General features: G+C 47.8%; 3 protein-coding genes across 4 annotated transcripts; all 3 read left to right on the top strand.

The window, feature by feature from the left end:
* Window positions 1-2,497: 2,497 nt before the first annotated feature.
* On the top strand, window positions 2,498-10,674 carry fdx2 (ferredoxin 2). The gene is made up of 5 exons (XM_087983167.1): window positions 2,498-2,518; window positions 2,617-2,693; window positions 2,951-3,057; window positions 4,185-4,272; window positions 9,336-10,674. Exons 1-5 carry the CDS (start codon window positions 2,498-2,500, stop codon window positions 9,490-9,492), a joined length of 450 nt encoding a protein of 149 aa, XP_087839293.1. The 3' UTR covers window positions 9,493-10,674.
* A 10,479-nt stretch (window positions 10,675-21,153) lies between these two features.
* Window positions 21,154-27,710, top strand: fbxl12 (F-box and leucine rich repeat protein 12). Its single transcript, XM_087983211.1, has 3 exons — window positions 21,154-21,317; window positions 25,908-25,980; window positions 26,410-27,710. The coding sequence occupies exons 1-3, from the start codon at window positions 21,211-21,213 to the stop codon at window positions 27,220-27,222; spliced, it is 993 nt and encodes a 330-aa protein (XP_087839337.1). The 5' UTR covers window positions 21,154-21,210; the 3' UTR covers window positions 27,223-27,710.
* Window positions 27,711-36,108: 8,398 nt separating this feature from the next.
* atg4da (autophagy related 4D, cysteine peptidase a) lies at window positions 36,109-63,732 on the top strand. 2 transcript variants are annotated; one of them, XM_043695029.2, is made up of 11 exons: window positions 36,109-36,262; window positions 42,720-43,017; window positions 43,655-43,738; window positions 43,838-44,074; window positions 45,232-45,598; window positions 46,870-46,940; window positions 49,521-49,666; window positions 49,959-50,037; window positions 52,478-52,554; window positions 54,357-54,476; window positions 57,777-63,732. In XM_043695029.2, the coding sequence occupies exons 2-11, from the start codon at window positions 42,810-42,812 to the stop codon at window positions 57,957-57,959; spliced, it is 1,572 nt and encodes a 523-aa protein (XP_043550964.1). In that variant the 5' UTR covers window positions 36,109-36,262; window positions 42,720-42,809; the 3' UTR covers window positions 57,960-63,732. The 2 variants fall into 2 exon arrangements, with proteins under 2 accessions (XP_043550964.1, XP_043550963.1); XM_043695028.2 differs by having other exon boundaries at window positions 43,835-44,074.
* Window positions 63,733-70,205: the final 6,473 nt, after the last annotated feature.

The following is a 70,205-nucleotide window of genomic DNA, read 5'->3' as shown; positions in this document are numbered from 1 at the left end:
GGAGAGGGGGGAGGGAGGGAGTGAGGGGGAGAGGGGGAGGGGAGGAGTGGGGGGGGAGGAGTGGGGGGGGGAGAAGGGGAGGGAGGAGTGGGGGGGGCTGGGCGGGAGAGGGGGGAGTGGGGGGGGGAGGGAGGAGTGGGGGGAGGCGGGGGGAGGGAGGAGTGGGGTGAGTGGGGGGGAGGGAGGAGTGGGGGGGGAGAGTGGGAGGGAGGAGAGGGGGGAGAGGGGGAGGGAGAAGAGGGGTGAGTGGGGGGGGGAGGGGGGAGAGGGGGAGGGAGGAGAGGGGGAAGTGGGGGGGAGGGAGGAGAGGGGGAAGTGGGGGGGAGGGAGGAGAGGGGGGAGTGGGGGGAGGGAGGAGAGGGGGGAGTGGGGGGGAGGAGGAGAGGGGGGGAGGGGGGAGGGGGAGAGGGGGGAGTGGGGGGGGAGGGAGGAGAGGGGGGAGTGGGGGGGGGAGGGGGGAGAGAGGGGGAGTGGGGGGGGAGGGAGGAGAGGGGGGAGTGGGGGGGGAGGGAGGAGAGGGGGGAGTGGGGGGGGAGGGAGGAGAGGGGGGAGTGGGGGGGGAGGGAGGAGAGGGGGGAGTGGGGGGGGAGGGAGGAGAGGGGGGAGTGGGGGGGAGGGAGGAGAGGGGGGAGTGGGGGGGGGAGGGAGGAGAGGGGGGAGTGGGGGGGGGAGGGAGGAGAGGGGGGAGTGGGGGGGGGAGGGAGGAGAGGGGGGAGTGGGGGGGGGAGGGAGGAGAGGGGGGAGTGGGGGGGGGGAGGGAGGAGGGGGGAGTGGGGGGGGGGAGGGAGGAGAGGGGGGAGTGGGGGGGGGGAGAGGGGGGAGTGGGGGGGGGAGAGGGGGGAGTGGGGGGGGGAGAGGGGGGAGTGGGGGGGGGAGGAGGGGGAGGGGGGGGGAGGGGGGAGGAGGGAGGAGTGGGGGAGTGGGGGGGGAGGGAGGAGAGGGGGGAGTGGGGGGGGAGGGAGGAGAGGGGGGAGTGGGGGGGAGGGAGGAGAGGGGGGAGTGGGGGGGGGAGGGAGGAGAGGGGGGAGTGGGGGGGGAGGGAGGAGAGGGGGGAGTGGGGGGGGGAGGGAGGAGAGGGGGGAGTGGGGGGGGGGAGGAGGGGGGAGTGGGGGGGGAGGGAGGAGAGGGGGGAGTGGGGGGGGAGGGAGGGAGGAGGGGGGAGTGGGGGGGGAGGGAGGAGAGGGGGGAGTGGGGGGGGAGGGAGGAGAGGGGGGAGTGGGGGGGGAGGGAGGAGAGGGGGGAGTGGGGGGGGAGGGAGGAGGGAGGGGGAGTGGGGGGGGGGGGAGGAGGGGGGGAGTGGGGGGGGGAGGGAGAGGGGGGAGTGGGAGGGGGGGGAGGGAGGAGAGGGGGAGTGGGGGGGGGGAGGAGGAGAGGGGGGAGTGGGGGGGGGGGAGGGAGGAGAGGGGGGAGTGGGGGGGGGGAGGGAGGAGAGGGGGGAGTGGGGGGGGGGGGAGGGAGGAGAGGGGGGAGTGGGGGGGGGAGGGAGGAGAGGGGCGAGTGGGGGGGGGGGAGGAGAGGGGCGAGTGGGGGGGGGGGGAGGGAGGAGGAGGGGCGAGTGGGGGGGGAGGGAGGAGAGGGGGGAGTGGGGGGGGAGGGGGGAGAGGGGGGAGAGGGGGGGGGAGGGAGGAGAGGGGGGAGAGGGGGGAGGGGGGGGAGAGGGAGGGGAGGGGGAGGGAGGAGAGGGGGGAGTGGGGTGGGGGAGGGAGGAGAGGGGGGAGTGGGGGGGGAGGGAGGAGAGGGGCGAGTGGGGGGGGCGGGAGGAGAGGGGCGAGTGGGGGGGGGAGGGAGGAGAGGGGCGAGTGGGGAGGGAGGAGAGGGTGGAGTGGGGGGGGAGAGGGGGGAGTGGGGGGGGGAGGGAGGAGAGGGGGGAGTGGGGTGGGGAGGGGGGAGTGGGGGGAAAGGAGGGGAGGGAGGAGGGAGTGGGAGGAAAGGGGGGGAGGGAGGGGGGAGTGGGGGGGGGAGGGAGGAGAGGGGGGAGTGGGGTGGGGAGGGGGGAGTGGGGGGAAAGGAGGGGAGGGAGGAGGGAGTGGGAGGAAAGGGGGGGAGGGAGGAGGGAGTGGGAGGAAAGGGGGGGAGGGAAGAGGGAGTGGGGGGAAAGGGGGGGAGGGAGGAGAGGAGGGGGTAGAGGGGAGAGGGGGGAAGTGAGGAGGGGGAGAGGTGGGGGAGGGTGGAGGGGAGGTAAGGGAGGGCGAGGAGGGAAGGGGAGGCAGGGGGGATGGGAGAGGAGGGAAGAGGAGGAGGGTGGTGGGGAGAAGAAGGTGTGTTGAGAGGGGAGGGTCAGTGGGGAGGGAGGGGAGAGGAGAAGAAGGAAGAGGGGAGGGGAAGGGGAGGAGAGGGTGGAGGGGGAGGAGTAGAGGGAGAGAGACAGAGGTGGGGTTGGGGATGGAGGGAGGGGATAGAGGGCGAGAGATGGGGGTGGAGAGAGGGATTAGAGAGGGGGGATGGGATGGACGGAGAGTGTGGAGACGTTGGGGGAAATGGGGAGGATGGTAAGGCGATGAGGGAAGGAGAGAATGGGGTGAGGGAAGGAATAGTGAGGAGAGGTTGGGGGAGTGTAGGGAGGGGGGGAGCAAGAGCAGAGTTGGAATAGGGAGGGAGGTGATGGGGGATAAATAGCTGACTGGTGGTTTTTGTCTCTCTTCAGCTGTCTATCAATCTGATGACACCAGCTGGAAAGCTGAGAATTCGGATGTGTAAGTATGGAACACTCAGTTTGGAGTCTTGTAAAGTATCAGAAGTGAATTCAAGTCACAACATGCAGTTTTCAATCAGGGTTACTGTATGGATGGTAGGCACGAGAGAGAGAGAGCAGACCATTTTTCACTGAGAAAATCTGAACCTTTAGGAGGAAAACTGACAACTGGATGGTAGAGTTTTGCAGGCAACTTTGAATAAATGCATAAAAATCCTTTTCTTTATACAAATGTGACAATCATTTTACTTGTTTCAGTGTAAACATAACCTTCATTGATCGGTCGGGAAACCGGATTCCTGTGAAGGGGAAGGTGGGTGATAATGTCCTGTACTTGGCTCATGAGAACGGTATCGATCTGGAGGGTGAGTACTCATTGAGTGAAATCTTTAAATTCTTCACCTTGTCAGCAAAAGAGGTTGAGAGAAATTGGTCGAGAGAAAAATATTTGACCGGCCCAGTGCTGTTCTGTGAAAGGTACTTTCACGTTTTGCCTGATAAGGTCTTAATGTAACACTTCATCTGAATTATAGTATTTAGTAAATGATATTCCAAAATGCTATGCAAACACATTAGATTAGATTACATTACAGTGTGGAAACAGGCCCTTCGGCCCAACAAGTCCACACCGGCCCGCCGAAGCGCAACCCACCCATACCCCTACATTTACCCCTTACCTAACACTACGGGCAATTTAGCATGGCCAATTCACCTGACCCTGCACATTTTTGGACTGTGGGAGGAAACCGGAGCACCCGGAGGAAACCCACGCAGACACGGGGAGAATGTGCAAACTCCACACAGTCAGTCGCCTGAGGCGGGAATTGAACCCGGGTCTCTGGCGCTGTGAGGCATGAACACGAACCAGCCAAATAGTGTAGGTGCTGGAAATCTGAAAGACAGACAAAAAATGCTGGAGAATGACAGCAGGTCTGGCAGCATCTGTGAGGAGAGACATTAATGTTTTGGGTCCAATATGACAATTTCTTCAGAGCTAGAGAATGAGCCAGTCAGCTGCTTGCTGCTGATTTGTGGTTTGTCAGGGGATGTGGATAAGGCTTTGAAAGGGCTGTCTATATTTTGGTATCTTGTGCCATATATTTCCTGCCTGGTGCGACCTGAACAGCATCTACCACACGGAGACTCCAGATCTAATCCGAATCTTCATTCTGTTCACCAACCTCCCCCAACAAAGGACAACGTTCCTGCTTCTAATCACTTTCCTCACCCCTGCTGCAATGTCTGTGGGGGGCAAGTCCTGTGCTCCTCTGTACATGTGTACTGTGTGTGTGTGCATCTGTGTGTACAGGGTGTGTTCTATGCGTGTGTCTGCATGCATGCGGTATGTTTTTGTCATGTCAGTTCCAGTTGAATGGTTGATTTTGACGACTCTGGGATGGCATGTGAAGCAAGTTTGAAGTGCGTGGAGAGAAAATGAGAAAGCGTTTGTGGCTGGTGGTATTGAAATAACTAACTGTTTTTTTCTGTGTAGGTGCATGTGAAGCTTCCTTGGCTTGTTCCACCTGCCATGTGTATGTGAATGAAGAGCATTTCGATAAACTGCCTGAAGCAGTTGAAAGGTATAAATAATGTTGTCCAGCACAGGGATTCATACTGACCTGCTGACCAGCATTCAGTATTTGCAGTGTAAAACTTGTGGAGAATGAGAGAAATTAGCCCAAAAGCCAGTCAGGGCAGGCAGGGACAAGGTAGGACTAATAAATTAAACTGCATTTATTTCAATGCAAGGGGCCTAACAGGGAAGGCAGATGAATTCAGGGCATGGTTAGGAACATGGGACTGGGATATCATAGCAATTACAGAAACATGACTCAGGGATGGGTAGGACTGGCAGCTTAATGTTCCAGGATACAAATGCTACAGGAAGGATAGAAAGGGAGGCAAGAGAGGAGGGGGAGTGGCATTTTTGATAAGGGAGAGCATTACAGCTGTGCTGAGGGAGGATATTCCCAGAAATACATCCAGGGAAGTTATTTGGGTGGAACCGAGAAATAAGAAAGGGATGATCACCTTATTGGGATTGTATTATAGACCCCCCCAATAGTCAGAGGGAAATTGAGAAACAAACTTATAAGGAGATCTCAGCTATCTGTAGAATAATAGGGTAGTTATGGTAGGGGATTTTAACTTTCCAAACATCGACTCGGACTGCCATAGTGTTAAAGGTTTAGATGGAGAGGAATTTCTTCAGTGTGTACAAGACAATTTTCTGATTCAGTATGTGGATGTACCTACTAGAGAAGGTGCAAAACTTGACCTACTGTTGGGAAATAAGGCAGGGCAGGTGACTGAGGTGTCAGTGGGGGAGCACTTTGGGGCCAGCGACCATAATTCTATTCATTTTAAAATAGTGATGGAAAAGGATAGACCAGATCTAAAAGTTGAAGTTCTAAATTGGAGAAAGGCCAATTTTGACGGTATTAGGCAAGAACTTTCGAAAGCTGATTGGAGGCAGATGTTCGCAGGTAAAGGGACGGCTGGAAAATGGGAAGCCTTCAGAAATGAGATAACAAGAATCCGTAGAAAGTATATTCCTGTCAGGGTGAAAGGGAAGGCTGGTAGGTATAGGGAATGCTGAATGACTAAAGAAATTGAGGGTTTTGTTAAGAAAAAGAAGGAAGCATATGTCAGGTATAGACAGGATAGAGCGAGTGAATCCTTAGAAGAGTATAAAGGAAGTAGGAGTATACTTAAGAGGGAAATCAGGAGGGCAAAAAGGGGACATGAGATAGCTTTGGCAAATAGAATTAAGGAGAATCCAAAGGGTTTTTACAAATATATTAAGGACAAAGGGTAACTAGGGAGAGAATAGGGCCCCTCAAAGATCAACAAGGCAGCCCTTGTGTGGAGCCACAGAAAATGGGGGAGATACTAAATGAACATTTTGTATCAGTATTTACTGTGGAAAAGGATATGGAAGATATAGACTGTAGGGAAATAGATGGTGACACCTTGCAAAATGTCCAGATTACAGAGGAGGAAGTGCTGGATGCCTTGAAACGGTTAAAGGTGGATAAATCCCCAGGACCTGATCAGGTGTACCCGAGAACTCTGTGGGAAGCTAGAGAAGTGATTACTAGTCACAGGTGAGGTGCCGGAAGACTGGAGGTTGGCTAAAGTGGTGCCCCTGTTTAAGAAGGGCAGTAAGGACAAGCCAGGGAACTATAGACCAGTGAGCCTGACTTCGGTGGTGGGTAAGTGTTGGAGGGAATCCTGAGGGACAGGATGTACATGTATTTGGAAAGGCAAGGACTGATTAGGGATAGTCAACATGGCTTTGTGCGTGGGAAATCATGTCTCACAAACTTGATTGAGTTTTTTGAAGAAGTAACAAAGAGGATTGATGAGGGCAGAGCAGTAGATGTGATCTATATGGACTTCAGTAATGAGTTTGACAAGGTTCCCCATGGGAGACTGATTAGCAAGGTTAGATCTCACGGAAAAAGTGAAGACTGCAGATGCTGGAGATCAGAGCTGAAAATGTGTTGCTGGAAAAGCGCAGCAGGTCAGGCAGCATCCAAGGAGCAGGAGAATCGACGTTTCGGGCATGAGCCCTTCTTCAGGTTCCTGAAGGAGGGCTCATGCCTGAAACGTCGATTCTCCTGTTCCTTGGATGCTGCCTGACCTGCTGCGCTTTTCCAGCAACACATTTTTAGATCTCATGGAATACAGGGAGAACTAGCCATTTGGATACAGAACTGGCTCAAAGATAGAAGACAGAGGGTGGTGGTGGAGGGTTGTTTTTCAGACTGGAGGCCTGTGACCAGTGGAGTGCCACAAGGATCGGTGCTGGGCCCTCTACTTTTTGTCATTTACATAAATGATTTGGATGTGAGCGTAAGATGTACAGTTAGTAAGTTTACAGATGACACCAAAATTGGAGATGTAGTGGACAGCGAAGATGGTTACCTCAGATTACAACAGGATCTGGACCAGATGGGCCAATGGGCTGAGAAGTGGCAGATGGAGTTTAATTCAGATAAATGTGAGGTGCTGCATTTTGGGAAAGCAAATCTTAGCAGGACTTATACACTTAATGGTAAGGTCTTAGGGAGTGTTGCTGAACAAAGAGACCTTGGAGTGCAGGTTCATAGCTCCTTGAAAGTGGAGTCGCAGATAGATAGGATAGTGAAGAAGGCGTTTGGTATGCTTTCCTTTATTGGTCAGGGTATTGAGTACAGGAATTGGGAGGTCATGTTGCGGCTGTACAGGACATTGGTTAGGCCATTGTTGGAATATTGCGTGCAAATCTGGTCTCCTTCCGATCGGAAAGATGTTGTGAAACTTGAAAGGGTTCAGAAAAGATTTACAAGGATGTTGCCAGGGCTGGAGGGTTTGAGCTATAGGGAGAGGCTGAACAGGCTGGGGCTGAGGGGTGACCTTATAGATGTGTACAAAATTATGAGGGGGGATGGATAGGATAAATAGACAGTCTTTTCCCTGGGTTGGGCAATTGCAGCATTTAAGAGGCATTTGGATGGGTATATGAATAGGAAGGGTTGGAGGGATATGGGCCGGGTGCTGGCAGGTGGGACTAGATTGGGTTGGGATATCTGGTCGGCATGGACGGGTTGGACCGAAGAGTCTGTTTCCATGCTGTACATCTCTATGACTCTATGACACTGGGTTTAACAGGACAAGTTAGAAAGTATCCAATTATATAATCGTAATGTTTTTCAGAAATGAAATATCACAATCTATCATGATAGATTTCAGGTTATACTTGGAATCAGAGTTTCTTACAAAAATTCAATCTGCACAGAAGATAGTTACAGGTAACTGGGAACAGAAGCTTAGAACCAAACCTTAAAACGGAGATGGAAATCAAAAGTGGCAAAACCATTGAAATAACTCTCATGTGAGACACCCAGAATTCCTGTGATGTTCTCTATTATGGAACATCACAGTTTGAACCGAGTGCTGCAGGCTGGTGTACATCCACATTTCCCTATGAAAAACAACACGTTATTGTTGTAAATAGACCCCAGGAATAGCACCTCCATCAATCGGGACCAAAGTCATGGTCAGACCTGAGTGCGGTCAGATTGGAGAGTTTGGACACACGTACGTTATTCAGTCCCTGCTTTAAAGTCATATTGACTTCACCTGGTGGAGGAGCTGGTGATTTCAAATAAACTTGTTGGACAAGGACCTTCTGACTTCAATGTCATGTGTTCAGTCTTTCTTTAAATATTGACATTAAATGTTAAAATTTGAAGTAAACCAGGAAGCAAAGGGAGATTTGTTGGACCAGGCAGGTTTCTCCATACTACAACTTCAGGAAGGTGTTTGATAAGGTGCCCCATGGTAGGCTATTGCACAAAATACGGAGGCATGGCATTGAGGGTGATTTAGGGGCATGGATGAGAACTTGGTGAGGTGAAAGAAGACAGAGGGTGGTGGTTGATGGGAAATGATCATCCCGGAGCTCAGTTTACTCGTGGTGTACCACAAGGATCTGTTTTGGGGCCCTACTGTTTTGCCATTTTTATAAATGACCTGGACGAGGGCATAGAAGGATGGGTTCGTAAATTTGCAGATGACACTAAGATTCATGGAGTTGTAGATAGTGTGGAAGGATGTTGCAGGTTACAGAGGGACATAGATAAGCTGCAGAGACGGGCTGAGAGGTAGTAAATGGAGTTTAATGTGGAAAAGTGTGAGGTGATTCACTTTGGAAGGAGCAACTGGAATAATGGTGAGCAAAGGATTCTCGGTGTCCATGTGCATAGATCTCTGAAAGTTGCTGCCCAAGTTGATAGGGTTGTTAAGAAGGCATACAATGTGTTAGCTTTTATTGGTAAAGGGATTGAGTTTTGGAGCCATGAGGTCATGCTGCAGCTGTACAAAACCCTGGTGCAGTCGCACTTGGAGTATTGTGTACAGTTCTGGTCACTATTATAGGAAGGATGTGGAAGCTTTGGAAAGGGTGCAGAGGAGATTTATTAGGATGTTGCCTGATACGGAAGGAAGGTCTTACAAGGAAAGGCTGAGGGACTTGAGGCTGCTTTCATTAGAGAGAAGAAAGTTGAGAGGTGACTTAATTGAGACATGAGAGATAATCCGAGGGTTAGATCGGATGGACAGTGAGAGCCTTTTTCCTTGGATGGTGATGGCTAGCACGAGGGGACATAGCTTTAAACTGAGGGGTGATAGATATAGGACAGATGTCAGAGTTTCTTTACTGAGAGTGTAGTAGGGGGCATAGAACACACTGTCTGCAACAGGAGTAGACTTGTCAACTTTAAAGGCATTTAAATGGTGATTGGATAAATATATGGATGAAATTGGAATAGTGTAGGATCAATAGGCTCCAGATTGGTTCCACAGGTCAAAGGGCCTGTACTGCGCTGGAGTGTTCTATGACTTGGAAGAGAAAGTTGCGATACTGAGATGCCGCCACTGGTGGAAGGCTGTAATTACAGTGTGACCTGTTTACATGAGTCCTTTTCAGCATAACTGGAAACATAGGAGTTCATATTGAAGAGCAAAAGCATGGCAACTGGTTTGGTGAAAGAGAGGTTTTGCGTGTCATACTTCAAAGAGATATGCCTCTGTTCGAGATTTGAAGATGAGAGCAAACTGCAAATGAAGATTGAGCACAGATTTCTTGTTTGTCCAGGGAGGAAGATATGTTGGACATGGCTCCTGTTCTACAGCTGAACTCCCGCCTTGGATGCCAGATCATCCTCACCAAAGAATTAGAGGGGATGGAGCTAACCCTGCCTAAAATCACAAGGAACTTCTATGTGGATGGACATGTGCCAAAACCCCATTGATGGGCATTTATTGGGACTTGTGGCATATCGAGAGACTCACGACATTCCAGTCATACTTCAGAGACGCAGATGGCTCAGCAAAGGAACAGCACCCCGAGGGTCCCATCTCAAAACCCTACCCCTACCCCTACCCCTACCCTCACAGGAGTGAAGAGGAACAGCTCGAGCAGTTTGCAGCAACAAATGTTTCACAGTAAAGCTCTTCCTGAACTCCTTCCTTAATCCCCTGCTTTCCCAGTGAACCTCCGATCAGTCTCTCAAATACCTGCTAATTAATTGAGAGGAAGTGATGGCTGTGTTCCAAGGATAGTCTGCTCCTGCATGTTCAGACTATCTCCATTAACACCATGGACGTGCTGCCCATTAGATGGGATTAAGCAGTCATCATTTTGCTGTGTTGTTATTCGTATTTCTATCTTTGTTTGCTGAGCTTTGTGAAACAGCAGCCTGGCGTGACTGGAATTGGTGACTGTGTGTTTGCTTTTTCATAACAAAGGGGCCAATAGTTTCTGGGCATTGAATATTGAAGTAGGAGGCTGAGGAGTTCCCTGAGAGGAGAGGTTACTGCATTGGGGCAGCGATTGGAAAGCTGACTCACCAAATGAGTTTCAATGTCAACTGTTTCAGCAGAATGAAGATTACGTTCTTCTGTCAAAGAGGGCAGATTTCTGGAAGGTGTTCAGGAAATGATGAGTACTAATGAAGTACCTGTGAGGGTTATGGTGCACAGAACAGACGACAGAGTTCTCTAGACTTTCAGCCCCAGACAATCTGAACCTCAGGCTCCAAACCATTGTTAAAGCTGCAGAGTGACCTCCCTCCTCCCAGATACCGATATGCACAAAAGTGGGTATTAGCTCAGCTTGTGTGAGAGCTGCTATGTCACCCATGCAAGGTAGCCTGTGGAAAAGTGACCAGTCACCCAACAGCAATGTCCTGACAACACACAGTTCACAAACTCCTCAAAACACCAGTAGATCTCAATAGATGTTACAATATCTCACAGCAAAGCTGCGGTTCCTTTTCTGTTCATTCAGGAGAACCAGGAAAGATTGTGTGTGTTTCTTTATGTTACGGTTAGTAAATGTGGCTGGATTCTAAATATTTGGAAAGTAGTTCAGCTCTGTTACATTAAAACATTGATGCAAATATTGACAATAAAATCAGAGACCTATTTTGTCACGATTGCTTGTCGTGTCTGTGTTTGAGCAGTGGGGCTGTTGACTGAACATTCTCTCCGGTGTTGCATTTTGGTGAATTTCCCAAGTCCCCTGTTCCTGTGGTGGCTCAGGGCAACTCGATCACCAGCTGAGTTCACATGTTTGTGGTGTGTGAGAAACAAAGCTCACTGTTCAATAAATTTCAGTCCGAGTCAAATTCTGAAGCAGCAAAGTTTATTGAAACGTTCTTGCAAGACGGGTGTCAAACAGGTAGGCACCCCGATCAGAAGGTTTCATTACAATTTATACAGTTCAGTTGAGTCTCTCGGTACTCCCCTTAAAGCTGAGTAGTTCCCTCCCTTTTCCGTCACGTACTCAATCTCGGTACATAATTTCAGCTCCCCCAAATATCTGGACCGATCTGTTCCTCGCCTGTTTACACACAATGTATGATTTCCGACCACGGCAGAAAACGTGGCGGGGGCGTCTTTAAACCTTCCTTCTTTAGAGGAGGGAACATTAATAGAAGGGGCATACAATCTTTATTACTGTCTCATCCTGATCAGTCTCATCCTGATCCAGGGCTATCATGCATGTCATGCTCCCTCCTGTTTCGCTGCCACCCGAGCGGAAAGGGGACTCCTTGGGCCATTGGTCTCCCAGAGGCACATGCAGAACAACTGCTTTTATTCAGACATTTCACAGTGTACTTTACCCATTCAACCCAGGCATTTGAATCCCCTTATCCTGTTTCTATTTCAATGGTCTGCTTGAAGTCTTTTACCTCTACAATTTTTATCACCTTAGGGTCAGAGTAAGGGACTTTACTATTCCTTTCTCCTACTCGGGTTCTGTCTTTCACCTGTACTTTAAAACAACATCCCAGGAAATTCTTCCCATCTGCTTTCATCTCTATTCCAAATATTTGGTCTAATTGGACCTGATCGGTTTCTCCCCCTAAAATCACTTCATACCATGAGGTTTTCTTTACTGTTAAAATATATTGGGTTACACTTTTTTATCAGGACAATCAAGAGCTGGCCGGAAGGGGCCTTGGTGTACGGTAATGAGTGGATTAATCAAGAGATCACCTCTGAGGTCTTCCTGCCTCTGACATCCTTTACATGCTTTATTCAAAGATATTCCTTACATTTCTCTCTCCAGGACACTTTCTTCCCGTCAGTCCTACCCCATGCCCCCCTTTCGGGACCTTTTTCATAGAACCTAAGATGTATCTCTGAGTTACTGTATTGCCTTTGATCTCTTACATTTCCACAATCCACCAGGCTGCAGGCATCTGTTTCTATGAATTGTGGATTTGTACTTTCTGGAACCGTTATCACGAAGTAAGATGACCACACCAGGGCCTGACAGAATCCTCGGACTAGAAGAGCTAATATACTGTACCTAAACATTATTCCCATTCTCCAGTGGTACTGAAGCACCGAGAGACTTAACATACGATACTACAGAAAATATCCCACATTCATGCTGCCACTGTATAATCAGTTATTTAAAGTCTTTTCAGCTTAAGTTGAAGAGGTTATTTTGTCGATTCAGTTGTCCAGACTCCTGTCTCAACTGGAGATTCCACAGGCCCTTTGATCCGAGTGTAGTGAGCCCAGCCTTTCTCTGCTGTTCTTATCGCTGTTTCAGTGGTTAGGAGAGCTTGGTACGGCCCCTCCCAGTCTGGTTACAATTTGGTCTCAGTCCATGATTTGTCTAGGACCCAATCCCCCAGTTGGATCGGATGGACGGTGAATTCAAGGGGTGGGGTCTGTGCCAATAAACCCCATTTCCTGAGGAAAGACAAAGAGGAGGACAAGCCCAGTATATACTTTCAGAACAAATCTCTAGTTTCTGGGAATGGCTGTTCCCAAGTAGGGCAGGCCAAACAATATCTCATAAGGGGACAGCCCCAAATCTTTCCTTGGGGCCGTCCGCACTCACAAGAGGGCTATAGGTGAACACTGAGTCCAAGGGAGTCTGGTTTCTGTTATTAATGTAAATAACTGCCTCTTGAGTGTCTGGTTCATTCTCCCAACCTTTCCTGATGAGGATGGGTGTCAAGGGGTGTGGAACCCAGGAGATCCCCCACCCCTTCATTACTTCCTGGAGTACCCTGGAAGTGAAGTGATTTCCCTGATCTGAATCTATGCACTCCACTATCCCATATCTGGGGATTATGTGTTCGAGTATTATCTTGGACACCCCACTTGCGGTGACAGTGGCCAGAGGATACGCCTCCACCCATTCAGATAAATGATCAACTATTACCAACATATACCTCAGCCTTACCACTCGGAGTAATTCAGTATAATCTACATGGATGCTCTGGAATGGTCTTAGCCCAAGTTCTCTCCCTCCTGGGACTTGTTTCCTTAACACCTTCTTGTTTACCTTCCTGCATGTTATACATCCCTCACACATCTGTTTGGCTATCATACATATCCCTTTGCATCCATATCTCCTTAAGACTAAATCACACATAGCTTGCACTCCCCAGTGACTCCCCTGATGTAGGACAGCCATAATCTCTCGCATCATCATTTTATTGAACATTTCCCTTCCATCGGGTAATGTCCAGCGTCCACCCGCTGTCTTTGCAGCTCCTAAATCTTTTAGTTCCTTTTCCTCCTTTGCAGTAAACAATGGGGCACCCTGAAGATCTGGAATTGTAGGTATTAGGGAGTGTGTCACTGCCCCCTGTGGATTCAGGGCCGCTGCTTTAGCTACCATCAGCCAGTCTGTTTCCCCTTCCGGTTCATTCCCCTTCTGATGTCCGTTTATATGAACCACCGCTATTTCTCTCGGGAGTAACAGGGATTCCAGCACTTGTTTTATCAATTCCTCATGAGCTAGTTCTTTTCCTCTGCTATTTATCAATCCTCTTTCTTGCCAAATTTTTCCGAAGGTGTGTCCCACTCCAAATGCATATTTGGAGTCTGTGTCCACCATTCCTTCCTTGTTTTCTAGGCTCTGAGAGCTCTTTCCAGGCATAGGGTTCACAAGTTTGGGCTGACCAGCCGTGAGGCAGTCTTTCAGCCTCGATAACGCTTCCCTCTACCCCGTCTACTACAGCATATCCATTGTGCCTTTTACCCTCAATCACCCGGGAGGATCCGTCGATAAACAACCGAGCTCCCACATGCAACGGGACATCCCTAAAGTCCATCCACACGTCAGTCTGATATTCAGTAATATCAAGGCAGTCGTGTTCTGGATTGCCGAGGGCCTCCCCCTCTCCCTCTCCCTCTCCCTCTCCCCGCCACAGAAATGCAGCTGGATTTAAGCAACTGTCTGTGACTAACACAAGGTCATCCTGTTCTACTAAGAATGTCTCATATTTCAAGACCCTAGAGTCTGTGAGCCATTGTCCTGCTTTCTGACTTAGTATGGTCCGTACCTGATGTGGGGGGCTGACTATTAAGGCTTCCCCTAAAAGTAAGTTTCTGACTCTCCTCTCCCAATAAGGCTGTTGCTGCCACTGCCTGCACACACTCTGGCCAGGAATGTAGCTTTCCATTCTTTAATTAACAATGAATTAATGCAGTTCATGTTTTAAATTAGCCATGAATCAATGTGACAGGTCACTGAGAATGTGTGAAGGAATCCTGCCAATTAATATTGATTCAGGCCAACACCATTGATTTATTATAAATAAATTAATATAAATATTAATTATATATATTATATAAATAAAATAATCATCTGTAATTCAGGGTGGAAACGCAACAAGTGACTAAAACATTTTAAATACTGTAATTGTGCAGTTCTATTTGTTTACCAGTCACTTCTCATTCTGTTTCTGTCATTGTTTTGCTCGAGCACATTCATTTTTAAGAACCTCAACAGATTCCATAGCACCATTTGCAGTTAATTCAATCCCCAATTTGGTGGCAGTATCTTGTCATGAGCTCAAAACTGATTCTTCGTGCCTCTCATCACAAAACTGTCGCCATAGTCCAATTAACTCTTTCGTTCCCACTCCCATGTTACATTGCCGGATCAATTGCTGAGCCAATTTAACCAGTTGAACAGCTTTAGGGCCACCTAATGGCCACTCTTCATCACCCAATGTTTTGTTTAGACCTTGATTTTTTTTAAGAAGCATTGCAATATTTCTTGCTCCCTGTAACCTCAAATACCAGGAGCCTCTTGCTCCCTGTAACTTCAACTGCCATTGAGGGAGGGGACTTACTGAATAATGCTACGGCTGGCACATCATATTCACCAATGAAACACATCAATCTTAAAATTTAGTGAAAACAAATGAGTCTGAAACACAAAAAAAAGGTTATCGTGTTGTATTCCTCCGTATTAAGCTGATTTGAAATTGCTTTTATGTAAGGAGAAAAGAGATTAGTTAGAAACTGATAGTAAGACAGTCATGACTTGTTAAAAGAACAGGAGTTAACATTTTATTTCATAATCACTGTAAAATCCTTAACCTTAAAATAAATCATGTTAAATTTCTATAAAAGAAATCAAATTCAAAGCAGTCCCAGATCTCAAGCTCTAGGGAACAAAGCACAAACATTCAATCACCAACAAACAAATGTGCATTCAAACCGAATCACAAAGGTTTAAACTTTCTATTAGCTGTACGGTTCTTTTTCTCTCTCTCTCTCTTTCTCTCTCACACACACACACACCATATCTCACAGACACTTTCTGAGCTTCCCGCAACAATTCCTCTCGAGGCGTCTCGCTCCACCCCTCTATCTTTTGAATCTTTTTCTGGATGTCTGGCCATGATTTGATTACAAAGTGTACCCTCAGTAGCCTTTCCTGACTGAAAGACTGTTTTCTGTTGATATATAAATTCAAATATTTACAAACCCAGTCTTCGTCCGACCGTACTTTGGCCAGAAGACGGCGGGATGGATTCCTCAGTCCATACAAGGCAACAATATTTAATCATCTTTTTCCCTTGTACAAGTATTATTTTTCCAGTTCCACAACATCCTGCCCAACGGACTTTCTGGAGGTGTGTTGTCAGGGACCCCGTCTCCATCTCCATCTCCATTTCCATTTCCTTTTCCATTTTTTTCCCCCGGAAGCTTTTTCTTTACCCTCGGCACAGCCCATATTGAGTTCCTTCGTTAGTTCCTTAGTAACAACTAGAACTCAATCCCAGCCACCAAGGCAGTACTTAAAAGTCAATTTTCCTACCTTGGTCCGTGCACGGAGTTGCCTGGCTTGACGTCTCCCTGTGCCTACAGTTCAAGTATGACCACAACTTTTTCCTGGTTCAGAATGACTCCCTGAGGATTCTGGTCAGTCTACCGGGAGGGGCACCCACCATCAAAAACACAGGACCATTCTAAAAGGGAATGGGACGCGTCTTCCCAGCCGTCGAGGGTGCCTACTCCACCAGTAATGACAGGATCCCAGACACGAGCCCCCAGTTGTGAGAAACAAAGCTCACTGTTCAATAAATTTCAGTCCGAGTCAAATTCTGAAGCAGCGAAGTTTATTGAAACGTTCTTGCAAGACGGGTGTCAAACAGGTAGGCACCCCGATCAGAAGGTTTCATTACAATTTATACAGTTCAGTTGAGTCTCTTGGTACTCCCCTTTTACCCCATTGGTTGCTTTTGCTGTTGCGCGTAGCCTATCACAAGCTCTAGCTTCACACTGCCTCTGTTTATATCTCCCACTACTTTAAGCCTGTCGCCCCCCCCATATTGATTTTATGTCTTATTTGATTATCTTGTTCATACTAACTCCCTGTGTGCGTGACAATTGCAACTGTCATGTTAATACATCTGTTTCTACCAGTTGACCACCTCCCTTTTTGGTTAGTTATTTCTTGGTATACACCCTCATGATTCCGCCTTGCGATTTCTCTAGAAGCAAGATGTAGCATATCGAGCTTAACATACACCCCCCTCATGGTTCAGCCTTGTGATTTTTGCAGAAACAACAACATTTGCAGGAACCTCTCACATGTGGGAAGATGGCTTTGCAAATGTGATGTTTTGTAAGATTCAATTTTAAACTATTTATTGCAGAGGTCATGTCATCCTTTAATTTTTATTCATCAAGAACTCCAGGGACCCCAGAGTCTCTTATCTGGTCAGAAGTCACCCGATACCAGGTTATAATCCCAAGCTTTCAGAGCGCTGCCCGTTCTCAGGTGGAGTAAGCAACAAAGAGGCAGGACTTTGAAAGCTTGTGATTTCAAATAAACCTGTTGGACTATAACCTGGTGTCGTGCGATTTTTTTTTTAACTTTGTCCTCCCCAGTCCAACACCCGATACAACAAATTGTGTCCTTTTGTCTGGAAGAAAGTGCAAGGTATTCACATTTGCAAAAAAAGATTGATTTCAGCAACAGGGTGATTATTAATTCTGCTTAGATCCAAGGTCCGTGTGATTGGCATTGCACCGCAGCTGGGCTTTGAAATGAAGTAAAGATTTCAAAAGACACTGGAGTAGGTTCAGCAAAAACAGTCACTGAGCCTGAGCTAGGGACAGTCAGACTGCATTGACCAACGTGCACAGTGTTCAATGAGAGATGGTCCTCCTGTGAGGGTCTGAACATGGCTCCAACATTCACTACTTTCAGCAGCAAATGGACACTGTTAACCTTGTAAACTGTTAAAATGGGGTTAAAAAAACCGCCAGCATCAATGTGCGTAGCATCAAATCGGCTACACGATGTGTTTCTACGATGGCCTTCCTGGCCAACGTTAAAGCCGACATCCTGTTCCTGCAGGAGTGTGGGATACCGCACCTCAGCAGCTACAGGAGATGGTCGAGCTTGTGGGCCCATGGGCCGTCAGTTTGTTCGGGGGGCAACGATAGCCGCGCCTCCGGCCTGGGTATCCTGTTGCGAGGAGGCAACTTCACCATCTCCGAGGTTAAGGAGGTGGTGGGCGGGCGCCTCCTCATCGCCGATGTCATGTACAGGAATGGTCCCCTGAGACTGATTAATGTGTACGCCCCAGTGGGTAAGAGGGAACAGTTGGCCGTCCTGCAGCAGCTTCCACTGTTGCTGGCTACGTCCAGGCCGGTCATTCTGGCCGGAGACTTCAACTGTATCATTGATGCAGATGGACGATCCGCCAGGGGGGGGACAGTAAACTGGACACCACGTCCAGAGCCCTGATGGACACGGTCAAAGACGCCAAGCTGCACGACGTCTTCAGCACCCCTGCAGACCGAGTGCAGCGTAGATACACCTGGTCACGGGCAGACGGGTCTATCCGCTCAAGGATAGATTACCTGTTTGTGTCCCGAACGCTCTCGGTCAGATCCACCGACGTCAAGCCGGTGTTCTTCTCTGACCACTGCCTCCTGCTGGCCGACTGTCACCTACAGGACGAGCAGTGGGCTGGTAAGGGAACGTGGAAGCTGAACACAAAGCTTCCGGGAAACATTGAGGAGCTCAAGAGGGACTACGCAGGTTGGAGAACCGTGAAGCCCCTCTTTGAGTCCCCAGCAGACTGGTGGGAAACAGTAAAAGGGAACATCAAGAGGTTCTTCATCCTCAAAGGTATTCAGGAGGTGAGAGAGAGGCGGGGAAAACTGTCCCAGCTCCAGGAAAGTATGCAGAACCTGCTCCTGCTGCAGACGATGGGGGTGGATGTCACGGAGGACCTCAAGGAGGTGAAGGGCCAGCAAGCCTCGCTCTTTGCCTCGGAGGCCTCCAAGATAATCTTCCGGTCCAGGGTCCGCTCGGTGGAGCAGGACGAGACGTGCTCATGTTTCTTCTTCCAGAAGGTGCACAAAGAGAGCTCTGTGCTCAGCAGCCTGAAGGAAGAAGATGGCTCGATAACGTCATCTCAGGCTGACGTCATGAGGATCAGTAAATCCTTCTACGCCAGTCTGTATGACGCGAAGCCGACCGACAGCGCGGCCTCCCAGTCGTTCCTGTCCTCTATCACGGAGGTCTTAGACGACAGAACACGGGAGAGGCTGGACCAGCCGCTATCTCTGGACGAGCTGACCAAGGCCCTCGAGTCCTTCGAAAAGAATAAAACTCCCGGAAGCGACGGCTTACCGGTCGAGCTCTATTCCGCTCTTTGGGACTTGATTGGCCAGGACCTGCTGGAGGTGTATGTCAGTATGCTTCGGGCAGGTACCATGAGTGAATCCATGAGGAAAGGCATCATCACCCTCGTCTACAAGCGGAAGGGGGAGAGGGAGGAACTCAAAAATTGGAGACCAATCTCACTGTTGAATGCGGATTACAAAGTTCTGTCAAAGGTAATCGCCAACCGGGTCAGGTCTGCTCTAGGGTCGGTGATTCACCCTGACCAAACCTGTGCTATGCCGGGCAGGAAGATCGCTGAGAGTCTCGCACTCCTCAGGGATACGATCGCCTATGTGCAGGACAGAGGGTTGGACACCTGCCTCATCAGCCTGGACCAGGAGAAAGCCTTTGACAGGATAACACACAGGTATATGAGAGATGTTCTCTCCAAAATGGGCTTTGGGGAGGGAATCTGCAATTGGATCAGACTGCTCTACACCAACATTGTCAGTGCAGTCTCAATCACTGGATGGGAATCAGATAGCTTCCCAGTCAGATCTGGAGTCAGGCAGGGCTGCCCTCTCTCCTGCCTTATTTGTGTGCTGCATAGAGCCATTTGCCGAGTCCATCAGGAAGGATGCGAGCCTGAGAGGGGTGACTATTCCTGGCAGCGGGGGCCTGCAGGTTAAGGCCTCCCTGTACATGGATGACGTCGCCATTTTCTGCTCAGATCCGCTGTCCGTGCGCAGACTCATGTGCATTTGTGACCAGTTCGAACGGGCCTCGGGGGCCAAGGTAAACCGAGGCAAGAGCGAGGCCATGCTCTTCGGGAACTGGGCCGACCAATCCTCGATCCCCTTCACCATCAGGACCGACCACCTGAAGGTGCTGGGTATTTGGTTCGGGGGGGGCTGGGGCGTGCGCCAAGACCTGGGAGGAGCGGATCAGGAAGGTGAGACAGAAACTAGGCAGATGAGAGCAACAGTTGCTCTCCATAGCGGGTAAAAACCTATCAGGTGTGAGGTACTCTCAGTATTGTTATACGTGGCACAGGTCTGGCCTATCCCCAGAACCTGTGCTGTCGCAGTCACCCGGGCCATCTTCCACTTCATGTGGAGATCAAAGATGGGCCGGGTCCGAAGAGACATAATGTACAAAGACCGGTGCAATGGGGGAAAAAACACGCCCAATGCCACCCTCACCCTGATGGCCACCTTTGTGTGTGGCTGCATCAAGCTGTGCGTGGATCCCCGGTACGCAAACACCAAGTGTCACTACGTACTGAGGTTCTACCTGTCCCTGGTGTTGCGAAGGATGGGCCTGGCCTCGCTGCTGCGGAACGCTCCGAGTAGTTGGACCGTTCCATATCCCCTGTCCTTCGTGGAGAAGTTTATGAAGAAAAACACCTTTGACCACAAGTCCATTAGGAAGTGGTCAGCGCGTAGTGTCCTTGAGACCCTTTGGGAAAAGGAGAGGGCGGATCCTATCGAGCGGTTCCCTGAGCAGATTGTCAAAGCCATTTGGCAGAATGCCTCATCGTCAGAACCTTCCAACAAGCACCAAGACATGGCTTGGCTGGTGGTGAGAAGGGCTCTGCCTGTGAGATCCTTTATGCACGCCCGGACTCTCAGCCGCACCGCACGCTGCCCTCGAAGCGGCTGCGGGGGGGACGAGACTGTCACACACCTCCTTCTGGAATGTGCCTATGCAGAGGACGTCTGGAGAGGAATGCAGTGGTTTTTGTCGAGGTTCGTTCCGAGCAGCGCCGTGACGCAGGACTCCGTGCTCTAGGGTCTGTTCCCCGGGGCGCACACCGAGACGAACATCAACTGTGCCCTGGAGGATCATCAACTCGGTGAAGGACGCTCTCTGGGTGGTCCGAAACCTGCTGATCTTCCAGCTGAAGGAGTTGACCCCGACTGAGTGTTGCAGACTGGCACATTCCGAGGTCCAGGACTACGTGTTGAGGGACGTGCTGAAGCCTGGGGCAGCTGCCGCCAAGGCGCGGTGGGGAAAGACCACTGAGTAACGTCTGCCTGCCTAATGAAGAACAGGGAGGGGGCGGTGTTACTGGAGGCCCCGGGAGGGGGCGGTGTTACTGGAGGCCCCGGGAGGGGGCGGTGTTGTCGGAGGCCCCGGGAGGGAGCGGTGTTACTGGAGGCCCCGGGAGGGGGCGGTGTTGTCGGAGGCCCCGGGAGGGGGCGGTGTTACTGGAGGCCCCGGGAGGGGGCGGTGTTGGCGGAGGCCCCGGGAGGGGGCGGTGTTGTCGGAGGCCCCGGGAGGTGGCGGTGTTTGTGAAGACCCGGGAGGGGGCGGTGTTGTCGGAGGCCCCGGGAGGGGGCGGTGTTGTCGGAGGCCCCGGGAGGGGGCGGTGTTGTCGGAGGCCCCGGGAGGGGGCGGTGTTGTCGGAGGCCCCGGGAGGGGGCGGTGTTGTCGGAGGCCCCGGGAGGGGGCGGTGTTGTCGGAGGCCCCGGGAGGGGGCGGTGTTGTCGGAGGCCCCCTGCCGCTGGTTGTGAGGCTCCGGGCCCGGGTCCGGCTGGATGTGGACCGTGTCCCCGCCGCCGCCGCCGTGAAGATGGCCTCGATACCGGGGGAGGGGGCGACACTGAACTCGCTGCCGGAGAATGTGTTGGTGGAAATCCTGTCGTACCTCAGCACCCGGGACCTCCTCCGGATCAGCAGGTACCCGGCCCCCCGGGGGGTGGGGGCAGACTCTGTTACACTCTCTGTCACTCTCCCCTCCCCCCCCTCCCCCTCCCCCTTCCCCCTCCCCCTCCCCCCCCCTCCCCCTCTCTCCCCCTCCCCCTCTCTCCCCCCTCCCCCCTCCCCCCCCTCCCCCTCCCCCTCCCCCCCCTCCCCCTCCCCCTCCCCCCCTCCCCCCCCCCTCCCCCTCCCCCCCCCTCCCCCTCCCCCCCCCTCCCCCTCCCCCTCCCCCCCCCCCCCCTCCCCCTCTCCCCCCTCCCCCTCCCCCCCCTCCCCCTCCCCCTCTCCCCCCTCCCCCTCTCCCCCCTCCCCCTCTCCCCCCTCCCCCTCTCCCCCCTCCCCCTCTCTCCCCCCTTCCCCCTCTCCCCCCTCCCCCCTCCCCCTCCCCCTCTCCCCCCTCCCCCTCTCCCCCCTCCCCCTCTCCCCCCTCCCCCTCTCCCCCCTCCCCCTCTCTCCCCCCTTCCCCCTCTCCCCCCTCCCCCTCTCCCCCCTCCCCCTCCCCCTCCCCCTCTCTCCCCCTCCCCCCTCTCCCCCTCCCCCCCTCCCCCTCCCCCCTCTCCCCCCTTCTCTCCCCCTCCCCCCTCCCCCCTCCCCCCTCCCCCCTCCCCCCTCTCCCCTCCCCCCTCTCCCCCCTTCTCCTGACAGACACAGACTGTTGGGGGATGGACAGACAGACAGACAGAGAGGGACAGGGCTGACCCCCAGGAGGGTGAGACAAAGCATGTCCTTGTAAACACTGGGGGTTCCTTACAACCTCTGGGAGTTGTGTCCGTAGCTCTGAGGAGTCTGTCCTGGAGACAAAGGGGCACTGGACAGGATTCCAGCTTCTACCCCCACTCTCCTGCCCTGTCTCCCACCTCAGCCAAACAAAACATCACTGGATCGTTTCCTAATTAGGACTTTGTCCACAACAGTTCTGAGATCTTTGCAAAGCCCAGTAAGCGTTATGTTGTTAGATGTAGCTGTTTGTCCACAGTCTGTGGTGTCAGCTGATGGTGGAACGTTGTCAAAGAGACTCTTCAGACCATCGATATTATATTGCCAAACATATGTGATGGCCTACACAAGTCCCACTTTCTGATTTTTATTCAATCATAGGATGTTGGTGCAACTGGCTGGGCCCAGCATTTATTGCCTGTCCCTAGTTGCCCCTTGAGAAGGTGGGGGTGAGCTGCCTTCTTGAACCGTTGCAGTCCACCTGCTGTGGGTTCACCCACAATGTCCTTACGGAAAGAATTCAGGATTTTGACCCAGCAACACTGAAGGAGCGGCGTTATATTTCCGAGTCAGGATGGTGAGTAGCTTGGAGAGGAACTTGCAGGGGTGGTGTTACCATGTATCTGCTGCCCCTGTCCTTCCAGATGGAAATGGTCATGGGTTTGGAAGGTGCTGTCTGAGGATCTTTGGTGAATTTCTGCAGTACATCTTATAGATGGTACACACTGCTGTTACTGAGCATCGGTGGTGGAGGGAGTGAATGTTTGAGGATGTGGTGCCAATCAAGTGGCTGCTTTGTCCTGGATGGTGTCAAGCCTCTGGAATGTTGTTGGGGCTGCCCCCATCCAGGGCGAGTGGGGAATATTCCATCACACTTCTGACTTGTGCCTTGTAGATGGTGGACAGGCTTTGGGGAGTCAGGAGGTGAGTTACTTGCCACAGTATTCCCAGCATCTGACCTGTTCTTGCAGCCATTGTGTCTATGTGGTGCGTACGGTTGAGTTTCTGATCAATGGTAACCCCCAGGATACTGATAATAGGGGATTCACTGATAGTAATACCATTGAATGTCAAGGGGTGTCTCTTATTGGTAATGTTCACAGCCTGACATTTGTGTGGCATGAATGTTACTTGCCAATCGCCAGCCCAAGCCTGGATATTGTCCAGATCTTGTTGCATTTGAATGTGGTCTGGCTTTAGTAACTGAGGAGTGGTGAATGGTGCTGAAGACTGTGCAATCATTGCTGAACATCCCCCCCCCCCCCCTTCAGACCTTATGGCAGAGGGATGGTCATTGATGAAGCAGCTGAAGACAGTTGGGCCTCGGACACTGCCCTGAGGGACTCCTGCAGAGATGAACTTCAGCGACCACAACCACCTTCCAGAGCTCAGGGGGTTGGCTTATGGGGGGGATTCTGAGTAGATTGACATGGTATTCATTGGAATTTGGAAGAATGAGAGGGGGAGCTTATAGAAACCTGAAATTATGAAGGGAATGGATAAGATAGAAGTAGAGAGGATATTTCCACTGGCAGGTGTAACTAGGGCAAAACGGCATAACCTCAAAATTAGGAGGGAGCAAATCTAGGACTGAATTACGGAGGAACTTCTTCACCCGGAGGGTTGTGAAGCTGTGGAATTCCCTGCCCAGTGAAGTAGTTGAGGCTTCCTCAGTAAATGTTTTTAGAGCTAAGATAGATAATGTTTCAAACAATGAAGGAATGAAGGGTTATGGTGAGAGTAGGTGGAGCTGAGGCCATGAAAGGATCAGCTGTGATCGTATTGAATGGCAGAGCAGGCTGGGAGGGCCAGGCACTCCACTCCTGCTCTTCGTTCTGAGCTTCTTATGAATCAGAGATGAATCCAACCAGTGGAGAGTTTGCGCCCAAATACCTGCTGAGCAGCTGCTGCTTGATAGCACAGTTGATGACACCTTCCATCACTTTACTGATGATCAAGAGTAGACTGATGGGGTGGTAATTGGCCGGGTTGGATTTGTCCTGCTTTTTGTACACAGGACATACCTGGGCAATTCTTCACATTGTTGTAACAGGGCTGTAACTGTACTGAAACATCCAGGCTACGGGAGAGGCAGGTCCTGGAGCACAAATCTTCAGTAATATTGCTGGAATGTTGTCAGGGCCCATTGCCTTTGCAGTCTCCAGTGTCTCCAAGCATTTCTTGATATCACGTGGAGTGAATCAAGTTGGCTACAGACTGGTACCTGTAATGCTCGGGGCCACTGGAGGAGGCTGAGATTGATCATCCACCCGGCACTTCTGGCTGAAGATTGCTGGGAAAGCTTCAGCCTTATCTTCTGGACTGATGTGCTAGGCTCCTCCATCATTGAGGATGGGGGTATGTGTGGAGCCTCCTCCTCCTCCTGTGAGCTGTTTAATTGTCCACCACCATTCGTCAGTGGGTGTGGCAGGACTGCAGAGCTTAGACCTGATCTGTTGGTTGTGGGATCACGTAACACTGTCTATCACTTGCTGCTTACACTGATTGGCATGCAAGTAGTTCTGTTTGACATCTCATCTTCAGGTATGCCTGGTACTGCTCCTGACATGTCCTCCTGCACTCTCCATTGAACCAGGGTTGATCCCCTGGCTTGACGGTAATGGTTGAGTGGGGAATATGCCGGGCCATGAGGTTACAGATTGTGCTGGAGTATAATTCTGACACTATTGATGGCCCACAGAGCCTCGTGGGTGCCCAGACATGAGTGACTAGATCTGATCGAAATCTGTCCCATTTAGCACGGTGATAGTGCCACACAACATGATGGAGATTATTCTCAATGTGAGGGTGGGACTTTGTCTCCACAAGGACAGTGCATCGGTCACTCTTACTGATACTGTCATGGAGAGATGCATCTGCAGCTGGCAGACTGATAAGGATGAAGTCAAGTATGTTTTTCCCTCATGTTGGTTCCCTCAGCACCTGCCGCAGACCCAGTCGAGCAGCTATATCCTTTAGGACCCGACCAACTCGAACAATAGTACTGCTGCTGATCCACTCTTGGTGGTGAACATTGACATCCCCCACCCAGAGTACATTGTGTACCCTTGCCATCCTCAGTGCTTCCTCTGAGTGTTATTCAACATGGAGGAGTATTGATTCATCAGCTGAGGGAGGACAGTACGTGGTAATCAGTAGGAGGTTTCCTTGCCCATGTTAAACCTGAAGCCATGAGACTTCATGGGATCCACAGTCAATGTTGAGGGTGGTACAGTGGCTCAGTGGTTAGCACTGCTGCCTCACAGCACCAGGGACCCAAGTTCAATTCCAGCCTCAGGTGACTGTCTGTGTGGAGCTTATACATTCTCCCAGTATCTGTGTGGGTTTTCTCCCACAGTCCTGGAATGTGCAGGCTCGGTGGTTAGCCATGGGAAATGCAGGATTATAGGGATACGACCGTAAGGTGGGTCAGTGTGGACTTGAAGGGCCAAACGGTTTGTTTCCACACTGAGGGATCGTATTCAATGCTTCTATAACTTATCGGCTTCCTCCTCATCGCTAACAACCCAGAAATGTACTTCTCATTTTGGTGAGGAATTTGAAATGTGAGAGCTGTGGATGCTGACAGTAAGTTGGAATGGTTCGGGTTAAGTGTTATCAGTGCACCTGGAGCCCACATCATCTCTCACCTGACAGACGGGCCAAATGGACAGAGTGGAACCCGAGAGTGTTCCTGCTGAGTGTGTGGTCTCTCAGCTGGAGCTCTGCATGTTGGAGACTTCTCTCCTGGGGAGGTGCTACAGGTGCTAGGGCCTTGAGAGAAACAGAGTAAGGTGAGCAGTACGGAAATCCCTCCTTCAGCTAACACTTTCATCTTCTCTACTTCCACAGAGTCTGCAAAAGGTGGAGAAGATTAGCTTATGACAAAGGGCTCTGGAAGGATGTTAATTTAACCCCATATAAGGTAAGGAGCAGTGAATATTTCTCTGAAAGATTTCCAATGGTCAAATCCTTCCACCTCAAGAGACTAATGTTTGTAAAGACTCTGGTGCAAGCCACAGAGGGAATGTGAAAACTTGAGTCTGTGCGAACAGCATCGATATTAAAAATACAGCTTTTCTCCAACTGCCCATCCTGTGAGAATCTTCCTAGATCCATCTTGGGCAGATTGTAATGTTGTAACCCCATTGCTCGGGACTCTGTGGCTCGAGGAATAGCCTCTTTCCTCTCTCCCTGACTTACAGAAAAGGGTCATGGTCCCCACAATGTGCAAACTTTGGGAATGTGTTATTTGTGCCAGCTCGGAATTCTCACCCTGAAATCTTGGGAAGTGCCTAAGTTGTGGTTTATCCCGAATGTGTGAATCTCTAATGTTCCGATGCTGCTGTTTCAGGTGAACTCACGGATACTCTGGCACCTGGTCAGGCATTACCTCGGTGGCACCCTGAGGACGCTGAGGGTTAAAGGTGTCCTTCATTCAATTAAGAAGCACGAGTCCCTGACTGAAGCCTTACTGTTGGAGATTGGTAAACGGTGCCCTAACCTGAGTGAGCTCCGGCTGATTGAGATGAACCTGCGAGGTATCAGTTATGAGTGTCTTCCTCCATCGCTGCTGAGTCTGGAGCTGACCCATTGTGAGATTCCCTTGCATTGGTTCCGAGTGGCTGCAGTGTCTCACGGGAGTCGTGCTGCTCCGTGTATCAGGAACCTGGAGGTGGACAATGTGCCGAACTTCTCAGACCAACACCTGCAGAACCTAGCGTCCCGCACAGCCCTGAAGGTGCTGATCCTGTCCGGCACGTACAGGGTGACCGACTCCGGCATCGAGAAAGCAGCTGAATCGCTCTCGGGGCTCGTCCACCTCAAGCTGCACGGATGCAACATCTCGGACACCTCACTGCGGCACATTGCCCAGCACCTGACCCAACTCCGCAGTTTGGACCTGACCAACCTGTGCTCCATGACTGATGCTGGTCTGAGCTGCCTTGGGGGCCTGAGGTCGCTGCAGTCCCTGTGCTTTGAGTATTGTGACCAGATTACCGTGGAGAAGCTTCTGTCTGTCTGCACTGGCCTGCCGTCCCTCACCAAGCTCAACCTGAGCGGTAACCCGTACGCTGAGGGAGAGCTGCAGAGAATCCGTCAGAGTTTACCCAACTGCACCGTCACCAACCATTTCCCCGACAACGGTGCCGTGCCGAAATTTTAACGGGACTGCTCGCACGTCTTCATGGTGGTACTGGTTAGTTAGGCTTTGTGGTGGGGGGGGGTGAAGGGTGCTATCTGACGGTACAGATTGGCCCATTCTGTTTGTGCCCTCAGTCTGCACTGATTTCATGTGTATGTCTGGACCACGGAGCCTTGTCACTCAATCAGCTGGAGGTTTCCTGCTGTCTGTGGGACCCATTCCCCCTTGCCCACCCCCCAACCTCACACCCCCCACCCCACACCCTCCTCACCCACATCTCACTCCCTGTACCCACCCCTCACTCCCTGTACCCACCCCTCACTCCCTGTACCCACCCCTCACTCCCTGTACCCACCCCTCACTCCCTGTACCCACCCCTCACTCCCTGTACCCACCCCTCACTCGCCCCACACCACTCCCCCCACACCACTCCCCCCACACCACTCCCCCCACACCACTCCCCCCCCACCCTCCACCTCAGTCCCCCCACCCCACACCCGCCTCACATGCCCCTCACTCCCCCCGCCCCTCACTCCCCCCCGCCCCTCACTCCCCCTCGCCCCTCACTCCCCCTCGCCCCTCACTCCCCCTCGCCCACCTCTCCCCCCCGCCCACCTCTCCCCCCCCGGCCACCTCTCCCCCCCCGGCCACCTCTCCCCCCCCGGCCACCTCTCCCCCCCCCGCCCACCTCTCCCCCTCCCCCCCACACACCTCTCTCCGCCCCCCCCTCGCCCACCTCTCCGCCCCCCCTCGCCCACCTCTCCGCCCCCCCTCGCCCACCTCTCCCCCCCCCTCGCCCACCTCTTCCCCCCCCGCCCACCTCTTCCCCCCCCCCCCTCGCCCACCTCTCCCCCCCCCCTCGCCCACCTCTCCCCCCCGCCCACCTCTTCCCCCCCCCGCCCACCCCTCCCCCCCTGCCCACCTCTCCCCCCCCGCCCACCTCTCCCCCCCCCTCGCCCACCTCTCCCCCCCCCTCGCCCACCTCTCCCCCCCTCCCCCCCCCTCGCCCACCTCTCCCCCCACCTCTCCCCCCCCCCGCCCACCTCTCCCCCCCCCTCGCCCACCTCTCCCCCCACCTCGCCCACCTCTCCCCCCACCTCTCCCCCCCCCTCGCCCCCCCCTCCCCCCCTCGCCCACCTCTCCCCCCACCTCTCCCCCCCCCTCGCCCACCCCTCCCCCCCCCGCCCACCTCTCCCCCCCCCCCCACCCACCTCTCCCCCCACCTCTCCCCCGCCCACTTTTCCACCCTCGCCTCCCACCCCACCCACCTAGCGCCCCCCCTTGCTCACCTCCACCCCACCACTGCCCCTCACCTGCTCGTCCCTCAACCTCTCCCACCCCCTTCCCCCCCCCCCGCCGCTACCCCCTCCCCCATTGGGTGGGCAGTGTGTCAGGGGCCGTACTGAGTTTCTGTCCTGGCCAATTGAGACTGGGTTTGGTCAGGGCTCAGTGTGCACACTGTCCAGTCAGAAAGGCTGGCTCCCAGATGGGCCATTCCTTGGTATTGTTGGTGGAGGGGCTCCCAGTTTCTTCTGGTCGGTGGAGCTGCAGTAATTCCTGAGTCTTTCTGATTGCAGTTTCCTGCACTTTGCCAAAGTGGGATCCAACGCGGCCCACACAGTGTTTATTTCCACCACAGGGTCAGCTGCATTACCTGCAGCTTCATCAGTGGTTGACATGACCATGTCTTGGCAACCTTTGAACAATATTTAAACTGCTCAGTAATTGTTATACCATTAAGCAAAGTTGTTTTATTTGGCAGCTGTTTCATTGTTATTCAAAATAAACTTTATCATTTGTAATAATTCATATCTCTTTCATGTATTTAAATAAATTGATGTCCCTTGTGATCAACTTCATTGGGCAATAATGATCATACAACTATTTAAACATTACTGCTTTGAACCAATCACATTGGTCAGCGTTGGTAATGTGACCATCCTGTGACACTGATCCACACCATGACTCCATTCTCCCAATAACTCTGTGGATATTGGCCATGGCTCAGTACTGTGTGATGTTTATATATCCAGTCAGAGCCTGGGGATCACCTGCGATGGCTTCTCTTCTGGCTCGCACACCGTTACATGTAATTCCTCTTTGAGGATCAGTCGTTGGCTCCTCCTGTTTCTCACCCACAGGCTGCCCCCAGCACCAAACTTTCCTCTCATTTTCCTGTCGGGAAGATCAGTATGTGCTAGTGTCCTTCAGAGCCCCCCACTGACCCTCCCTGCAGCTCACAAAGGCACATTGGGTCTGAGCACCAGCTCTTTCTCAAGCTGTTTCCCGTCTTTGATACCTCAGGTACTTGTCTTGGCAGCAGTCACAGGCTGAGCCCGATCCTTCGCCATCTTTATCGCACCGTTTGATGCTGAGCTGCCAAACACATAGTGAGCGCAACACCGGCTCCCTCAGTTCACCCACCTCTGAACCCCCTCATTCACACCTCTGTTAGCTTTCAGTTTGATCACCCCAGTGTTCTCGGATTTACCTTTCACCCTCACCCTGAAATCAGCTGCCTGTGACTAAATCCACACCAAAACCTTGCCAGCTCTCACTCCATTCGCTCTCCAAGCAAACACCCAACTGTAAACATTTTATCCTTGTTTCCCCTCCTAGTAACCTCCTGCAGCCCTTACAAACCTCCTCTGCCTTCCTCCAATCTTAGCTTCTCGCATACTCCAGTTTTAATGACTGGAGTCAATGGAGAGGCCCTGCTTTCCGCTGCCAAATTCCTAAGCTCTGGAATTTAATTGTAAGCCTTGACATTTCCCACCCCTCCTCCCCCATTTAGGCACTCCATAAAACTCATCTGCATTGGGCTCTGCCGTGACTGGGATAGGGCACTTGCTGCAGCTGGCGAGGGGGTTACTGAGACTTCACCTGGAATATTGTGTATGATGTTGCTCTCCGTAAGGAGGGCCACACCTCACTGCAGGAAGTTCAGAGAAGCTTCACTTGGTTGATTCCTGGGACAAATGGTAAGGAGGAAAGGTCGGGCCTGTCCTCATTGGAGTTTAAAAGAATCAGATTTGAAACAAAGCGATTTTGAGAGGGCGTGAGACAGTCTGGATGCTGAGAGGCTGTTTCCCCTCGTGAGACAGTCTGGATGCTGAGAGGCTGTTTCCCCTCGTGAGACAGTCTGGAACTAGGGGACACAGTTTTAAAAAGTAAGTAGCCCCTCATTTCAGATCAAGATGAGCTGGAATCACTTCTCTCCGAGGGTCCCAAAAAGCAGTGGAACAAATATAGGCAAGACTTCCTTGAGGGATGCAGGCAGGAAAGTGGGTTTAAAGCCACAATTCGATCAGTCACAATCTTAGTGAATGGCAGAACTAGATTGATAGAGGTATTGGTGGGGGAAGGGGGTGAGTTTGTTTATAGAGTCATCCAGCACCGAAACAGAGCCTTCAGTCCCACCCAGTCCATGCTGACCCTAATCCCAAACTAAACTAGTCCCACCTGCCTGCTCCTGGCCCATATCCCTCCAAACTTTTCCTATTCATGGACTTATCCAACTGGCTTTATTTCTTATTGTATTTCCTTCATTTCTTATGATCACTTATTGAACTAAATGTTTGGTCGATTGTCAAATTGATTCAGACCAGGCAATGTTCCTGTGTGGTATATCAGCACATTGCACTGATGTGTAAACATCGTGTCAGGCATGTTGTTGGGACTGCCCTGGTTTGTCACAATCCCAGCATGCTGCAGTTTCCTACTTTCTGCACTCTGACCTTCCCATTGTGTTTGATGTGGTGGGACACCATTTGCCCACTCTCTGCCTGGAGAGGACTTGATTGCCTGGCTGAACTACACGCTGAACAGACTGAAGTTATGTGCTTTGATTCTCGCTCTGCATCTGCTCCTTGGATACTTGTTTCATGTCCTTCCCTCACCTCGCAATCAGACTACACACAATAGCAGTCAAGATTAGTGTGGTGCTGGAAAGGCACAGCAGGTCAGGCAGCATCCGAGGAGCAGGAAAATCGACGTTCATCAGGAAGGCACACAATAGCAGTGCCCTCAGTTCAAATAAATGAGAACAAAACGAAATGACCAAACAGACCACTTTGAACGGAGCAATAAAGCCAAGAACAAATTAGAAACAAAAAGAAAACCAACAAAATATAAGTAAAATATAAATTAAACCTATTTAGGAGTATTTCCAGGGTGCAGTTGTCTCAATGTTATAATTTTAATTGATGTTTCTCTTTACAAACAGCCACGTTCTCAGTATTAGGAAGGTGCAGTTTCTCATCTCTGCCAATTGCCCTGTTTTGCTGCATTTCTGAGGCACTTGAATCTTGTGATGGTTGTTGCATAGTGCAATGTTTTACAGTTTTCCTGTTTGCTCTCGCCGTTAGCCAGTTAACTGGTTGCTGTCATTTTTGATTGGCTTATACAGTTGTATTCTGTTCGAGGAGAAATAAAAATCTGTTGATACCATCCCTTTGTTTAGATTTTATTTAATTTTTTTCATATAACCCACTGCCCTAACGACAGGGAATTACCAAATCCAATTTCTCCTGGCTTTACTGAGTTTGAGAATTATGTTCTGACATTCTGTCGATGTTTGAGTTAAGGCCAATGGTTTACTGTGACTGAATTCTGATTCCATTTTAATTGAGTCTCTGGGGGCTTTCCCTCTTGTTTCGGGATCAGATTTCATGTTTTTGTTTGTTTTTGAAAAGTCATAAAGGAGGCCACTCACTTTGCTCAAAACCACAGCAAGAACTCATTGTTCCATCCACATTTCCGCGTGGTGAGGAAGGGTAGCCGCACATGGGTGGAAACCATTTGGTGTGCCCTTTCGTTTTGGACTTTATTCCTGAAAGTGTTGTTACTGTTACACCATCAGTGCTAATCCTCTGATATCCCAGTGTTCTACAACTGCTCTCACCGCACACAACCTCCTGAGTTTAGGAAGCAATGGATTGTCTTGGTTTGAGCACTGCAAGTTCCTGGAGACCATTTAGCTTTTTCATAGAGGTCAGATGCAGCTGCTCCGACACTGTTACACAGACAGGGTGGGTTAGCTCAGTTGGCTGGTGATATGATGCCAACTATGTGGGTTTAATTCCTAAGGTTACCATGTAGGACTCTCAACCTCTCCCTCGAGGTGTGGTGAAGCTCAGGGTAAATCAGCAGCAGTTATCTCACTCTCGCACTCACTCTCTGGATTATGTGGTAATGTGTCAGATCAGAAGGTAGCTGCTGCCGATTGAGAAGTGACACACAGCTGACAAGGTTCGGTGTTAGCCCACCTGCCAATGAACGTTTCCTACACAAGTAAATTGCCATTCATGTGGAAAGATGCGGGTGGTTTGAGTATGAGCAGCAGCTGCATGCCCAGTGAGCCAGAACCACAGCTGTACCTGTGGTCATTTCTGCCCAAGGTTTGCTTTCCTCATTGCACAGTTCAACATGCCCAACATTTCCAAACATTTTCTTTGGGAAGCAGCCTGTAAGAGCTCAACGCTTTGAGATCTGGGAAATTGCAGAATTAGGAGCTCCCACCTGCTCAGAGATTGCACGTGCTTTTTTTGCTTCAATTGAGCTGGAATTTCAGTGTCGAACTTCCTTTCTGAGTGACAGCCGTGTGGGTTTGAGATTGGTGTAGAGACTTGGACACACAATCCAGGCTGTCACTGTCACTGCAGTACTGGGCATAGTAATGTTCCTTTTAGGTTTGTACTTTTCCTGAGAAATACGGAAATATTTTAGGGCAAAAGAGAGACTGGAAAAAGCTGTTGTTGCACTGGAAAGGACCTGGTGTCAGTGAGCTGGATTAGTGGAGGGGAGGGCTGTGGGATACTCTATCTACTCCACTGCTGAAAACTACACAGCGACCGAAGGATTTTAATTTGTGAATTCAGACTTGGTCCATCCTTAGTTCTGCAGCTGAGAGACTACAGTGAAATTACACATTCGACAATATCCATCGTAACATATGGCTACAGGACAACGTCCCACTGCTCTCCCATGGTTTTAATCAATTGAACAGGCCAGACTGGTTATAAAACACTTATTTGGATATGTGTGTTGAGGTTAACTTTTACCATGCTTTGAAGCTGACCTTTGTTTGTGTTTCTATTGACAATAAAATCAATGAAGGAAAGGACCGTACTGGACCTTGTATTGGGGAATGAGCCTGACCAGGTGATCACAGTTTCACTGGGGGAGCATTTTGGGAAACCATTTGGGGATAATCAGGATTAGGGTTAGTTATGAGTTTCCATCAGGAAAAGGCTGGTCTTTGGACAAGAAGTGTTAAATTCAAGGATGGTTCATTCCAAAAGGATTAGGCAGGTAGATCATGGGTGACGATTTGAGAATATCGGACGTGTGAAAGTCCTTTAAAGGTCACTCGATCTGATTTCAGGCCCAGCATATTCCTGTGAGGATGAAAGCTAAGGATGGCACGATTGAGAAAGCCCAGGTGACAAGCGATATTGGAAGTGTTGTCAAAAACCAAAGGGAGCATTTGGAAGGATTAGCAAGCTGAAATCAGACAGGGCCCTCCAGCAATATAAAGGAAGCAGAAAAGAATTTAAACGAGAGATTAAGATGGCTTTGGCAAGTAAGGTTAAGGAGAATCCCAAAGCATTTTATATGTACATAAGGAACAAAAGGGTAGCTCGGGGAATGGTAGATCCAGTCAAGGACAAAGGAGGGAATTTATGCATGGAGTCAGAGAAAGTGAGTTAGATCCTTAATAAGTACTTCACATCAGTAAATGGAGGACCCTTTGGAGCATTGATATACAGAGAAATCTGAGGTTGCAAGTCCATAGCTCCCTGAAAGTGGCAACACAAGTGGATAAGATGATAAATGATTCTGGACTAGTGGTGCTGGAAGAGCACAGCAGTTCAGGCAGCATCCAAGGAGCAGCGAAATCGACGTTTCGGGCAAAAGCCCTTCATCATCCTGCGGTGATGGGGTGATTGGTGCGGGTGTTCCAGAGATGTTCCCTGAAGCGCTCTGCGAGGAGACCGCATCGGGAGCAACGGATACAATAAATGAAATTGGTGGATGTGCAGGTGAAACTTTGATAGATGTGGAAGGCTCCTTTGGGGCTTCGGATGGAGGTGAGGGAGGAGATGTAGCGCAGGTTTTATAATTTCTGCAGTGGCAGGGAGGGTGCCAGGACGGGAGGGTGGGTTGTTGGGGGGTGTGGACCTGACCAGGTAGTCGCGGAGGGAACGGTCTTTGCAGAAGGCGGAAATGGGTGGGGAGGGAAATACATCTCTGGTGGTGGGGTTTGTTTGGAGGTGGCGGAAATGTTGGCGGATGATGCGGTTAATGCGAAGGTTGGTAGGTGGAAAGTGAGGACCGGGGGGGTTCTGTCCTTGTTACGGTTGGAGGGGTGGCGTTCGAGGGCGAGACGTGGATGAGATGTGTTAGAGGGCATCTTTAACCACGTGGGAAGGGAAATTACGGTCTCTAAAGGAGGCGGCCATCTGGTGTGTTCTGTGGTGGAACTAGTCCTCCTATGAGCAGATACGGCGGAGGCGGAGGAATTGGGAATACGGGATGTGGCAGAGGAATTGGGAAATTAGCACACTTCCTTGAGGACACCTCTTGTCTTTGTCCATGAGTATTCTAAAATTTACGGAATTGTGATCACTATTCCCAAAGTAATCCCGTACTGAAATTTCAATCACCTGGCTGGGCTCATTCCCCAATCCCAGGTCCAGTATGGCCCCTTCCTGAGTTGGACTATTTACATACTGCTCTAGAAAACCCTCCTGGACGCTCCTTACAAATTCTGCTCCATCCAGACCTCTAACACTAAGTGAATCCCAGTCAATGTTGGGAAAATTAAAATCTCACCAACACCAACACCCTGTTGCTCCTACATCTTTCTATGATCTCTCCAAAAACCTGTACCTCTATCTCATGTTCGCTGTTGAGAGGCCTGTAGTACAATCCCAACATTGTCAGCGCACCCTTCCCATTAAAGTGAGGACTCTGCTCAATGACAACTGATAATTAGGGGTGTCCCTTGTTCATTGTCACCATTTTCTCTGAAATGTGTGTCTGTCCACGTCTATACTTGATCATAAGGAACTGTGTTATCTTGGAGCTGATAGTGAGACTGTGTTAGTCTGATGGTTGCAGGTGGATTCATTCTTTGGAGGAAGGTCTCGCCCACATTGAGTCAGGACTTCAGTCATTGAGGTCTTGTCGATTTTTATTCAGAATGACATTGGAGAGACCATTTTTTGAAAACTGTGCAGTTTTGGTCTCCTTATTTAAGGGAGAATGTAAATGAATTGGAGACAGTTCAGAGAACGTTCTTGAGACTGACACCGAGAATGAGCAGCTTCCACAGAATTAGGAAAAAGCGAAGGCAGCAGATGCTCTTCACTTTTACACATTGATCTTGTTTTCACAAAGACACCCCCCCCCCAGCTCCTCCCGGGCAGCAGGCGGCGCTGCGGCGGACGCTGTGACCCCTCCAGCTCCTCCCGGGCAGCAGGCGGCGCTGCGGCGGACGCTGTGACCCCTCCAGCTCCTCCCGGGCAGGAGGCGGCGCTGCGGCGGGCGCTGTGACCCCCCCCAGCTCCTCCCGGGCAGCAGGCGGCGCTGCGGCGGGCGCTGTGACCCCTCCAGCTCCTCCCGGGCAGCAGGCGGCGCTGCGGCGGGCGCTGTGACCCCCCCCAGCTCCTCCCGGGCAGCAGGCGGCGCTGCGGCGGGCGCTGTGACCCCCCCCCCCCCAGCTCCTCCCGGGCAGCAGGCGGCGCTGCGGCGGGCGCTGTGACCCCCCCCAGCTCCTCCCGGGCAGGAGGCGGCGCTGCGGCGGGCGCTGTGACCCCCCCCCCCAGCTCCTCCCGGGCAGCAGGCGGCGCTGCGGCGGGCGCTGAGGCAGTGTTTGTGCTCGGTCGCCGCTCCCTCCCTGTGAGGGTGATAATAGTCGTTAGGGAAGGTGTCCGCAGTCGGTGAGTGTGACCCTCGGGAGGCGGGAGTTACAGGATGACGCTGTTAGTTGTAATTCATCGGAACTGAGCCCGTTCCTGCCCTGACTTCACCAGCCGGCCCGGAGGATGGGGTAAAGGTGAGTCTTTACAACACCCCCCCCCCGGGGGCGGGGGCTATAAACAAACTCACTCACCCCCCCCCCCGGCCCCCTTCCCCCACCGCCCTGACCCCCCCATCCTTCCCCCACCGCCCTGACCCCCCACAGCCCTGAGTTCCCCCGTTCCCCCCCGCCCTGAAAGCCCTGTCCCCCCACGTCCCCCTCTGCCCTGACCCCCCTGTTCACCCCCACCTTGACCCCCCACATCCCCCCCTCCCCTGCCCTGACCCCTCCCCCCTGACCCCACCATCCCTCACCCCCTGACTGCCCCAGTTCCCCCCAGCCCTGACCCCCCTCTTCCACCCCCGCCCTCACCCCACCCACCCCCCCGCTATGACACCCCCCACCCACCCCCCCGCTATGACACCCCCCACCCTGACCCCTGTCCCCCCCGCCCGCCCTAACGCCGCTGTCCGCCCATGTCTCCCTCTGCCCTGACCTCCCTGTTCACCCCCGCCCTGACTCCCCATCCACCCTAACCCTGCTCTGTCTCTCCCCCCACCCGACCGACTCCCCAACCCCCCCCCGACCGACTCCCCAACCCCCCCCCCGACCGACTCCCCAACCCCCCCCCCGACCGACTCCCCAACCCCCCCCCCGACCGACTCCCCAACCCCCCCCCCCGACCGACTCCCCAACCCCCCCCCGACTGACTCCCCAACCCCCCCCCCGACTGACTCCCCAACCCCCCCCCCGACCGACTCCCCAACCCCCCCCCCGACCGACTCCCCAACCCCCCCCCCGACCGACTCCCCAACCCCCCCCCCCGACCGACTCCCCAACCCCCCCCCCCCGACCGACTCCCCAACCCCCCCCCCCGACTGACTCCCCAACCCCCCCCCCCGACCGACTCCCCAACCCCCCCCCGACCGACTCCCCAATCCCCCCCCCCCACGACTGACTCCCCAACCCCTCCCCAACCCCCCTTCCCCTCTACTTTGAAACCCCCTCACACCCACTATGCTGCCCCCCCCCCCCCCCCCCCCCAGCTTCAGCTGACTAGCCAATGGTAATGTATGAACACTGGGACCACTAAATGGGGAAACTACTCTGTTCAGCTTTTGGATGAGAGTGGTGCTGGATTGCAGCTCTTCTCCCCTCTTTCATTCTGCCATGGGTGTTGTGTTTGTTAAATTTGAGTTTCAGGTGAATCATGACTAGTTTAAAGCGTTAGTGGTGTTAGTGGGGAGACTAGGTGATGGGGTTTTGTCTGTGTGTTTTAAAATATTGTGATTTGGAGAGGGACAGGATCTTTTGAGGGGACATGGTGTCCCAGAGTTTTACGGTTTTGGAATAAATTGAGGATAGGATATGTGCAATGTGTCTTCCCTTTCTATGCCGTTGGCTTCTGGAAGTAGTGATGGTGTTGAAAGTGTCTCATTTTCAAATGTGTGAATGTGAGCTAAAACGGGTAAAGAGCTGAAAATGTGTTGCTGGAAAAGCGCAGCAGGTCAGGCAGCATCCAAGGAACAGGAGAATCGACGTTTCGGGCATGAGCCCTTCTTCCTGAAGGTAAAGGCCAAGATGTGTGGTATCATGTTCCAGAGGTGGTGTTATCCATCTATAAATCATTAAAGTTGGACTGGAAGATGGAACACACTCGGATATTTATCAAGTATCGAGTTATTCTGAAGTTTTATTTGTCTGCCTTTGATTGGATGAAAGTTTTAGTAAGCAGTGTCTTGTTTGTTAATATTAATAAGCAGTGTTGGTCCAATTTTCTTGATTTTAAGGCATGTAAAACAGTGGCGTGTCTGAACACAACTTTAAGCAGGTTGTATCATTGTACTGATTTTTTATGATGTTATGACATGTTTTATAGGTCTCTATTTGACAAGCTTATTTCAGAAGTGTGAAAGGTTGGAGACACTTCACTGCTTTCAACTTATGCCTCTGTAAATTGAGCGCAATCAGCTCTGAAGCCACATGATTTATTTGGAAAGCAGACTTGCAATTCTCCTTTTCAGTTTCGACATCTATTTGCGTATACCACAACAGCTAGCGAAATTTAAATTCAATTAATAACTGGAATTATAATGCTGGACTCGGTGATGACCATGATGACTATCATTGTTGTAAAAACATGCTTCACTAGAGTCTTTTGGGGAGAGAAATCTGTCATGCTTATCTAATCTGGCCTACACATGACTCCAGACCACCATTAACATGCCATCTGGGATGGAGCACTCAGTTCAAGGGTAATTGGGGATGGGCTATATCTTGGCACCTCGTGTAAATAAAAAATAAAACGAGCTCTTGTGAATGTATTAACTTGTTATCCTAAGGATTATGGACAGCTGTTAGTAACTAACTGTAGTCACAATTTGCAATAGACCACTAACCCCCCTCTGTATTGACATCAACAACTTTGTTTATACTTTGAACATCATAAAACAGGAGGTGTTATTAAACAAAGTTCAACACTGAATCACATAACAACATATCAGGACCAATGGCCAAAAGCTCAGTCTAAGAAACTATTTTAATCAATTTCCTGAGGGGGGGGAGGGAAACAGCACAGGTTTGAGGGTTATAGTGATACAGAGGGTCAATGCTACATTGCCCAGAGTGTTAGGTGCATTTGTCAGAGGGAAAAGGGTCTGGGTGGGTTACTCTTCAGAGGATCAGTGTGGACTTGTTGGGCTGAAGAACCTGTTTCCACACTTTAGGGAATCTAATCTAAAACAATGGAGGGATTAAAAAAAAAGGCTGAAAATTTTGAGTTAGGAATGTTGCTGAACTGGGAAGCAATGTTGGTCAGTCGAAAGGCCCCATCATCAATCACCCATTCAAATTCATTCCCAGGATCTCTGATCTGACCTGAGATTCCTTGGTTTTCCTTTCTACAACATCTTACAGGTTTTCAAAGCTCAAGATTAGCCTAAAGAAAATTGTGGAAATCTCTGACCCCTTTCGGGTCTTGATGCTGTCCTTCTCTTCAACCCCATCCTCTCCCAAGGCATTTCTGAAACCAAAGTTTAGCCAAGTTGGCCAAGTTTGGAGAAACAAAATATCTCTGAGCTTCCTTTTCAAATTGTTGGCTGTTAGAGTTGGATTTGAAATTGTCTCACATCTCCACTGTTGCAAATTCTGATCCATCACATTATGACTATTATTCTGATTATGTAACAATATTGATTTTTATGTAGCCTTTTATATATAGAGGAGGAAATGTCCTCTCCTGTCCTCTGTGTCTGGGAGGCTTCAGAGCAGCTGCTGACCCTGTCCTTCCTGGTGTCCATGTGGGACCTCTCCTGCAGTGCTTTGGTGGAAAGGTTGTGCTGATAGAGAGATGCCTCTGGAGAGCTGATATCGTGACCCCATTTATACCAGAGAAGCTCGACTGTAGAATGAACTGGTATGGAAGCACAGTCCTGGTCATTTTTGGTGCTGTCTTCTCCCCCTGTTGCTCAAGTGTTGAAGGCTATTTATCTGAAGTAGTTTTGACCCAGCACTGACTGTACATTTAACAGCACACGCTGTCCTAGCACTGACTGTATCAAGTAAATGGATAATGTAATTGCCAGTTACTTTATCTCAGGGTGTATTTACTAATTGTTTCTCCATCCATCCTTTATTTAAGTGACTCTGCAGGCAGGTTTTTGTTACCAAGTGAAATAAATTCGTGAATGAACATCCAAGCTAAATCATGTGACCCTCCTCATTCCTCCTGTACTGTGGTCACCTCCAACTATTCTATCTGACCTTATGAGCAGACACCAGACATCTCCTTATAGTTAGCCCATGGCCTGCTTTTAATGATTGAGTTTCTACTTTTAAAATAACCAGCAGCACAGTTTTATACTTTCAACAAGATCAAAGATTAGTGGGTTACGCAGCTGCTGTAGAATTGTAGAGTTACACAGCACAGAAACAGACCCTTTGGTCCAGCTCATCCATGCCAACCAGATATCCTAAACTAATCTAGTCCCATTTGCCAGCATTTGGCTCGTATCCCTCTTGAACCCTTCCTATCCATGTCCTAAACAGATGGCTTCTAAATGCTGTAACCGCATCTGCCTCCATCATCACCACCTCTGGCAGCTCATTCCATACACACCATTCTCTGTGTGAACAAGTTATCCCTCAGATCTCTTTGAAATCTTTCCCTTCGCACCTTAAATCCATTCCCTCTAGTTTTGTACACCCCTACGCCGGGGAAAAGACTTTGGCTATTTACCCCTATCTATGCCCCTCATGATTTTATAAACCTCTATAAAGTCGCTTCTTAGCCTCTGACACTCCAGGGTAAAATGTCCCGGCCTATTCAGCCTCTCCCTGGAGCCTTACCCTGCTGATGGCAGCATCATCCTTGCTAAATCTTTTCTGAACTCTTTCAACTTTAATAACATCTTTTCTACAGCAGGGAGACCAGAGTTGAAGGCAGTATTCTAAATGTTATGAAGATGTGGGTGTACCTTTGGAGAGTTAGTAGCAGCAGAACTACTGAACACAGCACCTTCATATCTTCATAATGTCTTCATAACATAAAAGTGGTTTGACTAATGTCCTGTACAGCCATAACATGACATTCCAACTCCTATACTCGGTGTTCTGACCAATGAAGGCAAGTTTACCAAACGCCGCCTTCACCATCGTCTAACTGTGACTCCACTTTTGAGGAACTGCACCCGCACCACCAGGTCTTTGTTCGGCAGCACTCCCCAGGGCCCTACCGTTAACTGTATAAGGCCTGCCCTGGTTTGCCTTTCCAAAATGCAGCACCTCACATTTATCTAAATTAAACTCCAGCTGCCACTCTTCAGCTCATTCACTTATCTGATCAGATGCTGATGTACTCTCAGATAATCGCCTCCACTGTCCGCTTGGTATTATCTGCAAACTTACTAACTATACCTCCTGTACTCTCATTCACTATGTCAATGATGCAAAGCAGTGGACCCAACACTGATCCTTGCAGCAAACCGGTGGTCACAGGCCTCCAGAGTGAAAAACAATCCTTTACCACCACCCTCTGTCCCCTACTTTCAAGCCGGTTTTGTATGCAGTTGGCTAGCTCCCTTTTGCTGAAAGTTACTTAACTAGGATTTCTTGCTGCAATTCTATTGACTCTTGGTAAGACCACATCAGGTTTGGTCTCCTTTCCTGAGGAAGGATGCTCTTGCTATACAGGGAGTGCAGTAAAGACTTACCAGGCTGAGTCTGGGGATGGTTGGACTGATGTATGGAGAGAAGTTGAATCGCTTGGCTTTATATTCACTGGAGTTCAGAAGAATTGGGGGGAGGCATTTTATAGAAACATAATTGTAACAGGGCGAGACAGGACAGATAAAGGGAAGATGTTCCCAATGACTGGGATCTCCAGGAAGGAACCAGGGCTCTCAGTTCAGTAATATGGGGTAAACTATTTAGGATTGAGATAAGGAGACATTTTTTCACCCAGAGAGGGTGAACCTATGGAATTTGCTATCACAGAAAACAGTTGAAGCCAATAAATTGTGTGATTTAAAGAAGGAGTTGAGTATAGCAGCTGGGGCGAAAGGGATCACGAAAGGTGGGGGTGGGGGGAGAATAGGAGGTGGGACAGGCAATTGAGTTGATCAGCCAAGAATAATGAATGGCAGAGCATAGTGTTTCAATGTTCAGTAAAAGTGGCAGTTATTCACAAAAATACAGCTGCCAAGACTTAAAGTAAGGATAACAATTACGTATGAAGGTGCAATGGAGATCGGGCTCTGCTTACTATTGTTGCAGGACTGACCAACCTGAAGGTGTTCTTTCCGAAATGAAGGGGTTGATGTGATGGCTTCTGTAGTTAAATAGTTTGACATTATTCTCACAGGTGAACTTGGTATGCAGACCACGACCTGGCATTGAATAAGGGTCCTTTGTTTAATTTTTTATTGTTTGTAGGTTGTGGCTGTTGTAGTCTGCTTCAGTGCAGCAATCCTTTCACCGTACCTGGATTTTGACCTGGATGCTTTTCCTCTCCCTGTTGCAGTTACGAGTTCTGGATGTCTTTATCACATTGGCCGGATAATTTTTAGCTTTTATCACAAACAAGCACTGTGGCTGGAAATGTTAACTGTGAGGAATCATGGTTCCATGAAGCAAAATCACTTGTGCTAGAATTCCTTGTAATGTCCCTCCTGTCATCTTTTAGACATGGTAAAAGTTTTAAGTCTTTACACTGAGGTTTCATTGGATAGCCTGGAATCCTCACTTAGGAATCGATCACAAAGGGGTCATTAACATCAATCAAGTATTCTGCTTGGGCTGCAGTAGATTACATAAAGTCATGTGGCTTTTGGGAGCAGTTTGCTTAGATTCATTATGTCCGTTTTAAAGGCAGACTAGCTTTTTTGGCAAAATATGTAATATGGTTACATGTTTGTGGCAAATGTTTCAAACTTTATAACCTCCATCATTTGCTGGATTTTAACTGCTTTTGTGTATGTTTTCCCTGCTGTTACAGGTTCTTGCCGTATTCTAGATGGCCAACAGACAAAGGAATAAATGCACTGCCCACCAATGCTGTGTTTCATCACAGTTAACTACATGACCAATGAATTCCGTCTCGCCTACCTCCATTCACTATGTCCAAAGTCAGGAGGACCTGCATCCCTCCGGATCAAATAGGCCATTTCCCAGTGATCACAAGAACAGCTGGGATAGCCACTGTCATTCAACAGAGAAGTCTGAACACACTGAACCAGATGAGGTAGACAAGATTAAAGCTAAGCTGATGACAGCATGGAACAATGTCAAATATGGTGAGGACTTTTTGGATGGGAATATTTCCAAAACTTCCTGACATTGTTCTGCTCTTTGTTTGCAGCCCTGGTCTGAAAGTGCTTGGTCCCATCTCCTGTCCTCCTCCCCTCCCCCCCATTCCCTCGTCAAGACATTGTGGCCTCAGTTGATTTTCTTGTACTTATTGGATTTGAAGCGAGGACCATGCTAATGCTAGTTACCCCTGCTGTCTAATTGGCGAACTCTATCCAGGCTGGGATTTAAAACCCCTGTCCCCTTTACCTGCTGGCCTGTTCTCAATAAGTTGGAATTCTTACTACTTTTTGTATATTGACAGTCATGATCAGGAAATAAGCAAAATGCTGGAGAAATTCAACAGATCAGACGGCATCTGTGGAGACAAATCAGTGTTAATATTTAGAGTTTGATTTGATTTTTCAGCAGCAATGATCAGGGAACTTGCTCAAACACGTTCCAGATCCTGACAGCATGAGAAAATCAACTGAGTGGCATAAAATTGGGATTTAATCCAAGCATCTCCTTCTGGAAATAGTGTCCTCATCTTGCCCTCAGCCAGTGGTATTGTCAGGCCAGAGGGTGCAGAGGATTGCCCTCAGTCATCAGGTGTGTTAACCTGTTCCTTTTGTGTCTTCCTAGGTTGGGTTGTGAAAGGGAGAACAAATTTCAGCAAAACCTCCCCCATTTTCCTTCTGGGCCGGTGCTACTGCTTTGAGTCAGAAGGTATTTTGTGCCCCTCTGGGGCAGCCACTCACTGATTTTATAAGCTACTAACTATCCAAACAGTTGGTAATATTGTCATCTGCTTCTCTCTGTCAGCAGCTGATTTGCCATCAAACTCAGACACCAGTTACGAGACCGGCAGCAACCAAAGTTCCTCTCCTCCCTCGGTGGGATTGTTCCGCAAGGACTTTGCTTCTCGGATCTGGTTGACGTACAGGCGTGAATTTCCTCAGCTGGAGGGTTCTGTGTGGACCACAGACTGTGGCTGGGGTTGCATGTTACGCAGTGGCCAGATGTTACTGGCTCAGGGACTTCTCATTCATCTTCTGTCTCGAAGTAAGTCTTGTCCCTTTGTTTTATGCTTTTCTGTCTCCTCTGCTGCCTGTTGTTCAAACTGTACTCCAAGATGTGAGCAATGGTTGTCCAGACTGTCATCTTTTTATATCTGCAAGTATTTGAAATAGCTGCCGTAACTATTTACCCAGGAACGCCCGTGAAGTCCAACAATGTTCTGCTTTTCCCTTCCCCTCACAAAGGAGGCGTGCTCCAAAGCTTGTGATTTCAAATAAACCTGTTGGACTGCAACCTGGTGTCATGTGACTTCTGACTTTGTCCACTCCTGTGCAGCACTGACATCTCCATGCCACTGCTTTTTCCTGATGTGGGTATGTTTGCTTATGGGCGTTGGAGAGTAGCCTAATAATCAGTAATCCTGCCTGCTATCTCTCTCTTTCCCTCACCACCCACAATTCACCGCCACGATTGTTGCCAGTAAAGAGCACCTAACCCTGATTGGATTTGGTTTATGTATATATAACCCTGCAGTTGAAAAGTTTGCAGGTGTTGGATGAGGACATGGTGAGTCTTGGATGTGATAATTATCTGTCCCCTTTCAATAGCCTACCACTACACAGTAAATTGTTTCAGTAAGATCATGAACACTTCCAATACTGGAGCACAGCCTGGTTCCAGACAAATCATCCTCCGGAGAATGAGTTTGGTGATTGCTATTGGCATCTCTGGTTTCAAGCTGATCTTTGATTGAACTGGAGGGCATGTCTTCTGAAAAAAAGGTTGAGGGAGCTAAGGCTTTTCTCCTTGAGCCAAGAAGGGTGAGAGGCAACTGAAGAGAGGTGTACAAGATGATGAGCGGCATAAATGAAATGAATAGTCAGAGCCTTTTTCCCAGGTTGGAAATGTCTGTCACGAGGGAGCATAATTTTACGGTGATTGGAGGAGGGTTTAGGGGAGATGTCAGAGATAGGTTCTTTACAGAGAGTGGTGGGGGTGTGGAATGCACTGCCAGCAGTGGTAGTAGAGGCAGATACATTAGGGGCATTTAAGTGACTCTTGGAAACACACACATGGAAGACAGTAAAATGAAGGGTTATGTAGGTTAGTCTGATCTTAGAGTAGGATAAAAGGTCAGCACAACATCGAGGTCTGAGGGGCTTGTACTGTGCTGAACTGTTCTATGCTCTGTCTTCTTTCAGACTGGACCTGGTCTGATGTTTTACTTTCTGTCGAATCTGAGGCTGAATCCAGATCGCCATCCAAATCAAACACTTTAAACTGGCCCATCTTCTCTGAGGTCCTTGGCTCACAACTGGACAGAAGTAGAAGCCTCAGGGATACGCAGAGAACCACTGTAATGCAAAGACCTACACAGGCACAGAGACGGACCAACATGGACCAGTACACTGTAGACCAAGAGGAATTGGAGCACCGAAAAATTATCTCCTGGTTTGGAGATTACCCCAAAGCTCCATTTGGAGTCCATCAGTTAGTGGAGCATGGGAAGAGATCAGGGAAGAAGGCTGGGGACTGGTATGGCCCGTCCATTGTGGCCCATATAATCAAGTAAGTAAAGCCTGTCTGTGCCAGCAACAACAAAAGAACTTGCATTAATACAACACCTTTTAAATAATCTGCATATGACTCTATAATAATCCATTATTTGTAAAATGCTTTGGATAGTGATGGTTATGGAGGCAAATGTAGCAGTCAGTTTGAGAATGGTAAAGCCCCAGTACAGTGAGTGAGGTGTTGGTTGAGGAATGAATGTCCGAACAGCAGCTGGAACTCGCTGCCTGCTCTTGGGTAATGTCACAATATTCCATGTTCAGCCAAGCAGATGGACAAGGCCTTGGTCTGAATAATGACACTTGCAGAAAGGTGGCTCTTCCTCAGCACAGTGTAGTGTTCCCACTCTGAGCTCTAGTCCATTGTGGGGCTTGGGATGGCTCATTGCTCAGACCATACTTGGCTGACTCATTTGAGATGTGAAGGGTGGGTTAGTGACCTTAGAAGTTAAATACAAGGCTTTAATGAGAAGTTGCTGTGAGGTGAGTCATAATTACCAAATTATGCATGTGTTTTATTTATTTCTTGAGCAGGGATTAGTGCCTGTGATAGTTTCGGGTGAGTTAATTGATCAGTGCTCAATGCAGTGATGTAAGACAAGTTCTTTTAATCCCTGTTCAGAAATTGCCTCTGAATGATGACTGTTCCGCAGGCCCTTACTGGGACTACAGTGCCTTTCTAATACTGTCTCCACAAAAAACATCAAGCAATGTCATAGGCTTTGGTTAGGCCACAATTTAATATTGCCGGCAATTCTGGTCTCCTTCCTATCGGAAAGATGTTGTGAAACATGAAAGGGTTCGGAAAAGATTTACAAGGATGTTGCCAGGGTTGGAGGCATAGGTTTAGGGTGAGAGGGGCAAGATATAAAAGAGACCTATGGGGGTAATGTTTTCACACAGAGGGTACGTGTATGGAATGAGCTGCCAGAGGAAGTGGTGGAGGCTGGTACAATTGCAACATTTAAAAGGCATTTGGATGGGTATATGAATAGGAAGGTTTGGAGGGATATGGGCCGGGTGCTGGCAGGTGGGACTAGATTGGGTTGGGATATCTGGTTGGCATGGACGGGTTGGACCGAAGGATTTGTGTCTGTGCTGTACATCTCTATGACTCTGTCACTTGGTTGAGGTGCTGAAAGGTGGCTGACACCTGTACAGTTGTATGCCTGAATGAATCTGAGGACAGAGAGCTGAATTGGTTTGCTGTTGTTTTTATCATCACTGTCATTTATTTGGGGCATTCATTCCTGATCGTTTTTCTTTCAGGAGAGCAGTAGAAAGAGCTGAAGAATCTGAATCATTAAACATTGCAGTTTATGTGGCACAGGATTGCACAGGTGGGTGTGTCGTGTGAACCTTGGCAGGAGAATATGTTCAGTACTACATTGCTTATTGCTGAGTGAGACGAAGAGTCCCTTCTTAGTTTCACAACAGCAACATAAGTTGGAAAATAAGTTCCTCTTTTCTTCCAGATATTTTACTTATGTTTTTACTTGTATCATATGGTGGGAGTATTGAATAACATGGTAAATTTACGTTACTGTTTCCAGGACAGTGACAGGAGGGTCAGTAATCAGAGGGCACTAATTGAAGGTGAATGGCAAAGGAGCCAGAGGACACTTAGTTTTCACACCGTGAGCTCTTGTCATCTGGATGCAATCTGATTCCACAGTAACAGTTAATGAAAGCAAGCATGCAGGTACAGCAGGCAGTGAAGAAAGCTAATAGCATGCTAGCCTTCATAACAAGAGGGATTGAGTATAGAAGCAAAGAGGTTCTTCTGCAGCTGTACAGAGCCCTGGTGAGACTGCACTTGGAATATTGTGCGCAGTTTTGGTCTCCAAATTTGTGGAAAGACATTCTGGCTATTGAGGGAGTGCAGCGTAGGTTCACAAGGTCAATTCCCAGAATGGCAGGACTATCTTACGCTGAAAGATTGGAGCGACTGGGCTTGTATACCCTTGTTAGAAGGCTGAGAGGAGATCTGATTGAGACGTATAAGATTATTAAAGGATTGGATACCCTGGAGGCAGGAAGCATGTTTCCGCTGATGAGTGAGTCCCGAACCAGAGGACACAGTTTAAAAATAAGGGGTAGGCCACTTAGAACAGAGTTGAGGAGAAACTTCTTCACCCAGAGAGTCGTGGGTGTGTGGAATGCTCTGCCCCAGAAGGCAGTGGAGGCCCACTCTCTGGATACTTTCAAGAAAGAATTGGGTAGAGCTCGTAAAGATAATGGAATCAAGGGTCATGGGGATAAGGCAGGAACAGGATACTGATTGAGGATGATCAGCCATGATCATAATAGTGGTACTGGCTCGAAGGGCAGAATGGCCTACTCCTGTACCTACTGTCTATAACATGAGCTCAATACATGAAGGGAAACAAAGTCAGGGCACTGCAGAAGGCTAATTGGTTGGAATATATAGGCATGGCAGACTGAATGGCCTCAGAGTTTCCTGAGTCATGTGATTGCAGCTGTTCTTCATTGGCCTGACCAGTTGCATGAATAATCAACTTTTCAAGCCACTGTCTCGCCTGAATTCTCCATTTGGCTGTTCCTGGTTGCCAGAACATCTGCCTACTAAACTGAGATGGGCCGACCTTCTCCGAGCCGGGCTGGTTTGTGTTGAATTGAAGGGCCCTCTAAGTATGTGTTTACACAGTACACAGCAAACTCAAAGCCAAACACACTTGAGTTTGTTATGGGTATCAGCACTGCTTATCGCTACCATTAGAGCTCCTCTAGCATTTGGGAGGGTGACTCGTGGTGATAGCCCAAGGCAAATTTCTTCTTTGGGTTTTTCCCCCGTTCCAGTAATGAAGTAAATTTTTGGGGAATTTGTTTCTCTGTAGGCAGAGAGGATGGTACAAAATAGACTAAAGTACCAGCTTCGACATTCCGCGTTGAGGGGCTGTAATTGGATTTATTTCCTGGAGCACTAGTCATCTAACATTCAGTTCCTCATGCTCGGAACATCTCTGATAGAACATCCTTCCACATAGGTTTGAAGAATTCAGTATATTTCGAGTGTTTATTTGTGCAACACTTGTCAGAAAAGGACAGGTGTTGATTCATAGCTCCCGCCATCCCAATTGACTAAGAGCTGGTAATGATGTTTTCTCCGAAAATCAGTCACATTTGCAGAGCAGCGTTTGTGACCTCAGGATGCCCTGAAGTACCTCTCAGCTGCTGTGCACTGTAGCTGTGTTGGGGAAATAACAACTGAGTCTCCCACAGCAATGAGATAAATAACCAGGTTATCTGGACTGGTAAGGTAGTTTGAATATTGACCAGGGCACCAGATGAATGCCTTTGCTGTGGTTATGAGAGTTTAATGGAATCTTTTCCATTTAGCTGAGGGGACAGAGGAGCCACAGTTTATTTGAAAAGTTGCAGCACATTACATTGCAGCATTTCCTCGATACTGCACTGAATTGTCAGTCTAGATTTTATTTTCAGTTCTGTGGAACACGGTTTGAGCTTGGTTTCCCAGCACAAGGCAAGAACATCACTATTGGGTCATTGCTGATACCTTTGCCTAACTTCTCGACTAGAGTCCGAGCTGCGAGTGGGACCAAGGTGACAAAGTGACATTCTCGTATGAATAACTGACCACATGGCAGTGCAGTGATGTTGAATGTTACTGTGCGTCACAATGAAAGGAGTGACTGATTGCTTGCTTAATGGATCTGAAGCCTTCATTTGTTTTAAATGTTTTGTTTCTCAGATATTTTCAAGTAAGGTTTTGGACACTCCAAGTTTGAATCCTGCAAATATTGTGCTCAGTGATCAGGTACTGATATTAGAGGGGCTGGTGATCAGTGTTCTGCAGTACGTTATATTTTACATGATCGTTCTGGAATGCTTCCTGTGGCAATGTGGAAATTGGCAATTTTTATTTCCTTCTGAGGCAGTGTACAAAGGTGACGTGGTGAATCTCTGTGAGACACCGTTAAAGGGTGGGAAGGCTCCTGGTTCGGATTGGAAGTCTGTCATCATCCTGGTACCTGTTCGACTTGGAGGAGAGAACCTCAATCCAGTGTACATGCAGTGTGTGAAGGTAGGCAAGGAATCTAGAATGATTGCATTAGTAGGTTCAGTGCTTAATGTTTCACTAGTGCACGAAGAGTGGCTGTCACTCATTTTGCTCTTTAAATGCAAAGTTTTTGCATCAGCAACAACCTCTAGCATTCTCTTTGCTCTCAGTGTTCTTCTCTTTCTCCTGTTGGTATCCAGCTCTTTACTGGTGTGTTGAAATGTGTCTTCCTGTCCACCGTTTCATGTAGCCTTGCTAAGCACATAGCACAACAGCGTGCCAGGCATCTAATCTAATCCCTGTTGGTTTATTTCAGGAGATTCTGAAGCTTGAGTGTTGCATTGGAATCATTGGTGGGAAACCAAAACACTCCCTTTACTTCATTGGCTTTCAAGGTAGGTGTTCAAGTAGAGGCGGTGTGTTTGTCCAGAGTTGCAGGTAGAGGAAAATGATTGGCAAGGAGAGTAAAGAGTTGTTTGTGAATGAGCATCTTTTAATGATCTGTTACTGTGAGTGAGTTGTAAACTGGGATTGTAATGTTGAGACTATTGAGTGTGAATGATAATCACTGTAGTTAGGAAATAGGCTGTGATAAATGTTGAAGAGTTAAGCTCATCGTTGATACTCAGAGTTGGTTAAAGAGAAGGAGACTTTGAAGTAGGATCAGAGGGAAAAGGAATAGGATAATATTTCTTATTTGTAAGAAGCACTGGCTCAGTGAATAGATGATGCAGTTCATTGTTACCTGGATTCTGTGGGGCTGCCCGAGCTACAAATCTTTCCACAAACCTTGAAATTTCATCATTGTGCACATCTGTCTGAAACAGTGCGTATGGGGTTGCTACAGTCTTTGATAATGAACCTGATAGCTTCCTGAGAGAACAGAATGTTGCCTGCCTAACATGACACCATTTAAATGGTGATGCCTCACAGGAAGTTTCCACAAGTTTCCAAGCACAGGCCACCGGTTTCCCTTTGTTTATTTTTATGTTGTTCCTGGGAATCGGTGCAATGAGGGATGGGCTCAGGAATGGCTCGGCCTGATTGGGGTGAGGTGGATTTGGCTCTGATCCTGAAAAGGAAACCCCCAGGTTCAACGCTGAGACTTGGCCGCAGTGCCCTGTTTCAACCCGAGTAAAGGGCTTTCCTTACCTGTGACTCCAGGTGAGTGTGCAGGCAGGCTGTGACTACCCACTGCCACATCTCTCCTCGGTCCTCAGTATCTGCATCATTTCCGAAGATGGATCAGTTGGGTGAGATCAAGGTGTTGTTAGCACACGAGATAAAGAGAAACAAGCAGTAAATGGTTTTTGATTTCAACAGTAGAAAGACAAGGACTGATTAGGGATAGTCAACATGGCTTTGTGCGTGGGAAATCATGTCTCACAAACTTGATTGAGTTTTTTTAAGAAGTAACAAAGAAGATTGATGAGGGCAGAGCAGTAGATGTGATCTATATGGACTTCAGTAAGGAATTTGACAAGGTTACCCATGGGAGACTGATTATCAAGGTTAGATGTCACGGAATACAGGGAGAACTAGCCATTTGGATACAGAACTGGCTCAAAGGTAGAAGACAGGGTGGTGGTGGAGTGTTGTTTTTCAGACTGGAGGCCTGTGACCAGTGGAGTGCCACAAGGATCGGTGCTGGGCCCTCTAATTTTTGTCATTTATATAAATGATTTGGATGCGAGCAGAAGAGGTACAGTTAGTAAGTTTGCAGATGACACCAAAATTGGAGGTGTAGTGGACAGCGAAGAGGGTTACCTCAGATTACAACAGGATCTGGACCAGATGGGCCAATGGACTGAAGTGGCAGATGGAGTTTAATTCAGATAAATGTGAGGTGCTGCATTTTGGGATGCAGATCTTAGCAGGACTAATATACTTAATGGTAAAGTCCTAGAGTGTTGCTGAACAAACAGACCTTGGAGTGCAGGTTCATAGCTCCTTGAAAGTGGAGTTGCAGGTAGGTAGGATAGGATAGTGAAGAAGGTGTTTAGTATGCTTTCCTTTATTGGTCAGAGTTTTGAGCACAGGAGTTGGGAGGTCATGTTGCGGCTGTACAGGACATTGGTTAGGCCACTGTTGGAATATTGCATGCAATTCTGGCCTCCTTCCTATCGGAAAGATGTTGTGAAACTTGAAAGGGTTCAGAAAAGATTTACAAGGATGTTGCCAGGGTTGGAGGATCTGAGCTACAGGGAGAGGCTGAACAGGCTGGGGCTGTTTTCCCTGGAGCATCGGAGGCTGAGGGGTGACCTTTATAGAGGTTTACAAAATTGAGGGGCATGGATAGGGTAAATAGACAAGGTCTTTTCCTTGGGGTCGGAGAATCCAGAACTAGAGGGCATAGGTTTAGGGTGAGAGGGGAAAGATATAAAAGAGACCTAAGGGGCAACTTTTTCACGCAAAGGGTGGTACATGTATGGAATAAGCTGCCAGAGGAAATGGTGGAGGCTGGTACAATTGCAACATTTAAGAGGCATTTGGATGGGTATATGAATAGGAAGGGTTTGGAGGGATATGGGCCGGGTGCTGGCGGTTGGGATATCTGGTTGGCATGGACGGGTTGGACCGAAGGGTCTGTTTCCATGCTGTACATCTCTATGACTCTGTAAGTGGGACACAGCCTGTGCTCAGTGCATATACATGAGTCATGCAATAGTCATCAGGAACATTTAGTTTTTAGTCCCTTTCCTTCCTCCAGGCCTAGGAGTACTGAGCACTTTCGTTGTCCCTAAAGCTATGCTCGCTGAGAATACTGTCATCTTCAGTGGATGCCTGAGTCATAATGAAACAGCAAATGAAGTAATTAGTGTCATCATTTTGCAGATGATTTCCTGCTGTATTTGGACCCTCACTATTGCCAGCCTGTTGTGGATGTAACTAAGCATGACTTTCAGTTGGAGGTAAGTAGAGTTATGCTGTTAATGTGGGCTGGATCAGTGTCAAGAGCTCTGTCTCTCTGTGTGGTGTATATCTCTGTGTCTCAGTGCCTTATGATTGCAGGACAAAGTAGACATATACGTATTGAGAGCATCAGGTTTAACGTTAGAAGGATGAATTTCTTGGTAAAATCTGTTGTATCTCTTTACTTAGGTAACTGCATTATCATCATAGAGGCACTTGGTGGACATGAATTGACCAGTCGGCTGAAATATCACTCAGTGGGGATGGAAACTCTTATACACATCACAGATGCTGGCTATGGGACATTGCAGCACCAGCTTCCTGTGCTCTGATGTTTTGGTCTTACCAGCTTGGACGATAGAGTAAAGTGGGCTTTACACTCTTACCAATCCTCCAGCAGCCTTGGGGAAAATTTCAGGAGCATTTATATTTCTCAAACCTTGCCCAATTATTGCTTTGTGTTGAGTTTTATTCTGGCTTCATTGGATTGAGAATTAAAAGGGGGAAATGCCCAATAAGATTTCACTGACAGATCTTGACTGAATGAGGTTTAACTAAGGTGCCCCCAGCCCACTTAGACGTTGAGTGCCCGAAGTAACTGGTCCTAGGATCCTTGTCATTTCGACTAAACCATATTAAGAACAGTTGCCTTCTAGGGAGAAGGATGAAGTGAGGTCTCAACTGACCACTTTTTTTTTTGAAAAAAAATTCTATCAAAGGAACCGGCTATATTTATTGCAAATGAACATCTTCCCATAGTGTTGGTAGGGAAGTTCTACACTGTTGACCTAACCACTGTATTTCGATGTTAGTACGGTTTGTGACTGGAAGTGGAAATGCTGGCTTTCCTGTCTTGGCCTTGTCCTTCTGGCTGATAGAGGTCACAGGTTTAAGATGTGAGTTACAAGAAGACTTCTCCAGTGAATATTCCCCACCTCCTCCTCCAGCCCACTGACTGCTAATTCTGATGACAATCCTATGCTGATATTAGAAATGTTTTACTTTCCCTCCTAATGCTTTTTGTATGGCCAGAGTCTTGAATCCTTTTGTCCAGTAGACCAGATCCACGAGACAGTGCTTGTGGTTTGGAGAAGTGAGCACTGATTAACAGACACATGTCTGAATCTATTAGATGTAGATTAATCGTATCATAAGATACTGAAGGTAATGAAACTTGGATTTCCGTTTTTAAAAAAGTACTGGTTGTTGTGCTATCTGCGTGTTCCATCAATGCAAATTTGCTGTAACCTAATTGACAAATAGCACGCACTATTTCTAAAGCACAAACGTTTAAAATGTGTGCTGGGTATAGCATGATTGGATTGCCAACACTGTTTGTAATGTGGCATTCTTGTATAGTACGGGGTTGCACAGGAACATGACTGTCACACTAGAGAAGAAATGACTAATCCTTCTCTCCATCCTGTCCTGAAAGCACACAGATCTTCTTGGAATGCTACTCAGCCAAGAGAAGGCTGCCTTCCCATATCAAACCAGCATTGTTCAGCATTCACACATGCAAATGCCAGCATTGTTCACCTGTTTGGGCAGCGCAGTTGTCCCAGTGTTCACCCACTCTGCATTGATCAGCTAAGCTCACGATTAATTTCTGTGCTGTCCAGTCTTACCCTCTTCAATCAAGAGAGGCATGTTGGAGGAAGCTTGAACTGATGTTCTTGCAGATGTCATAGTCCGCCGAATGTGTATTGAAAGGCCTGGTTGGATATTAGAAGGAGGCTGAATTATTTCAGTTAAAAACAAAGCTGTTTCTCAATGAGCATGTTTTCTTTTCCCCCCACAGTCATTTCATTGCATCTCTCCAAGAAAGCTGTCCTTCAGTAAGATGGATCCCAGCTGTACTATAGGATTTTATGCAAGGACTAAGGAAGACTTTGAAAACTTGTGTAAAACTGTCACAATGGTGAGTGTCACTTCATTCTGAGCAGTAAGTCTGTTTCACATCCTTTTTTCCTGATTGAAATTGTGCATGAGGAAATGAAATGTGCTAAATGCTGCGATAGTAGCTCAGTAACATGCAATATACAGAACTAAAAATAACCTTTAGCATCTTTGTTTCAGTGTTGCTTCTAATAATGTGCCAGAGATGTCTTATGGTATTTTTACATTCATTGTGGGACATAGGTGTCACTGACTATGAGTAACCCTTGAAACATGGTCCAATCCATCGCACCAGATGAGTCTGGCACAGGAGAAGGATCAACTTGACAAAGATAACTGCACACTGGTATTCTTGGAGCGTGTGATGGGCCTGGGAAATCAGCCTGCAGTGCTGGATAGGGTTCCACAAGGGAGGCTGCTAGTTAAACTCTATGCTGTGGAGAATTGGGGCGTAACTTGAGGGGTTAGCTGTAGGAAACAATAGATACCATTAGAGGAAATATTATTGAGTTCTGATGGAGAGGAGTATTGAACTGGGAACCTGTGCTCTGTGTTGATTGTCAGGGACATGGATTCAGGAGCAGTATATCAATGATATACTGTACCACAGTCACAGACAGTTGAATCAAATTACTGATGAACAAAATGCATACATGGACAGAATAATGGTAGGTGAAATTTAACATTGCAAAGCAGGATGGGATAACTAACCACATGAATATGATGGAAAACTGTAAACATAGAACATTACAGCGCAGTACAGGCCCTTCGGCCCTCCGTGTTGCACCGCCATGTAAAACCAATCCAAAGCCCATCTAACCGACACTATTCCATTTTCATCCATGTGTCTATCCAACGACCATTAAATGCCTCTAAGGTTGGCGAGTCTGCTCCTGTTGCAGGCAGTGCACTCCACATCCCAACTCAGGCGACTGACTGACTGTGTGGAGTTTGCACATTCTCCCCGTGTCTGCGTGGGTTTCCTCCGGGTGCTCCGGTTTCCTCCCACAATCCAAAAATGTGCGGGTCAGGTGAATTGGCCATGCTAAATTACCCGTAGTGTTAGGTTAAAGGGGTAAATGTAGGGGTATGGGTGGGTTGCGCTTCGGCGGGTCGGTGTGGACTTGTTGGGCCGAAGGGCCTGTTTCCACACTGTAATCTAATCTAATCTAATCTACTCTGAGTAAAGAAACTACCCCTGACATCTGTCCTATATCTATCACCCCTCAATTTAAAGCTATGTCCCCTCGTGCTAGCCATCGCCATCCAAGGAAAAAGACTCTCACTGTCCATCCTATCTAACCCTTTGATTTGTCTTAAGTCTCAATTAAGTCACCTTTCAACCTTCTGTCTAGCGAAAACAGCCTCATGTCCCTCAGCCTTTCCTTGTAAAGCTTTCTCTCTGTACTAGGCAACACTCTATAAATCTCCCCTGAACCTTTTCCAAAGCTTCCACATCCTTCCATTAAAGCAGTGATCAGAACTGTACGCAATACTCCAAATGTGGCCGTACCAGAGTTTTGTACAGCTGCAGCATGATGTTGTGGCTCCAAAACTCAATCTCTCTACCAATAAAAGCTAACACACTGTATACCTTCTTAATAGCCCTATCAACCTGGGTGGCAACTTTCAGGGATGTATGTAAATGGACACTGAGATTTCTCTGCTCATCTGAACTATCAAGAAACTTACCATTAACCCAGTACTCTGAATTCCTGATGCTCCTTACAAAGTGAATCACCTCTCACTTTTCTGCATTAAAATCCATTTGCCACCTCTCAACCCAGCTCTGTAGCTTACCTATGTCCCTCTGTAACCTTAAACATCCTTCAGTACTATGCACACTGTACTGACCGTAGTGTTGTCCACAAATTTACTAACAGCTCCTCCTTGTGAACCTCAGTCCCATTTAGACTCATAGTCTGTTTCTAAGTATTCTCCTTGACCACATTGTCTTTTAGCAGTGTGAATACTGATGAAAAATATTCACTTAGTGTTTCCCCCATCTCCTCTGACTCCATGCACAACTTCCCACTAATGTCCTTGATTGGTCCTAACCTTACTCTAGTCATTCTTTTATCCCTTCTATACCTATAGAAAGCTTTAAGGTTTTCCCTGACCCTATACATCAATAAGTTCTCATGTCCCCTCCTCACTCATCTTAACTCACCCTTTCAATCTTTCCTGGCTACCTTGTAACTCTTAATCACCCTAACTGAGCCTTTTACATCTCACCCTAACATAAGCTGCCGACTTCCTCTTGACAAGAGATTCAACTTCCTTGGTAAACAACAGCTCCTGCGCTCACAACTTCCAACAGGTACATACTTATCAAGGACACACAGTAGCTGTTCCCTGAATAAAGGATGAACCCAAGAGAGACCCAGGAACCTGAGCAGGTTATGATTATGTTCTATATTACAAACTAATACAGAATAGCATTTAATAAAGTCATCAGGTTTTTGACCTACACTTGCAGAACAGCACAACACAACCTGACCAAAATGGTGATCAAACCGTATAGGACTGTGATCATGTGACACTAAGCAGAATCCAGTTCTTGTCACTGAAATGGGGGATATTCATGGTCTGCAGGATTTGAAAAGAAAGAAACACTGGACATGGGTTAGTGTCAGGGATCTGGGATGTGTGTTAAGCCAAGAGAAATGTGGAATCTTCAGCCTGGGACTGAAACATTTGAAAGATCTTTATTAACAAATGTAAGGTGGGTTTTTATTTTAAAAAAAGTTAATCTAAAACATCACAAATTGATTGAGATTCAAATCAGGACACGGGTTTAAACTTGGAAAGTGACATTAAGCGGTGGTTTCACACTCTCAGGAGTAGTTTGAGATCCAAACCCAGCAGGTATTTGCAGAGTTACCTGATACAGCAAATGAGGGACTGCAAAGTGTTTCTGTACAAATGAATTAAGTTGGGACAAAATAACCTCATCAATAAATATCTTGCAAATCTCTAGTCAAATGGAGCCACTGTGTGGGGTCCTGCCCCCATCTGTTTAGTCTGTTATGGACCAGGCCAGCAGTGGGGACAAAACCAAGGACAACGTAACCTTGTTAAAGGAGCAGCTTCATCACCAGTCAATTCCCAGAGTTACTGCCAGCTGTCATGGAGGTTAACCCATCACCTCCTCATTTCCTCACTTTGTGGGGGAATGGGGAATGGTGTTGGAAATTCATCCAACGTTGCCAATATCACTGAAAGGCAGCTCCTTTTAAATAGTTGGTTATTGACCCTAAATCACTTCTCTGTCAGCTTGACTGCATCGGGTGATCTCGTATTTTGTATTTTGTTTTTTTAGGTGTTGGGCTCCTCATCGTTGAAGGAGAAATACCCTATTTTCACGTTTGCAAGGGGCTGTGCTCAGGATTATGGTCTGGATGAACTCTGCACACTCAAACCAGATAAAACTGTGCTAATCTCCAAATCTGGAAGACCAGGGAAGTCAAAGCAGAACAGCACTGATGAATTTGTCTTTCTGTGATGAGCAAATGGACTCCATTAGATATCTGTGCCTGCTGTATTTCAGCAGGGCTGAAACTGGGAGCCTCGTGGAGTGTTCCTTTTATTTATATTCTGTTGTCTTTCCAGGAAGGGGATGGTCCCCTGAGGGGAGACCACCTCTTCTCTTGGTGACTGGGATTAGCGCTGTTCCTGACCAAGCAGCATTTGATTGGGTTTTCTTTCTTTTCTTTTGTGGCAGTGCTAGTGCTGCGCAAGTCTGTTACGGATTAGTTTTTGGGCAAGTTGTCGATTGCAAGCTGAGTAACACTGTTTGTAGTAAAATCTGATACGGGTATCCCAAAAGGCCCACCTGTTGCTACATTGTGTAGGATGATGTTCATGAGGGTAGGAGTAGTCCGGTGACAGCAGTCCTTCAGCTCACCAGCTCAGTGTGTGAGCCCGAATTGTCAATGGCAGGGCTGGAGGATTGCCAGGCATTGGAGCTGAATCCAGTGTTCTTCATAATTTGAGGAGATCAAATCCTAGTTGAGGCTGGGAATCCTGAATCGTGGCTCTTCCTAGCGTCTAACAATTGGGTACAAATGTTCCCTCAGCACAGAATCAACCAAGTCCATCTTCAATGTGAATGTTTTTCCACTGTTTCTCCCAGGGAGGTACAGCCATCAGCTGAAAGGGGAGGACTGTGTTGCTTCACTACATTGTGTGTATTTGCTGTGGCACACAGAAATCCTTTCAGACCAGTCACTCAAGTGTGTGTGTGTGTGTGTGTGTGTGTGTGTTCAGGTTGGTGGGTCTGCGACATTCCTTTAGAATTTTCTGAAGACTCTACTAACTGGCCTACACATTCTGTTTAAACATTGACATTCTTGTGATCTGAATCTTCTTAGTGTCTTTGGAGCCACTCTCAGGAGTGAAATCTTTCATTCTGAAAGATTGCGATTAACATGAATAATTTTGCATTGAACGGGAGAAAGATCAGAACCAGCATTATTGTTAAACCTGCCCTCCCATTGTGCCAAATCCAACCACACACAATTCTTTGGGAACATCAAGTGACAAAGGTCAATGCAAGGAAGAGTTGGATGAGGCACCTCTCACCTCTGCGGCCTACATTCAAATTTGTAACCAGGTGATGGGATGGAAGTGGCTGCTTTCTGCAGCCATCCTCTGCGTAAGAAGCTTTGACTAGCCACAAGGTTGAACACTATTTGATGCTCAGGCACAGGGTGTGGAAATGGAAAAGACCAGTGTCCGATAGGTGCTCTCCTGTGGTTCATATTCGGGCACAAAATTGGAATAGAAAAGACCTTTGTTCTGTACTTACCCATACTGGACCGAACAGCTTCCAGTCTGTGAACATGAGATGGTCATAAAGCAAAGTCTGATCCCTGTATGACCTGCAAATCCAGCACTGCTACCTAACTCAAACCAGCAGTGTCCCCCCTTTCTTTATGAATTGATCAAACAAATAATAGCTGGTTTAATGCAAAGTTTATTTCTCATCCAATCCAATTCTTGTATTGTGGTTATTTGTGTTTTGGAAAACGCTGGTTCATTTGAAATATAGCTGTGTTTATGTCCTTGTATCTACACCCTCTCGGCCTACTGTCTCTTCACCCCCTGCCCCTAGAGGATGACTGTTTGCATGCTTGTATAGTACTGTCAATGTTTGCTGGTAGAATTTCCTGCATCAGTGTAATTTGACAGAAACATAACTGGTCTGGGATTATTTGCCTCTGACAGTTCCCCTCGGGTAATATAAACATGTGAAAAGTACCAAATTGACCCTCCAGTTAAATTAGGAGACCTTACTTTAAAATCATTTTTATTTCTGACCGGGAATCCCAGTGCAGCAGTTCTCTGGTTTGTTCCATAGCTCTTGGTTTTACATGCTTCCTAATATGTTTGTAACCGGAAGCTGATGGACCTACTGGAGTGCAGTGGGAATTTTAGAATAATGTTTGGAAACTTGAGTATTGCTGGACAGATTGCTAACTCACCTCTGCTTTTCCTTTAGAGAATCCCCATGTTTTATTTGCACTTGCTAAAGAATATCACACATTTTTTGTAATTAGCAACAAATTGACTTTACTTCCTCTGGACCTGGTAGTGATTTACATTAATATCTCTCGGTCCATTCCAGCTACTGAAGATTTTGCTATTATTAATGGACTACTAGTGTTTTCATCCAAACAATATGATAATTATTGGTTTTCTTTGGAAGTCTTTGTAATACCGCTGTGTAAAGAGGAAGCTATCAAAGCCAGATCCTGTCTTTGGGAATGTTTCTTTGCTGAAAGAGTTGGGCTCCTTGGAGATAGGATCAAGAGCAACTTGCAAGGACTTGAGGGTCTGGGAGGGGTTCTGGCCAGATCAGGAAAGGCTCCCACTTCAAGATGATCCAGAGATTGGAGATGTTCAAGTTGCCAAACAAAACCAGGAAAGCCCAGTGTAATCTTACTGTCACCTCTTCATCTGGTGCATAGCCTTTAGTATTGCTGTTGGAAAACCTTTTTGATATCAATATTTACCTCTATTCACTAAATTTATTCATTGTTGCATTTCAGTCTCCCACGAGAAAAACACTGGCAAAGCCTTCATTAGAGAAGGGCTGCCAGTCTAACTTTTGCGATGTTTGTCTATTCTCAAATAATTTCTTCCCCTTTTCTTGGGGGTTGGTCGAGAAAGGAGGGACTTCTATCAGTTTGCAGAATAATTTCAGCAATATATTTTTGAGAAGCCATTTATGTTGCATGTCTTTAATTCTTGAAGACTTTGAATAGTAATAGGAAGTTGAAAGCCTATGTAGGTTTCAGTAGCCTGCTTTTCTGTGATTCTGGTCATACACCTTCCTACTGTAACTGGAGTGTTAGTGAAGAAGTTATTACAGTTTCGCTGCTCCCATTGAGAGTTCCTAATGGGTGTGGCTTACTGTGGGGTATGCAGGGCACTTAAATTTAGAATTGGTGCCAAGGGTTGGAGGGGACATGTTTAGTTCTGGATGTGTTATAACCTTCCTAAACAAATTCCAAATATGTAGTCAGTAACTCAGTTCTTTTCTGATTACCTTGACTATTTCCATAACATCCAGGTCCTTTTATTGGTTGTCGGTGTTGGGTTGGACTGCCAGATGTATGTAAACACTCCTGACTTACTGAAACTGTGCTGCCTGTATGCTGACTCAGTACACAAAGATGTTCAGTTAGTTCTGGGAGAACCAGCTCTACCTGCCTTTCATCAATTCACTGGAGTTTGTCACCTGCCCTAATGTGGAATAATTATATCCTTGAATCTCAGTCCATCTAGAGAATAAGTTAAATTCCTTCTGTCTTGAATGAAGTGGATGTGTCATTATCCAACTGGGGTGGACAAGGTCAGAAGTCGCACGACACCAGGTTATAGTCCAACAAATTTATTTGAAATCACCAAGCTCTGAGTTTGTGATTTCAAATGAACCTGTTGGACTATAAACCTGGTGTTGTGTAACTTCTGACTTCTGTCTTGAATAACTGAGAAATTATTGTTTTGTCTTCTGTCTCCCCTACCCCTCCCAGTCAGTATCCACCCGTGGAACCCCTGTCCTTGGTGTTCAGCAGCAGGGTACTTTCCCAATGTCTGTCTTTACCAATGTTCCTGCCTTAACTAACTCCATCGGAACAGATTTGGCATCTCATTGCTGTTTGTGTGCAGAATGCTGTATTGTATGGTATAACTACTGTTTAAGATGCACTTTGAGTTATTTGAGAAATGTTAAGCTGCTATACAATCAAGTTGTTCTTCCTCTATTAATTAAATTGCTGCTTCAGCAGGATTGCACTCTGGTGCCCTTACTTCCTGAGCACCATCTGACATGCGCTGTCAGTGAGCACATTCATTGTGTGGATGCGGTGTCGGAGGGTTTTTTTTCCAATGAGTTCAGTCTGACTCCAACTCAACTCTCTCAGCTGAACTACTTTCATTAATTTGATCAGTAAACAGAATTGATTCAGTATTCCGAACTGGAAAAAGTTCCAGGGATGGTTCGAGTTATCACTGATACCTGAGAAGGTTGGCTTCTGTCTGCTTTCCAGAAAGATGCCAACTCCTGCTCTTGAGCAGCAGAGGAGTGAGTGTTGGCTGCAAGGTGGTGTTGTGTGTGGAATGTTTTCCTGATTTTTCCCCTAATGATAGCGGTGTCTTGATGTCTACTTTTATGGTTTTGTTCCTTGCTCACCAATCCAAGTATGGACTCATTGCTGGGATTGCTTCTTGTGTGTGAATCATTGGGCATGTGCAGGCAGGCTATGTAGTTGTGGAAGATGTCGCTGTCTGATCTTTAACAATGGAAGAAATCAGGAAAGGGGCAAATCCCTTCTCTCCCCACCATGATTCTAAGAGCTATTGAAATCATGACCTCCCTGACTCAGCCAGCATCTTTACTCCTCAACTATTCGGAAGCTTTCCTGTCTTTGTTTGAAGAGAACTCTTTGCATGACTCGATGAACTCACCAGTATGGTCATTGCTGGGTTGGCTGGTCTTTGTGCTCCGTGTCACCTGGTTACAGATTTGCAAATGTTGTAAATCAAATCCTCCAGAACTAATGAAAAAAAAATCAAGTGAGCAATTTATCTTGAGTTTTTGCTGTACTTGCAATATTTTATTTCCAATTCCTAGCTCTGAAATGAGAATGGACTTAGCTTGGAATGAGCAGGGATTTGAGATTGATCTTCTTGATGGCCCCTGCTTTGTCTGAGAGGAGATTGAATTGTTGGTGTTGTAATGGTGTTTGTACTCTACTGTCACTGAAATCTGTTCATTGATGTTGTGCATGTACTACTGAAAGTAACTGTTCCAACATTGTTGTTTTAGTAAGGCCTGTGTCGATTGATTGATTGTATCCAAATTAATTTCTAGGTCCCTTAGTGCACAGTGCTTAGATTAGATTACAAGAAGTAAATCAGCCAGGCTCTCTTCCCAAATGCTGCACAGTAACTCTGCTGGAACATACATGAAGCTTCAGGTGAGGATCAGCACCAAGTGGTCATACACGTGGGTGAGGTTTCCCAGAATGGTTGGCACAGAAGCAGTCCTCAAGTGGGTCAGTAGCTTCAGAAGAGAATAGAAGGTGAGAGGTTAAAATGAGTTCTGCATTTATCCTTCTGCAGCAGTGTTCCCTTCAGACCGAGGAGGAGGTCTGGACTCGGCCCACTTCAGTTCAGCTTTTGGTGGACCTTTTCCTAAACATAGAATCAACACAGGCCTTCCTAAAACAGTGTATTCTGCAACCAGTCACAATACTGTTTGACCAGACATCTTTTCACTATGGGATTGGAGAGCCTCCCAGGTAACACTAGTGGGCTTTAACCCTTTGAGGATGTCATGTTTGGTGGGAGATAAGAGAGGAAAAAGTGCCTCTCCCATTGTCCTTAAAAATTTTGAAGCTGATGGGGAGAGTGGACCACTCTGTCATGTCCCTAAGATCACTGCTGTGCACTGTAGTCCCTTTTCACATGACATGTAGCATTAAAGGAGCAGTGGGATGGTTTAAACAGAACTCACTGGAAAGAAGATGTATTTTTCTCTACACGTTTGATTTAATATGAGCATGAAGAGATTTGTGGAAAGGCCTGAAAGACATGTAAATGTCTGAAATTGCAGTATTTTCAGATCTATATTACAAGTGATAACCACATTCCTCAAGAGGCTAAAGCACCATTTCTTTCTAATTTATTTTTGTTCAGAAATAAACTGTTAACTTGAAGCTGCTTGGCAGTTTGAAATAAATGAAAGTAGGTACTTGACAATCCCTATACTCCAGCTTTTGTTGTTTTATTGACACACTTGAGACCTAAAACAATCTAACCAAACCATGTACTGACCATCGTCATATTGTGATAAATAATCCAAAGAGATGTGGTGAAGGAAGTGCTTAATAAGTTAAAGTATGATCAGATACATGGGGCAGCAAAGCAAAGGACACGTGTTCAGTGTATGTTAAAAGTCCTCTGCATTTTCTGTGCTGAGCAAGTCAACAATCTACACTTGGTTTTGATTTCTGAAGTTTAATGAGATTTGGAGATTTATTCTGAGGTGTGTGGGGGGGCGGGGGGGGGGGGGGAGATCACTGGGAAGTACATGGGCTCTGCTCCAGGGGAAATCCCCTGAAATTTTTACAGTTCAAAATAAGACCACTAAATTCTCATAAGATTTAGCCTTCATTGCCTTCACTTCTGAATCCTGACTCCAACATGTGGCAAGCTATTAATTCTCGAGGTTTCCTCCCGAGTTCTGACAGTCATCCAACTGCTGAGCAGCACAGAATCCATCATTCAAGTGCTGTGCAGTAGCATTTAACTATTGCCCATTCCTAACATGGAGTCTGCCCCTGTTTCTCTCTCTTCAACCTCAGTGATCTCTGAACTGCTCAGAGTCAAAACTAAAAACAAACTTGTAATCAATCCTTCCATTGCAGGGTAATGTTGCCTGTTGCATGAATGCTCCCACTCATACACTGCTGGCTATAAGTCTGCAGATGCATTCCAGTGCAACCTTGCTTAATAGAAGTGTGGCCTCTGGGAGAAGTGGGGTTAGGGGCAGACCAGAAAAATCACCCAAAAACCTAACACAGTACAGCACAACCTGAATGTTCTTGTCTCAGGGCAAGCAATGAACTCTCAGTATTTTAAATTTTGATATGAAACTGTTCAATGTATGGTACTGTCCCCCTCATGTGCTCAGACAGCAGCTGACATCAGTGCATGCGCTGAACAAAGCATGCAAAATGATTGCTGGAATTGTGCTATTGCGAACAGAGGTAAGTGTTCTCAAATACCACTCCCACGTTATAGCGAAATCTTGCTGCCGAGACACACTTTTTATATGAGAACTACCTGCAAAGTAGAGGATTTCAGGACTAATGTAATCAAAGACCCAACTTGGAACAAATGATGGGGAATGTGACTGTACATGGTGATCCATGGTGAGAATGGGTTTACCTGACCGGGTGATCAAGGACCTTGGGTGTCACCAACCAGAAACCTGCATATTGCAGAGGGAGTATTCAGGTAAGATCAAATGAGATGCAACTCTGCCTCCAGTCTGTGATCATTGAACATGATTGAACCATTGCTTTTTACAATCCTGAAAATCAGTTTGTGGATCGGGAAAATCAAATTGGCAGAGTTTGCCATGAGGAAAAATTCATAGTGTATTTGGGACAGTTTCCTGAAATAATACGCTGGAAATTCGACCAGGGGTCAGGCTGTTTTGGATCTGGAGCCAGCTTTAATAAATAATCTTGGTAATAGAGGCAGATAGGCCAGAGGGGTTGGAGTTGCCTTGTTAGCAAGAAATGAAATTTAGATCAGTAGCAAGAAGTGATATAGTCAGAAGGTGGAGAATCTGTGGGTAGAGCTGAGGAACCAAAAAGGGGAAAAGACCCTGACTGGAGTTACTTAACTGCCTCCTAGCAGTGGTCAGAATGTGGGAAAGTAAATCAGGAAATAGGAAAGGCATGTAAGAAAGACACTGTTACAATCATGGGGAACTTCAATGTGCAGCTGGACTGGGAAAGTCCGGTTGATAGCAGATACCAAGAAAATGAATTTGTGGAATGTCTACATTGCTTTTTTTTCCCTGGAGCCCACCAGAGAAAGTGATTCTCAATTTGGTGACATAATGAGGGAGCTTAAGGTGAAAGAACCCGAGGGGGCAGTGACCGTAAAGTGATCGAACACGCCCTGCAGTTTGAGGGAGAAGCTGGAATCAGTATTACAATCTGAGTCAAGGTAACTACAAAGACACTAGGGAGAAGTTGATTGAGAAAGGGAGTCTAGCAGGGAAGATGGTGGAGCAGCAATGGTTTTTGTTTTGTTTTTTTGCAGGTAATTTGGGTGGCAGAACAGAAATTCATCCCAAGGAAGAAGAAACATACTGGTTGGGGGGGGAGGGGGGGGAGAGGATGAGGCAACCATGGCTGACTAAGGAAATCAGGGACAACATAAAAACAAAATAAAAAGCATACCATTAATCTTCAGCAGATGGTGTAAGACAGGATTGGGAAACCTTTAAAATCCAGCAGCGAATAAGTGGGGGGGAAAAAAGCAATGGGGTGACAGAATTAAATATAAGTAAGCTAGCTAGTAATAGGAGAGAAGATTGCAGCTGTTTCTTAGATTTATGGAAGAGTGGACATTCGGCCATTGGAACATTAGGCTGGAGCAATCGTAATGGAGAGCAAAGAAATGGCAGAGGAACTCAATAGGTACTTTACATTAACTTTCAGAGTAGGGGATACCAGCAGCAAACCAGAAATTCAGAAGGGTTGGATGCCATAACCATGCAGAGGGCATCTTCAGGAGAAGGTGCTGGGGAAGCTGATGAGTCTGAATATGGATAAATTACCTGAACCAGACGGACCATACCCCATAATTCTGAGAGGGGTGGTTAAGGCACAGTTTTGTCAAGTGGAGGTCATGACTGACAAAGCTGTTAGAATTCTTTGAGGTGATAATGAGCAAGTTAGACAAAGAACAGCCAGAAGTTGCTCAATAAGATGAGTCCATAGTGTTCAGGGCAAGGTACTGAGGATTGGATAACTGGTAGAAGGCAGAGATTGGTGATAAAGGGGTCGTTTTCAGGGTGGCAACCAGTGACCAGTGGAATTCTGCAAGGCTCCGTGTTGGGACTACCACTATAGTAGAACCTTGATTATCCAAGCAAGATGGCCGAGAGGATTTTGTTCAGATAACCAGAAACGAGCAGTAATTTGAGTGCCGGTCATCCCAACACCTATTAGTTTTCCAGCAATGCATGCCATAAATGCTGTTTAACTGATAACTGGTCTATCATTCCTGAAGAAAGGCTTATGCCCGAGACGTCGATTCTCCTGCTCCTTGGATGCTGCCTGACCTGCGCTTTTCCAGCAACACATTTTCAGCAGCTATCATAACTGACACTCGAAATACTGCTTGTTTATCAAACATTTCTTGGTTATCCAGCTATGCATGCCATAGTGACATTTAACCGATAACTGAATGCTGAGTTGCCTAATACTGTCTTCATGGGACCTTGAGACTTTGTTTAGGTCATCTGAAATTCAGATAATTGAGGTTCTACTGTAGTCTTGTAAGACATTAAGGTCTGGATGAAGGAACTGCAGATGAGAAAAGATAGTTGGAGGGACAGGTAGTGTTGAGAAGGTGGGAGGCTGCAGAAGGACTTGAACAGGCTAGGACAATGGGCAAAGAAGTGGCAGATGGAAATCAATGTGGGAAAGTACGGGTTTATGCAGTTTGGTTTGAAGAATAACGGCATAGACTTTTCTAAATGGGGAAAGGCTTTGGAAATCTGAAGCCCAAAGTGACTTGGGAGGTCTAATTCAGGATTATATTAAGGCTAACTTGAGGTTCAGTTGGTGGTTAGGAAGTAAAATGCAATGTTAGCATTAATTTCAAGAGGGCTAGGATACAAGAACGGAGATATACAGCTAAAGCTTCATAAGGCTCTGGTGTTTGGAATATGGTGAGCAATTTTGAATCCCTTATCTAAGTAAGCCTTGGAGGTATCCAGAGGAGGTTTACTAGAGTGATCCAGAACTGAAGGGCTTGTCATTGAGGAGCAGTTGAGGACTGTGGGTCTACTCTGGAGTTTAGAAGGATGAGAGGGGATCTCATTGAAACTCAGAATACTGAGAGGCCTGGATAGAGTGGACGTGGAGAAGATGTTTCCACCGATACATCCCAGAGTGAAGGGATGACTCTTTAGAACGGCAATGAAAAGGAATTTCTTCAGAGGGTAGTTAATCTGTGGAATTCATTGCTGCAGAAGACTTTGGTCAAGTATTGAGTGTATTTAAAACCAGGATAGCCTTACTAATCAAGGGCTGTGGGGAGAAAGGTGGAGAATGGGATTGAGAAACATTAGCCATGAGGAAATGGCACAGTGGACTGAATGCCCTATTTCTGTTCCTGTGTCTTATGGTCTTATATCTTGGGGGACAGTGACCATAGCGTGATAGAATTTAGCATTCAGTTTTGAGTGAGTTACCTTGGTTAGAAACAACTGTTAGCAAATAAATTATGTACAAACAGGAGTAGATATTCAACCCCTCAAGCCTGTTTTGCCATTCAAGATGATCATGGTTGATCTGTAGCCTAGAGCTGAAAATGTGTTGCTGGAAAAGCGCAACAGATCAGGCAGCATCCAGGGAACAGGAGAATCGACGTTTCGGGCATAAGCCCTTCTTCATATGTAGCCTAACTCCATATACCTGTCTTTAGCCCATATTCCTGAAAGTCTTTGCTTACCAAATTTATCTCTGATTTAAAACTAACAACTGATTTAGCATCCATTGACATTTGTGGAAGAGAGTTCGAAACATCAACCACCCCTTGTGTGTTGAAATGCTTCCTAACATCTCTCCTGAAATGTGTAGCACCAATTCTCAGGGTAGTCTTGAGGAGGAGTTTGTTGAATGTATCTGTGATAGTTTTCTTGAACAACACGTAATGGAACAGATGAGGGAGTAAGCTATCATATATCTGGTCCTGTGTAACGAGACAGGAATAATAAATGACCTCATAATTAAGGATGCTCTTCGAAGGAGCGATCACAGTATGGTTAAATTTTGAATACAGATGGAGTGTGTAAAGATAAAATCCAATACCAGGATCCTGTGCTGACGCAAGGGAGACTACAATAGAATGAGGGAGGACTTGACTAAAATAGTCTGGAAACAAAGATTTGATGGTGGGACAGTTGAGCAGAGGAGGCCTTTCAAAGCAATCTTTCAAAGTGCTCAGCAAAAGTATATTCCAGTTAAAAGGAAAGACTGTAAGAGGAGGGGTAATCTGCCATGGGTGTCTAAGGAAATAAGGGAGGCTGTCAAAGTGAAAGAGAAGGCATACAAAGTGACCAAAAGTAGCAGGAATCTAGAAGATTGAGAGAGTTTTAAACAGCCACAAAAAAATGCTATAAAGAAAAGTAAGATAGAACATGAGAAAAAACTAGAACAGAATATAGAGACAGATAGCAAAAGTTTCTCTAAATATATAAAAAAAAGTGGCTAAACATTGGTCCTTTAGAGGATAAGAAGGGGTATTTTGTTATGGGGTATGATGAAATGGCCAAGACATTGAATGTGTGTTCTATTTCGGTCTTCACAGTGGAGGACACTAAAAACATGCCAGTAATTGACAAAGGTAGATAAGGACCTGGAAACCATCATTATTACAGAAGAGCTTGTGTTGGGTAAGCTAACGGAGCTCAGGGTAGACAAGTCTCCTGGCCCTGATGGAATGCATCCCAGGGTACTAAAAGAGATGGGGGGAGAAATAGCAAGGGCACTGGTGGTAATTTTCCAAAATTTGCTGGACTCTGGAAAACTGCAAATGTGATGCCACTGTTTAAAAAGGGAATTATAGACCGGTTAGCTCAACCGCTGTAGCAGGGAAGATGCAGCATGGACTCACGAAAGGCATGTTATGCTTAACTATTTTGGAATTCCTCGAAGGTGGACAACGGGGACCCAGTAGATGTGGTGTACCCAAATTTCCAAAAATATTTGACAAGGTGCTGCACAAGAGGCTGCTGCATAAGATAAGGATGCAAGGCATTATGGATAAAGTATTAGCATGGGTAGAGGGTTGGCTGACGAACAGGATGCAAAGAGTGGGGACAAATGCTAACCACAATGGCACTCTATCAGTAACTAGCGATGTGCCTCAGGGGTCGGTTTTGCACCACAATTATTCACAATTTATACAGATGATTTGGAATTGGGGACCACATATAGTGTGTCAAAGTTTGCAGATGACACTAAAATGAATGGAAGAGCAAAGTGTGCAAAGGGCTGAAACTTTGCAGAGGAACATAGATACTTTGTATTCCATCTGCCAGACCTTTGCCCAATGTTGATAAATGTGAAGTAATCCATTTTGGGAGGATTAACAGCAAAAAGGATTATTATTTGAATGGTAAAAAGTTGCAGCATGCTACTGTGCAGAGAGACCTGGGTGTCCTTGTGCATGAATCACAGAAGGTTGGTCTGCATGTACAACAGGTAATTAGGAAGGCAAATGGAATTTCATCCTTCATTGCTAAAGGGTTTGAGTTTAAAAGCAGGGAGGTTATGTTGCAGCTGTACTAGGTACTGATGAGGCCACACCTGGAGTAGTGTGTGCAGTTTTGGTCTCATTTGAGAAAGGATGTACTGGCACTGGAGGGGGTGTAGAGGAGGTTCACTAGGTTGATTCCAGAGTTGAAGGGGTTGGCTTATGAGAAGGG

This window comes from Chiloscyllium plagiosum, unplaced genomic scaffold (genome assembly GCF_037043375.1).
Source record: "Chiloscyllium plagiosum isolate Xiang-an unplaced genomic scaffold, Cpla_swu_hap1 HiC_scaffold_45, whole genome shotgun sequence".
NCBI classification, from domain to species: Eukaryota; Metazoa; Chordata; class Chondrichthyes; order Orectolobiformes; family Hemiscylliidae; genus Chiloscyllium; species Chiloscyllium plagiosum.
The sequence above is the reverse complement of the archived record's forward strand: the minus strand, read 5'-3'. Positions and strand labels throughout refer to the sequence as shown.

Coding starts and splice junctions, on each gene's coding strand:
- fdx2 (XM_087983167.1), top strand. CDS start 2,498: ATGAGGGAAGGAGAGAATGGG. Junction 2,519..2,616: donor TGAGGGAAGGAGAGAATGGG/GTGAGGGAAGGA, acceptor GGGGATAAATAG/CTGACTGGTGGTTTTTGTCT. Junction 4,273..9,335: donor CTGCCTGAAGCAGTTGAAAG/GTATAAATAATG, acceptor TTGTTTGTCCAG/GGAGGAAGATATGTTGGACA.
- fbxl12 (XM_087983211.1), top strand. CDS start 21,211: ATGGCCTCGATACCGGGGGAGGGGGCGACACTGAACTCGCTGCCGGAG. Junction 21,318..25,907: donor GACCTCCTCCGGATCAGCAG/GTACCCGGCCCC, acceptor CTACTTCCACAG/AGTCTGCAAAAGGTGGAGAA. Junction 25,981..26,409: donor TTAATTTAACCCCATATAAG/GTAAGGAGCAGT, acceptor CTGCTGTTTCAG/GTGAACTCACGGATACTCTG.
- atg4da (XM_043695028.2), top strand. CDS start 42,810: ATGAATTCCGTCTCGCCTACCTCCATTCACTATGTCCAAAGTCAGGAG. Junction 43,018..43,654: donor ATGGAACAATGTCAAATATG/GTGAGGACTTTT, acceptor GTGTCTTCCTAG/GTTGGGTTGTGAAAGGGAGA. Junction 45,599..46,869: donor ATTGTGGCCCATATAATCAA/GTAAGTAAAGCC, acceptor TTTTTCTTTCAG/GAGAGCAGTAGAAAGAGCTG.